This window comes from Haliotis cracherodii, unplaced genomic scaffold (assembly GCF_022045235.1).
Source record: "Haliotis cracherodii isolate W230 unplaced genomic scaffold, xgHalCrac1.p SCAF_14, whole genome shotgun sequence".
NCBI classification, from domain to species: domain Eukaryota; kingdom Metazoa; phylum Mollusca; class Gastropoda; order Lepetellida; family Haliotidae; genus Haliotis; species Haliotis cracherodii.
Genome location: NW_027266269.1, coordinates 14,086,102 through 14,151,975, shown reverse-complemented (window position 1 = coordinate 14,151,975; position 65,874 = coordinate 14,086,102). Strand labels below are relative to the sequence as shown.

Genomic DNA, 65,874 nt, shown 5'->3' with positions numbered 1-65,874 from the left:
AATTACTGTTGCTGTATCATAAAATGTTATCTGCAAGTGGTTCGATTTTTGTGAGTAATTAAGATACTAGTATTCATCTCTTATAATTGCAATAGATGATAGATACCACATTCAACATGGTTTTACCCCTTTAAATGTTTGATATATGAATATGTTGTTTTTGCTAATGGTAATATGTGATAATCTTATACAATATTTTCTTGAAACCCAAGAACTTTATTTCTTATCACTTATGAAAAAAACAATGGTTAAGTAGGTCGAATTGTTTTTTTATTAAGATTACCCAGCCATTCCTATTACGGTCACAATTTACTAAATGAAAAGAGTGATAACAGAGATGTTCCTTTTTAACGAAATCTCGAACACCATTGCTCGTCATCATGATGGGTTGAAACTGAATTAGGAATTTGGAGTTACAATGTTAGTTTGAATGACACAAAGCAATTTTGATTGAGTGTTTTTGTTTATATTTTATTAGAACGCGAATGGCTTGTTTAGAACTGTTGTTAGTTGCATTTTACTCAAATTTAAAGATCAAAATACCGACATAAGCGGAAACAGCCGATTGTCTTCCGAGGGATAACGAAAGGTTTCTTGACGGCTGTTTCCAACCGTGATAAAAGCAATTTGGTCGCCCGTGAAACACAAGTACCTGAAGCACAACCTTTGGTTGGTCTTAACTACATCACTGTGAACTGTGAGGCACTGACTATTTGATCTGGTTAGGATTGGGGTGGGCAGTACATGTGTAAAGATACTTGGACCTAATATACTTAAAGGAAACAGTGTGCAGGTCGTGTCCTGTAAGGAGGTTGTTGTGCTTGAAGCATGGCTTGGTTCCTGACTGTAACAAAACATCCAGGTCTCCTACCCCAGAATATTGTATGTCGGTCACGATGTAGCTGAACAGGCCGACTGATGTCAACACCCCCTTAATCCGGAAACACCAGCTTGTGGGCAGTCATTGCTGGGGATGCTAACATGAACACATCTCGATCTGTGTTGCTGTGGGGGAACCCAGTGGGGCCCTACCGTCCAGCACAGCGGGGTAGCAGTGTAGGAACAAGTCTACAAAATGTAGTTGTGACGGTCAGCAGCCATGGTCAGCTGTACGTTGGGGGTCACACGTACAGTGCCTGTACCGTTATCTGCGGACTGACCAGTACAACAGTACAGCCGAGTGCTGACACAACATCCATTTATTGAAGGGATACTTTTACGATGGGCGTTGTTCAAATACAGGATAGTCTCTGTGGCCTGGCCATTCAAACACTACTAAATAGACGTCGTCAGTCCGCTATTCCTGGGCGCATCGAGGTTTATTCAATTAATGAATATGTCGTCTTTGACGAGTGAGTTTCTTTGATGATGTGTTTGAGAACTAAAAGTGGTTTTGTGGCGAGTGTGACAGCTATTAACACCTCTGAGGTGTATGGTGAAGCAGAGGCTTTTGAATAAGGGGTGTGGTGTCTGTGTGTGTGTGTCGGAGGGGGGGGGGGGGGGGGGGGGTGCACATAGTACTTAAGTGCAGAGGTGACTAGGCCGAGGGCGCTGTTAACATGTAGGGTGTCTGAAAAAGTGGTCTGAACATATAGACTTGTGTACTCGTGTATTGCTGAATATACAGTTTAGTATACATATATAATGCTTGAGCTTGATGTAAAGTTAAGTATACGAATATATTGCTGGATGTATAGTTTAGTATACACATATTTTGGTGAATGTATAGTTTAGTTTACACTAACATTGCTGGGCGTATAGTTAAGTATACAAATATATTGCTGGATGTATAGTTTAGTATACACATATTTTGGTGAATGTATAGTTTAATTTACACTAATATTGCTGGGCGTATAGTTAAGTATACAAATATATTGTTGGATATATAGTGTAGTTTACACTAATATTGCTTGGTGTATAGTTTAGTATACACATATATAGCTGGGTGTATAGTGTAGTTTACACCTATATTGCTGGACATGATTGCGGAAAACCAGGGTCACCCCCGGCCTTCATATGTCAAGTAGGGTAGACACATGGTTTCAACAAGACACAGGGATGTCTCCCGCAGGTGTAAATGTGTCTTGCTGTGACATGGCACGACTATAAAATGTATGTATATGTTAGTATACCTGGAGACGGACATTTATGATCAGCAGAAACACAACCGTGTCAATTATATATTTTGACATATTCATGAAATATATTTTATGTAATCCTGTTTTATAACATCTGTCGGTAATTGTTTCACGGTAGATGTTTAGAAAGGACACGTCGAGATGATATTAATGTGGTAGCGACGTCAGCCCTGACAAATAAAGACAGGATGATCAACAGCCCCCTGTTATATTGCTGGCCTTGTGTGGCCTGTGTGGAAACAACAAACACTGGCTCGCAGTGGAGCAACACTCGGGGACCAGGGACACCATCTCTGACAGAGAACAGCACTGTGAATATGACACAGATAGGACAACATATGTAACATCTGCGCCCCAGACACATTCAAGTTTGGTGGAAACACTGCCGGGAGAGTATGTATGTTCCACAGTGAGGCATGTCCTGATCCGTGGAGGAGGCCGTCTGCAGTGGCGAGAGGATGTTGGCGTCGCAAGTAAATACACATCATAAATACAAACAACAGATATTGATGATGGGAGTGCTATGTTAGTAATGTATGTCACAGGCTACGGAGAATGTGGTACAAGGTGTATGTTCATTGAGCAAAGTCAGTCACAGCACTACTAGGACCAGGGTTATGCGTTCATGTGTTTGGCAGATTTTACAAAGTTCATATGAAGACAAATACCATTCAATGAAAAAATGACAATCGCCGCAAGCTTAGAGAGACATCCTAATACCATGGCCCGCTGAACAGCAGGACATGACCCGGATGCTGCAGCCTCGTGGAGATTCAAGGTCAGAACAAGTACACTGCAACGCAAAAGTATTTTATTTTACTTCGCAAAATTTTCGCAGAATCTGCACGGGAATGTTATTACAGCTTCTGCGAAGCTAGGCTGTGACTCAACAGACATTTTCTGAAATATCTACATAGCTACGTGTCCCCAACAGAAGAACCGAATCGTCGTTGTGAAAACCTTTCTGTGATGTAAATTCATAAATAGCCAGACCGATTGCAGTAAGGCATCTTCCCGCGGCAAGGGAGTTACTTTACAAGTCAGTTAATTCTTGCCACGGGAAGATGGCACTAAAGCGCATTGACAGGGATAAACCAACTGAAGTTAAAGGATTTATTAAACACTAGACAATCACCACAAAGTTAAGGCACTAAGGCATTAGGTACGCAATAAAGAGTTGGACTCACACAGCGTGATTAACGTCTAATTGGGCGAATATACACAAGTTAGCGAGTCGAGTTCCCAAGGCGAGAACCCACTGGACCATGTACACCACTATCCACATGACAAACTCAAGGGAAAACGTCGAACCTTGATCCAATGGGGCTTTTGTTACAAAACGACCATAGACATAGTTTCATATCTATCTTAAGAGGTTCAGGACAATTTGTCAAAAACGAAAGCAAATGCCATCTGAAGTTTACTGAGAAAACAATGTTTGAAACTCTGGACTTGCTCTTTGACAGCACCTATGTGAAATTTTTGGGTAAGACATTTAGGCAAGAAGTATGCATCCCCATGGACACCAAATGTGCTCCGTTCTTGTTGATCTGTTCTTGTACCATATCAATCAGAATTACTGCTCGAATTCGCAAAAAAAGTTGTCTAAGAAGTTTAACTAAAGCTTATGATATATCGATGATCTGATATCGTTCAATAACTATCAAATAGCCAATTCCCTTCCAGTGAAATAAACAGTAAGGAGACTAGTGAAACCGCTTCATCTGTTTCATATTTATATCTATGCACTAAGATTCAGTGTGACAGAACACTCTCCACAAGACTGTATGACAAGAGGCATGACTTCAACTTTCTAATAGTCAACTTTCCCTTTACGTCGAGCAGTATTCCCGCAGCTCCAGCCCTTGGTCTCTACATTTCTAAACTTTTGAGGTACAATCAAGCATGCTCTTTCTACAAAGATTAAAAAAGCGTCATACAACTCTTCCTAAAAAAATAGTTTACCCAAGGTTATAACATCAAAGGTTACAACATCAGTAATTACAATGATACAGTATCTCACTCTGTGGACGACATCACTAATTACAATGATACCGTGTCTAACTCTGTGGACGACATCAGTAATTACAATGATACCGTGTCTAACTCAATGGACGACATCAGTAATTACAATGATACCGTGTCTAACTCTGTGGATGACATCAGTAATTACAATGATACCGTGTGTAACTCTGTGGACGACATCAGTAATTACAATGATACCGTGTCTAACTCTGTGGACGACATCACTAATTACAATGATACCGTGTCTACCTCTGTGGACGACATCAGTAATTACAATGATACCGTGTCTAACTCTGTGGACGACATCAGTAATTACAATGATACCGTGTCTAACTCTGTGGATGACATCAGTAATTACAATGATACCGTGTCTAACTCTGTGGACGACATCAGTAATTACAATGATACCGTGTCTAACTCTGTGGACGACATCACTAATTACAATGATACCGTGTCTAACTCTGTAGACGACATCAGTAATTACAATGATACCGTGTCTAACTCTGTGGACGACATCAGTAATTACAATGATACCGTGTCTACCTCTGTGGATGACATCAGTAATTACAATGATACCGTGTCTAACTCTGTGGACGACATCAGTGATTACAATGATACCGTGTCTACCTCTGTGGACGACATCAGTAATTACAATGATACCGTGTCTAACTCTGTCGACGACATCAGTAATTACAATGATACTGAGTCTAACTCTGTCGACGACATCAGTAATTACGATGATACCGTGTCTAACTCTGTGGACGACATCAGTAATTACAATGATACCGTGTCTAACTCTGTGGATGACATCAGTAATTACAATGATACCGTGTCTAACTCAATGGACGACATCAGTTATTACAATGATACCGTGTCTAACTCTGTGGACGACATAAGTAATTACAATGATACCGTGTCTAACTCTGTGGACGACATAAGTAATTACAATGATACCGTGTCTAACTCTGTGGACGACATAAGTAATTACAATGATACCGTGTCTAACTCTGTGGACAACATCAGTTATTACAATGATACCGTGTCTAACTCTGTCGACGACATCAGTTATTACAATGATACCGTGTCTAACTCTGTGGACGACATAAGTAATTACAATGATACTGTGTCTAACTCTGTGGACGACATAAGTAATTACAATGATACTGTGTCTAACTCTGTGGACGACATCAGTAGTTACAATGCCATTGAGAATGTGTATGCAAATGTTGATGATAATGAGAAGTAAACTGGATTTTATCATGTGAATGATAATACTGCAGACCCTGTGATTTGCTTTACTGATGATAATGGCGTAATGATTATGACGACGATGATAATGGTGTTGATCATTAGGATGATGTTGATAGTGATTATCACAATAATCACTGTATCTTCATTTCTAAGTGTAAATGTCTGTGGCTGAGGTGACAGCTCCATGCAGTACCCTGACGTTAGTGAACTAATAGAAAAGTACTTGTAGAATCATTGGTTTTCAAGAAACAAAAACATTGAATTCAGAGGGCATTGGAGTTGCAATTAACGATACATATATGATAAACGATGATAGTACACATGGTTTATGGGTTAAGATTCGAAAGGAGTTATGTAATACAAGATCGAAAGCCTAGGTTCCACCTGAAGGCTCCAAATATGTTCTGAATGGTGCTTTCAATGAAATGCAACACTACTTATCAACTAGCGACAGTGTAAATCTTGATTTCAATGTCAGGACAACTAGCAACAACGTTACCATTACTTCATATGGATCTAGCAGAAATGGAGAATGAGTTTACACCCGAGACTATTTGGGACGAACTTAATGTCCCTTCAGAACCACACAGGATAATAATAGTGCTTATAATTTTGGTTTCAAGGTTATAGAAATGTGCCAAAATCTAAATCTATTCATTGTAAATGGCAGAGTAACCAAAGATACAATAGTTGGCAGAACAAATTGTCACAATAAATCTATATTTGATTATGTTATCTCTTCCCCAAAGTTTCTCCCCCTCCTTAGAGACTTTGAAACACTAGATTTCTCACCTCTATATTCAGACGTCCACTGTCCTCTTCATGTCACATCATCTTCTCCTACAAACACCACGTGCGCTGACAGCCACGAACACACACAAATCACAGTACATCCAGAGTACGCCAGTACATCCACAGCCAAACCAAGACGGTGTGATGGTATAAGTCTCAATAATACCCTCAAAATATAGACACAGAAAAAACTTCCACTTCTCCCTGAACAAGCACAATAAGCACACGAGTGATACACCCATTCAGACAGTATCAACAGGCTAGCGATTTACATCGGGCACGTGCCTGTTACTGCAGCACGCACAACATTCGAGTACAGCCAACTTGCACGAACCAAACCAGTCACAAGAAACACTAACCATGGTTTAACCATGAATGTAATTATGAAAAACAAATACCACAAAGCAAAGAAAACTACATCCAATATATAACCATTTTACCCGAGCTCAGTTCTACAAGGTATAAGACATAATTCGATAAAAATTTGAAATTATACGAAAAGAAAATGTGTAGACAGTTTCGTGAAAAAGTAAAAGAATTTTGGAAAATATTGAAAAATAGAAATGCACACTTTGCAAAGCCCCTGGATATTGAAACATATTGCAACTTTTACAAAGAACTAAATGAAATGAACAACTCATTGTCTATTTATTTCCTGATGATGCTGTTTCATTTGGCTGTGATCGGAGAGATCCACAATGGTCACTGGTTGTATTTCAAGAATATGGTTCAAAATGGAAAATGATAGTAAATAATTCTAAGACTAAATTTGTTGCCTTCGGAAGTGGCCCCACCTTAAATTCTAATTCAATCACGTCCGGCAAATGTGATACAGAGATAGTTGACATATACACTTATCTTGGCATCAAACTACATAGACAAGGTAGACAGGTATCATCAATTAAAATGTAAGTAGAAAGTGCAACGAAAGCAATGTTTTCATAACTGATAAAAGCACTGTGTGTCACCCTACTCTTAGATTGTATACTATGAGCACGGTGTATCACCCTACCCTTAGATTGTATACTATCAGCACGGTGTGTCACCCTACTCTTAGATTTTATACTATCAGCATGATGTGTCATCTTACCCTTAGATTTTATACTATCAGCATGATGTGTCAACTTACCCTTAGATTGTATACTATCAGCACAGTGTATCACCCTACCCTTAGATTGTATACTATCAGCATGATGTGTCAACTTACCCTCAGATTGTATACTATCAGCACGGTGTATCATCCTTCTCTTAGATTGTATACTATCAGCACTGTGTGCCAACGTATCTTTAGATTGTATACTGTCAACATGATGTGTCAACTTCCTCTTAGATTGTATACTATCAGCATGGTGTGTCAACTTACCCTTACATTGTACACTATCAGCACGGTGTATCACGCTACTCTTAGATTGTATACTGTCCACATGATGTGTCAATTTACCCTTAGATTGTACACTATCAGCACTGTGTGTCAACATATCTTTAGATTGTATACTATCAGCCCGGTGTGTCACCCTATCCTTAGATTGTATACTATCAGCCTGGCGTGTCACCCTACTCTTAGATTGTATACTATCAGCACGTTGTATCACCCTACCCTTAGATTGTATACTATCAGCACGGTGTGTCAACTTATCCTAAGACTGTATACTATCAGCAACATACCCTAAGACTGTATACTATCAGCACGGTGTGTCAACTTACCCTTAGATTGTATACAATCAGCACGGATATAAATTTCATTGAAAACGTTAAGATATATATACAATTTCTCAAGCATGCATATAATCTTATTTCTTTTACTTACTTTCTGGTATAAACATACAACCGGTTAGTATTTCGAGACTAATTAATGGAATCTATTGTTGATTAATCAATGACCTGTTCAACTAACATTTGATCAATAGTCAGACGTATAATGAAAACACAACCAATTAACGTACACTTACTCAAAGAGAATATCTCTTTTACTTTCTTTATTGTAAAATCATTAAACTTTATATCCTCCACCATTGTACATATTGAAAAGTGTATATAACTGTGTCTCTTGTACCCCGTGAGTGTTTGTTTCTGAGAAATAAATTAGTCGAGTTGAGTTGTACTTCCCTCACGGTACAGTCATAGTCCACTCAGATTTACAATGAGAACACAGCCAATGAACCAAAATTTACTCCGAGGAAGTGTCTCGTTTACTCACTGTTCTTCATCTCTTTCACCTCTCTGTTTACAATTCATTGTCCAGTGAATACTTTCGCGCGATTGGTCCCAGCCACGGCCATTAACACATTTTCCCTTTCGCGATATCGGTATGTACCAATATAAACTACTCCTGGTAACGATAGTTTGTGTAATTTAGGTAAATCACCTTCTGTGGGTGTGGGGTGTGTGGGGTGTGTGGGTGTGTGTGTGTGTGTGGGGGGGGGGGGGGTTACAGTTTCACTATTTATGTTCATGTAAAGCTCTTCGCCAACAGTAGATATTGTTTTGTTTTTTTCATAATCAATCTGCCATTGGTCTAATCTGCATCACTAAGAATTATTACCTCGACTCGTGAAGAGAAAAAGAACCCAGAAAAATTGTAAATAAATATAAGATGCGTGTGTGCAACTGTGGACTTTACCCTGTTAGAACATATTTCGGACTGCCTGCTAACAGCGGTCTACCACCTTTGTACTGAATTCATGTATAGACCCATGTACAACCGCTGGTGAGAAATAAACTTGAACTTGAGCAGAACTGATAGTTACTAGTCAGTTGTAACAGACAACTGACCGACCCGGTCTAAATACACGGAGGGTATCACACATCGACACAGGTATTGGTTGCCCCGACGCCAGTCTGTATAGACTCAAGCCTCAGTCACACAGACAATGCGACCGCAATGCAACCTCCTGGCGACCAAACTATTTGACAATCGCAATGAGGTTTCAGGGGTCTCTGAAAGGTTTCACTGATGTCGCCACAAGGTTTCAGAGCGGTCGCAAAACCCATTCGGTCGCAACCAGTCTTTTGAACATACACAAAAGACTGGCTGCGACCGATTTGGTCGCTCGGAGTTTTTATTGTTCTCCTACAGGTCGCCAAGTAGTTTTATTTTAATCGCAGATTGGTTTCGTTTACACAAAGGTGTTGACTCTTTGCAACCTTGTGGCGACCTATGGGTGATTGATCAGTGATGAGGCGGTGATCGACCGGCGCTTCATCGGTGACTGGTTGTCGTAAAGGCAGGAAAACAAAAGAACCAGAAATTGTAGAAGATACAATGGAGACTGATCGCCAGTCGGCCGCAAAGGCATTCAGTCGCCAAGAGGTTGCATTGCGGTCGCATTGTCTGTGTGACTGTACAGTAAGCTGTAAGCTACATAGCTTAATGTAAAGAAAGAGGATCGTGTATGTGAACTGTGCAACTCTCCTTCAGTTGCAGACGAATTCCATTATCTGTTTAGATGCCAGGCTCTTTCAAAACATAGAAGTGTATACTTACCAACTGCTTACCAAAATAATTGGTCTAATTTATATCCATTCAAGAGGTTATTATCCAGTCAAAACACGAGGTATCTTAAAAACCTATCGAGATTTATTGATGAAATATTTAAAGCAGTAAGAAAACACAAAACAGAAAAGATATAACATATTCATGCATGACATACTGTCATCTTGTCAAATATTAATACTTTGTTTACATGCTTGTACTTTTGTACTCTTTTGTACCACCGACGGTGGTTTGGAGAATAATAAACTGAAACTGAAACTTAACGGAAATCGGATCAAAGCTCACTTTACGTAACTAACATCGACTCCGTCATTCCGACGCTGCTGTACGAACCCATTTCGGGATTTTCTCGCGGAGGAATTATAGCATTAAGGGACACTGGTCTCTGACAATTAACCGGGACTGGGTGTTGCTTTTGTTATTGGGTTTTCCCCGTGGATACCCGGATGATATCCCAGAAATCTGGACTAGTTCGCGGCCTGTGCTACGCCAACCGTAAGCGCATTTGTCGTTTGTATTGATAGTATCAGGGCGTATCGTCACACTGATCAACTAAATGAACTACAGTTTTGTCTTGGAAATAATGAGGACATGGTGGGATATTGGTGGGTAGAATCGGTAATGGTGACAAAGGTTTCATAAGTCACTTGTTTGGTATCGTGCGATTTTCGTTTCGACTATTTTGACTTATGACACTAATAATTTCACCTGAGCATTGTTAATTTTAGCATGTATATGTTTTAGTCTACGTGTAAAATTACTAAAAGTTTCACTAAGGCAATTTATTGAACGCCAAAATATTCACTTAGTTTACAAACTGACTGACAAATATGTCCATTTGTATTATTATGATAACGAATTCTAAAGATTTTGATGTTTAATTTCATCACCCAGTGACTTCAAAAAATAGGATTAAAAGAAAACGAAAGACAAAGTACACTTCTGCCTTTTGGCTTCTAATCCTAATATAATTAGTCTATTTTGTTTTTTTAAGCCACTTTTTAATCAATAGATTACACATATCGCATAACCTACATATCAGCCCACTTCAGGCCTGGATTTAGATGGAATAATTACCCCACACATAAGACATGCCATTTGGGAACCTAAGTCATCTGAGTGGTTCTGGCACTAATTATACCTGTAATAAATTCATGAACTGAGCATCAAGTGAATGACAACAAATATAGAGGTGTAGGGTTATACCAGGAAACATGGATGACAACAAGGGAGTAGTAATCGCATTTTCCACGCCACTAAACTATAATCATTAGAGGTTCCAAATAGCGATATCCGATGGGCGTCCATCGTTCTTCCTTTCTGTTTGTTTGTTTGTTTAGGTTAAAGACATTAATTAACATGCGTCCGATATAGGAATGACAATGATGTTGATTATGGTGATTGTATATTCTGCAGACAAAAGTTACATGTACACTGTGATGTTTCCCTTCCAACATAGAGATAGACGAAGTCAATGCGTCCACCTTAGCGTCACACATACGACTATTGAGGGCATCATTAACCCGTAACCTTCCTCCTTTGACCAATAGGAATGGAATATTTCGGAAAATCAGTTTAACGCTTATATGCTTTGAAAATAGAGTTTGGGGGTAACATGAATAATGGACCACTCCAGTCGTCATCTTAATTTTTTCCCATATACACTGCGGGGCAAAAGAAAGTTACCGAGCTTGTTTTTGATATAATTGAAAATTAAAAGAACTGTTGTTATATTTGATCATGCCTTTTAAACCCATCTCTAGTTCCTGCAACAGTTTGTAAGAAGTAACCTGTGGCTGGGTAATTTTGTGCAATAGTAAATTGGTTCAATGAAAACTGGGGTAAGAATTAAGTGTCCGACCACATGACCCCTAGCATGTTTGAAAAGTTGTAAATTTGTGCGGAAAAAAGCAAATTTATTGATTTTGAGATATATGCCTAAACTACCCTTCAGCAATTGAGTATTATGCGAACAAAGTTTTAATTTTTTAAAGTTTAACTTCAAATAATATTTTAAAATTGAAATTCATGTAGAGGTATTCTTTGAGTGCCTATGACAAGATCAACAACGAGATGAAGCTCCTCAGTCTGAACATGACCAATGTATATCAAGAAAATGTTGTTGCGAGTCATCGACAAAGCATCCTTTATCTATCTCCAGGGCTATACTAACTCCTGGATCCATTCCCGTGGTTCCCGATCTCAAATTACCCGCCCTTGGTTATCTTTAGCCAATTTGATTTGCTTCGCTACACATTCTAACGGACCAATCAGAATGCGAGTTACAAACCCACCTCCATGCTACGATGGCGATATCAACAACATGGGGGCCAGTCTCATTGATTACGAAAGAGTTTCAGGAATTCAACATTGAAAACCTGACTGACACGCAAAAGAATTCTTTTTGATGTAAAGGATATGATCGTGTCCATTAAAACAGGCGGTGGCACGACACTTACTCATTTCTTTTTTCCTTAACTCGACGTTTGGCGGTAAAATGTTAATGAAAATCATAGGACAGTTGTTCCCCGAGGTCAAAATAGTCTGGACAACAACCTCCGCGGGGTCACAATAGTCTGGACAACAACCACCCCGGGGTCACAATAGTCTGGACAACAACCACCCCGGGGTCACAATAGTCTGGACAACAACCTCCCCGGGGTCACAATAGTCTGGACAACAACCTCCGCGGGGTCACAATAGTCTGGACAACAACCTCCGCGGGGTCACAATAGTCTGGACAACAACCTCCCCGGGGTCACAATAGTCTGGACAACAACCTCCCCGGGGTCACAATAGTCTGGACAACAACCTCCGCGGGGTCACAATAATCTGGACAATAACCACCCCGGGGTCACAATAGTCTGGACAACAACCACCCCGGGGTCACAATAGTCTGGACAACAACCTCCGCGGGGTCACAATAGTCTGGACAACAACCACCTCGGGGTCACAATAGTCTGGACAACAACCTCCCCGGGGTCACAATAGTCTGGACAACAACCTCCGCGGGGTCACAATAGTCTGGACAACAACCTCCCCGGGGTCACAATAGTCTGGACAACAACCACCCCGGGGTCACAATAGTCTGGACAACAACCTCCCCGGGGTCACAATAGTCTGGACAACAACCTCCCCGGGGTCACAATAGTCTGGACAACAACCTCCGCGGGGTCACAATAGTCTGGACAACAACCTCCCCGGGGTCACAATAGTCTGGACAACAACCTCCCCGGGGTCACAATAGTCTGGACAACAACCTCCCCGGGGTCACAATAGTCTGGTCAACAACCACCCCGGGGTCACAATAGTCTGGACAACAACCACCCCGGGGTCACAATAGTCTGGACAACAACCTCCCCGGGGTCACAATAGTCTGGACAACAACCACCCCGGGGTCACAATAGTCTGGACAACAACCTCCGCGGGGTCACAATAGTCTGGACAACAACCACCCCGGGGTCACAATAGTCTGGACAACAACCTCCCCGGGGTCAAAACAAAACACATCTACGGCGTCCAGACGAGGCGCCCGTCCAGACGGCCAGTCCTGACTACAGAACGTTAACGACGACGTCTATACACATCTACGGCGTCCACACGAGGCGCCCATCCAGACGGCCAGTCCTGACTACAGAACGTTAACGACGACGTCTATACACATCTACGGCGTCCACAAGAGGCGCCCATCCAGACGGCCAGTCATGACTACAGACGCCGACGTCTTCAATGGTGCAAACAACACTTTGTTTGTTTGTTTGTTTGTTTGTTAGTTTGTTGGTTGTTTAACGCCGCACTAAGCAATACTCCACCTATATGACGGGAGTCTGTAAATAATCGAGTCTGGTCCAGACAATCAAGTGATTGCCATCATCAGCATCCATCCACGCAACTGGGATACGATGACATGCCTCAACCAAGTCAGCACAACTTTACCGCCCGATCTTGCGACTTGCTTCTTACGACAAGCATAGTCGCCTTTTCTGGCAAGCATCGGTTGCTGACTTCAGACCAGTTCTACCCCAGATTTGCACGGGTCGCAAACAACACGTTCCCTCTTAATTTCAATGTGGCTCCCTGGCCTGCAAATCATCAGACAAGTAGATGAAATGGTACCACGTTTGCAACGTCTTTCAAATCTCTTCCAACATCGTTACAGGAACTCCAGCTTATCCTACCTCAGGCCCTTGTTGGAGGTGGCCTAGATGAGGTGATGGCATGGAGACATCTGGAGGTGCACAAGGTGGACCCACTCGCTGCTGACTGTGTGAACTTGCCTCTGAGTCCCTCGTGTGACATGACCCACACGCTGCTGACTGTGTGAACTTGCCTCTGAGTCCCTCGTGTGACATGACCCACTCGCTGCTGACTGTGTGAACTTGCCTCTGAGCCCCTCGTGTGACACGACTCATTCGCCGATGACGGCAGCGCTTTTCATATTTACTGTTTCTTCATTGTTCTTCATTGATCTTTCCCTAAGTCCATCCATGCCAGTTGTTTGACCGATTCTATTTGTCTTTGCTGAACTGTTGCATTTGGGTACACATGTCAGGCTGGTTTCATTGAATTCAAGGAAGGTGTGTTAGTTATCTATCTATCAGCGACGTGAAGATGGATGAGGGTGTGTGTATATTGAGATTCTACGACTGCTTCAGCCAATTGCCTTCATCGGTGCAGCGGGGCATCAACACAACTGAAGCGTGTGGTGGAGACGAGTATCTGCTGAGGGAGTTTGGCCTAACGCCGTTTTGAACAGTATTTCTCTTCTATCCATGCGATTCTGCTTGATATGGGAGGAAGCCCGAACTGGTGCCGGTCAAGGATTGCCCACTTCAATGAAACCAACGATGGTTTTGAGCGACAAACCAATTAAGAATCGTGGACTTGAACCCATGAGCAGTGGATCGAAACAGTCGAACTAGGGGATGTGAAGGAATGCCTACACGGGACATAGGATCCACAATTGTGACAGTCGGGTGGGTTATATTTATCATTACCTTAATAACCCTAATTGGTCATCTCTTAACACTTGTGAAAGTGCTCGTCACAAAACGGCCCGTCAGCGATGCATCACGTGCTCCACCCTGAAGTAGATTTATCCCAACACTTAGCGAACATCAAGCTCTTGATGTGATGGCAGAGAGACGTCGGCTGCCGAACAACGCATGAGTATTTGAAGGACACACTCACTTATCTGTTATCTACCTCCCCATCCAGCAGGCGATGATGCTAGCTGAAAACGACCTATGACAAGGGCACTGCGATGCAACTTATCTTAAAAGTAACGTGCGGCGGCCTGACATCATTTGTTTCATGTTTACGAAAGATCACGCATGTGAACACGAAACGTTTCGTCAACTTGGAGCATGGAGCTGAGACCACTAATACACTACCATGTCCAACGGCACGTGCTGCTCTTCGGTGCTCGTCGGAATTGTTTTTGAGAAGAATATGATTTCTAACTTTGCAGTTTTGTGATGTGTAACTTGTATTGTTGAGGGGAAACAGTCCTACTGTGTCGCCTCATCCCAAATTGTCCGGTCATTCTGAACCATATGCAGTGACACAGGTTCATTCAGCTAAACAGACAACCAGCTGCAGATGCATTTATAGAATATTGTGTGCGTTTGTATGTGTGTGTGTGTGTGTGTCTGTGAGTCTGTGCATTCTACCAATGACAACATCACGCACTGACTTAACCCGACCTGAAAAAACATGCAACAGTTTAAAGTTCTCTTTGACCGATGTTGTGGCACCCACTTCGATAGCGTTTTGAATAATTTTAGAGAAGCAATCTCATTTGGTCGCAGGCTGCTCACGATATTCAGACAAATGTTCTTGTTATCGGAAATCCAGTGTAAACTACCTGACAACGATACAGATAAATGTTCGCGTTGTCTGTCAAGCCAGTTTAGACCACCAGACAACGATACAGACAGATGTTCTTGTTGTCTGTCAAGCCAGTGTAGACTACCCAACAACGACACACACAGATGTTCTCGTTGTCTGTCAAGCCAGTGTAGACCACCAGACAATGATACAGACAGATGTTCTTGTTGTCTGTCATGCCAGTGTAGAGTGCCTAACAACGATACAGACAGATGTTTTTGTTGTCTGTCAAGCCAGTGTAGACCACCAGACAACGATACAGACAGGTGTTTTTGTTGTCTGTCAAGCCAGTGTAGAGTACCCAACAACGATACAGACAGATGTTCTTGTTGTCTGTCAAGCCAGTGTAGACTACCCAACAACAATACAGACAGGTGTTTTTGTCTGTCAAGCCAGTGTAGAGTACCTAACAACGATACAGACAGATGTTTTTGTTGTCTGTCAAGCCAGTGTAGAGTACCCAACAACGATACAGACAGATGTTTTTGTTGTCTGTCAAGCCAGTGTATACCACCAGACAACGATACAGACAGATGTTCTTGTTGTCTGTCATGCCAGTGTAGAGTACCCAACAACGATACAGACAGATATTCTTGTTATCTGTCAAGCCAGTGTAGACCACCAGACAACGATTCAGACAGGTGTTCTTGTTGTCTGTCAAGCCAGTGTAGATTACCTAACAACGATACAGACAGGTGTTTTTGTTGTCTGTCAAGCCAGTGTAGAGTACTCAACAACGATACAAATAGGTGTTCTTGTTGTCTGTCAAGCCAGTGTAGAGTACCCAACAACGATACAGACAGGTGTTCTTGTTGTCTGTCAAGCCAGTGTAGACCACCAGACAATGATACAGACAGATGTTTTTGTTGTCTGTCAAGCCAGTGTATACCACCAGACAACGATACAGACAGATGTTCTTGTTGTCTGTCATGCCAGTGTAGAGTACCCAACAACGATACAGACAGATATTCTTGTTATCTGTCAAGCCAGTGTAGACCACCAGACAACGATTCAGACAGGTGTTCTTGTTGTCTGTCAAGCCAGTGTAGATTACCTAACAACGATACAGACATATGTTTTTGTTGTCTGTCAAGCCAGTGTAGAGTACCCAACAACGATACAGATAGGTGTTCTTGTTGTCTGTCAAGCCAGTGTAGAGTACCCAACAACGATACAGACAGGTGTTCTTGTTGTCTGTCAAGCCAGTGTAGACCACCAGACAATGATACAGACAGATGTTTTTGTTGTCTGTCAAGCCAGTGTATACCACCAGACAACGATACAGACAGATGTTCTTGTTGTCTGTCATGCCAGTGTAGAGTACCCAACAACGATACAGACAGATATTCTTGTTATCTGTCAAGCCAGTGTAGACCACCAGACAACGATTCAGACAGGTGTTCTTGTTGTCTGTCAAGCCAGTGTAGATTACCTAACAACGATACAGACATATGTTTTTGTTGTCTGTCAAGCCAGTGTAGAGTACCCAACAACGATACAGATAGGTGTTCTTGTTGTCTGTCAAGCCAGTGTAGAGTACCCAACAACGATACAGACAGGTGTTCTTGTTGTCTGTCAAGCCAGTGTAGACCACCAGACAATGATACAGACAGATGTTTTTGTTGTCTGTCAAGCCAGTGTATACCACCAGACAACGATACAGACAGATGTTCTTGTTGTCTGTCATGCCAGTGTAGAGTACCCAACAACGATACAGACAGATATTCTTGTTATCTGTCAAGCCAGTGTAGACCACCAGACAACGATTCAGACAGGTGTTCTTGTTGTCTGTCAAGCCAGTGTAGATTACCTAACAACGATACAGACATATGTTTTTGTTGTCTGTCAAGCCAGTGTAGAGTACCCAACAACGATACAGATAGGTGTTCTTGTTGTCTGTCAAGCCAGTGTAGAGTACCCAACAACGATACAGACAGATATTCTTGTTATCTGTCAAGCCAGTGTAGACCACCAGACAACGATTCAGACAGGTGTTCTTGTTGTCTGTCAAGCCAGTGTAGATTACCTAACAACGATACAGACATATGTTTTTGTTGTCTGTCAAGCCAGTGTAGAGTACCCAACAACGATACAGACAGATGTTTTTGTTGTCTGTCACGCCAGTGTAGAGTACCCAACAACGATAAAGACAGATGTTTTTGTTGTCTGTCACGCCAGTGTAGAGTACCCAACAACGATACAGACATATGTTTTTGTTGTCTGTCACGCCAGTGTAGAGTACCCAACAACGATACAGACAGATGTTCTTGTTGTCTGTCACGCCAGTGTAGAGTACCCAACAACGATACAGACAGATGTTTTTGTTGTCTGTCACGCCAGTGTAGAGTACCCAACAACGATAAAGACAGATGTTTTTGTTGTCTGTCAAGCCAGTGTAGAGTACCCAACAACGATACAGACATATGTTTTTGTTGTCTGTCACGCCAGTGTAGAGTACCCAACAACGATACAGACAGATGTTCTTGTTGTCTGTCACGCCAGTGTAGAGTACCCAACAACGATACAGACAGATGTTCTTGTTGTCTGTCACGCCAGTGTAGAGTACCCAACAACGATACAGACAGATGTTCTTGTTGTCTGTCACGCCAGTGTAGAGTACCCAACAACGATACAGACAGATGTTTTTGTTGTCTGTCACGCCAGTGTAGAGTACCCAACAACGATACAGACAGATGTTCTTGTTGTCTGTCACGCCAGTGTAGAGTACCCAACAACGATACAGACAGATGTTCTTGTTGTCTGTCAAGCCAGTGTATACCACCAGACAACGATACAGACAGATGTTTTTGTTGTCTGTCACGCCAGTGTAGAGTACCCAACAACGATACAGACAGATGTTCTTGTTGTCTGTCACGCCAGTGTAGAGTACCCAACAACGATACAGACAGATGTTTTTGTTGTCTGTCACGCCAGTGTAGAGTACCCAACAACGATACAGACAGATGTTCTTGTTGTCTGTCACGCCAGTGTAGAGTACCCAACAACGATACAGACAGGTGTTCTTGTTGTCTGTCACGCCAGTGTAGAGTACCCAACAACGATACAGACAGATGTTTTTGTTGTCTGTCACGCCAGTGTAGAGTACCTTACCACGATACAGACAGATGTTCTTGTTGTCTGTCAAGCCAGTGTATACCACCAGACAACGATACAGACAGATGTTTTTGTTGTCTGTCACGCCAGTGTAGAGTACCCAACAACGATACAGACAGATGTTCTTGTTGTCTGTCACGCCAGTGTAGAGTACCCAACAACGATACAGACAGATGTTCTTGTTGTCTGTCACGCCAGTGTATACCACCAGACAACGATACAGACAGATGTTCTTGTTGTCTGTCAATCCAGTGTAGAGTACCCAACAACGATACAGACAGATGTTCTTGTTGTCTGTCACGCCAGTGTAGAGTACCCAACAACGATACAGACAGATGTTCTTGTTGTCTGTCACGCCAGTGTAGAGTACCCAACAACGATACAGACAGATGTTCTTGTTGTCTGTCACGCCAGTGTAGAGTACCCAACAACGATACAGACAGATGTTCTTGTTGTCTGTCACGCCAGTGTAGAGTACCCAACAACGATACAGACAGATGTTCTTGTTGTCTGTCACGCCAGTGTAGAGTACCTTACCACGATACAGACAGATGTTCTTGTTGTCTGTCAATCCAGTGTATACCACCAGACAACGATACAGACAGATGTTCTTGTTGTCTGTCAAGCCAGTGTATACCACCAGACAACGATACAGACAAATGTTCTTCTTGTCTGTCAAGCCTGTGTAAACTACGAGGCAACGATTCAGACAAATGTTCTTGTTGTCTATCAAGCCAGTGTCCATGTTCTATCAAGTCAATGTCCCAGTGAAGACAACCAATAACGATAAAGTCGGATGTTCAACGTTCAGTTTATTTCCACGTTACGTCAAGTCGGTTTCCACGGCATGTCCTGACATTGTCCACGGATTGACAAATTAGTTACCATGTTATCTTAAGTTAGTTACCACGTTTTATCAGGTCAGTTTGCACGTGTTGTGAACTTATTGTCCATTTAATGCCGAGGCAGTTTCCATTTCCTATGTCCGTTTAGTGCCTATGCTTTGTGAAAGTTGTCAAGTCAGTTAGCTCTCGTGGAGATGCCAGATAGACAAAACCTCGCGATCTCATGGGTGAGTTCATAGCACCAGTTTGTGAGTTAAGAAAGAGATTTATTTCCCATTCAAATTTCTATATACATTCAATATACAAAACAACACAAGTCCGTTTGACTTTAAAATGTCGTTAGTTGTTCCGAATCTTGAATCTCTTGATCCGTCACCTGTGACCGGGGAATTTTTCCAAATCTGAAAATACAACAAACCTTGAAATGAATAACAATGCATGCACCAGCTACGTGCCCTTGGCGGACGTGAATATTACAATTAACATGCCAGTTCGGGTAAACTTTCTTAAATGTTATACCGCTAGATTTACGGTAATAATGTCCCCTGAAATGATACACTGTAAAGCCCAAATCCTTAATTCACCCGAAAACTGCACGTACACCATCGTGATCATATCTTGGTTTCTACATTGACATTGCCCACAACAGCTGGCATAACGTATCAGATGTTTAGTGGCACAGAATGATGTTTACTACACTTTAACAAAGGCTTCAATAGTTCTTCATTGAAATGTTTCTTTTCTTCAGTTTTGTTTTGTATGTTTTGATACTGTCCTGATAATGTCCAGGTAGTACGTATGGATCTCTTCCTGGCTGTTCCTGACATAAAGTGGATTCTTGTTCATCTGGACGTGTGCACAGAGGATCAAGAACATGACTGGCGGAGTTTTCAAACGTATATATGCTTAGCACAGAATGATAAGATTTTGCCACTTATTATCCTAACTGATTGTTACACAATTGTTAGCAGTCTGAAGATTCATTGTTGTCGACTATTTGGAGACCCCGTGAACCCTGTAGTGTCCATTCAAACTGAGAGCTTGATCCCGTTAACTGGGAAGCTGTTGCTTCAGTTGTTGGGCAAACCCATCTAAGTGACGTCTACATGCTGCCACACAGTGTGTCTAGCCCTCACCTGCCGTAGTCGTAGTGGTCGTGGGCCTGTAGGCTCATCGTGCTCCACCTCATCTCCTGGTTCTGGCATTGGTCTTGTAACCGCCGGCTTAAATGAACACAGTTTAAAATCATAACAAAACGACTTTCATGTGAAAGAAAAGCAGAGTTAGAGTGTATCACAGGTGGTTTGCAAGTGGTAAGCTTCCTTGACTCCTGTTTCTTCCCATCCGTAACCTTAACCCCATCCCAACACACACACACACACACACACACACACACACACACACACATACCCCCCCCCCCCCCCCCCCCCCCCCCCTCCTCCCCACTCACTTGATCAGCCAAGGAGAGTCGTACACCCGTTCCGTCAGCTCTTCCCGACTCCGCCATCTTGCATACACATCCTCGTAGAAGCCAGGATTGACGAAAGAACTGTAGACCTCTGGTTTTGCGTAATGGTCACTGGTTGCATCTGACCGTGTTCTGTTGAGGATGTTGACGGAGTAGTACGGGCTGATCGACTCGTGGTCAGTTGTGTCCGCCGTGACGCCGGATGATGACCTGGAGATGGTGGGAATCAGGAGCTTCAAGGGCAATTCTTCACACACATGACATTCTCTATTGCTCACCAGGAAAGTTGTTGTACGTGAGCTACACTTAAAAACAGACATAAAGCTCAGTTTCGTACGACGCTTACAACAATCCACATTCAGTGAGTTAACCAACCATGGTCCTTATTTTGACCGCCTCCCACGTGAGACACAGGGGACCGGCTGTCTTCTCTGCCTCGGCATCGAAATGGGGGTTACACGAAGGAGTTCTGGGGACCTATTCCTCGTCAAATCACCACGGGATACAATCGTGAGGTATTTTTGGTTGCTATGTCGAATAAGTGGAGTGGACGTTTATTAGGCGTTTGATACAGATGATGTTCATAGTATCGACCACTGGTTTGGCTATTCCAGACTCATACTTCCAGACTGTGATAAAGCTGCAATACACATAGCTGATACAGACATAGCTGAAACAATGACAGCGTATGAAACAACTCTCGATCCAAATACAGTTCAAGTGTCGATGCTGACTGCCCAACTGTGGTGGTCTAATGACTTACTGCCTAACTGTGGTGGTCTAATAACTTACTGCCAAACTGTGGTACCTAATGACTTACTGCCTCACTGTGATGGTCCAATGACTTACTGCCTCACTGTGATGGTCCAATGACTTACTGCCTCACTGTGATGGTCCAATGACTTACTGCCTCACTGTGATGGTCTAATGACTTACTGCCTAACTGTGGTGGTCTAACGACTTACTGCCTACCTGTGGTGGTCTAATGACTTACTGCCTCACTGTGGTGGTCTAATAACTTACTGCCTAACTGTGGTGGTCTAACGACTTACTGCCTACCTGTGGTGGTCTAATGACTAAAAGCCTCACTGTGATCGTCCAATGACTTACTGCCTCACTGTGATGGTTTAATGACTTACTGCCTAACTGTGGTGGTCTAACGACTTACTGCCTACCTGTGGTGTTCTAATGACTTACTGCCTCACTGTGGTGGTCTAATAACTTACTGTCACACTGTGGTACCTATTGACTTACTGCCTCACTGTGATGGTCTAAGGACTTACTGCCTCACTGTGATGGTCTAATGACTTACTACCTCACTGTTGTGGTATAATGACTTACTGCGACACTGTGGTGATCTAATGACTTACTGCGACATTGTGGTGGTCTAATGACTTACTGCCTCACTGTGGTGATCTATTGACTAAAAGCCTCACTGTGATGGTCTAATGACTCACTGCCTCACTGTGATGGCCTAATGACTTACTGCCTCACTGTGATGAACTAATGCCTTACTGCCTAGCTGTGGTGGTCTAATGACTTACTGTGACACAGTGGTGGTCTAATGACTAACTGCCTCACTGTGATGGTCTAATGACTTACTGCCTGACTGTGGTGATCTAATGAATAAAAGCCTCACTGTGATGGTCTAATGACTTACTGCCTCACTGTGATGGTCTAATGACTTACTGCCTAACTGCGATGGTCTAATGACTTACTGCCTCACTGTGATGGTCTAATGACTTACTGCCTCACTGTGATGAACTAATGCCTTACTGCCTAGCTGTGGTGGTCTAATGACTTACTGTGACACAGTGGTGGTCTAATGACTTACTGCCTCACTGTGATGGTCTAATGACTTACTGCCCAACTGTGGTGATCTAATGACTAAAAGCCTCACTGTGATGGTCTAATGACTTACTGCCTCACTGTGATGGTCTAATGACTTACTGCCTCACTGTGATGGTCTAATGACTTACTGCCTAACTGCGATGGTCTAATGACTTACTGCCTATCTGTGGTGGTCTAATGACTTACTGCCTGACTGTGGTGGTCCAATGACTTACTGACTGTGGTGGTATAATGACTTACTGCCTCACTGCGATGGTCTAATGACTTACTGCCTCACTGTGGTGGTCTAATTACTTGCTGACTTACTGTGGTATAAAGTGATTTACTACCTCACTGTGGTGGTCTAATGACTTACTGGCTTATTCTGATATCTAATGAATTACTACCTCACTGTGGCGGTCTATTGACTTACTGCCTAACTGTGGTGGTCTAATGACTTACTGCCTGACTGTGGTATATAGTGATTTACTACCTCACGGTGGTGGTCTAATGACTTACTGCCTCACTGTGATGGTCTAATGACTTACTGCCTCACTGTGGTGGTCAAATTACTTACTGACTTACTGTGGTATATAGTGATTTACTACCTCACTGTGGTGGTGTAATGACTTACTGGCTTACTCTGATATCTAATGAATTACTACCTCACTGTGGCGGTCTAATGACTTACTGCCTCACTGTGGTGGTATAATGACTTACTGCTTCACTGTGATGGTTTAATGACTTACTGCCTCACTTTTGTTGTCAAATGACTTACTGCCTCACTGTGGTGGTCTAAAGACAGATGACTTACTGCCTGACTGTGGCGGTCTAATGACAAATGACTTACTGCCTAACTGTGGTGGTCTAATGACTTACTGCCTCACTGTGATGAACTAATGCCTTACTGCCTAGCTGTGGTGGTCTAATGACTTACTGCGACACTGTGGTGCTCTAATGACTTTCTGCCTCACTGGGATGGTCTAATGACTTACTCCCTGAATGTGGTGATCTAATGACTAAAAGCCTCACTGTGATGGTCTAATGACTTACTGCCTCACTGTGATGGTCTAATGACTTACTGCCTAACTGCGATGGTCTAATGACTTACTGCCTAACTGTGGTGGTCTAATGACTTACTGCCTGACTGTGGTGATCTAATGACTAAAAGCCTCACTGTGATGGTCTAATGACTTACTGCCTCACTGTGATGGTCTAATGACTTACTGCCTAACTGCGATGGTGTAATGACTTACTGCCTCACTGTGGTGGTCTAATGACTTACTGCCTGACTGTGGTATGTAGTGATTTACTACCTCACTGTGGCGGTCTAATGACTTACTGCCTCACTGTGGTGGTATAATGACTTACTGTTTCACTGTGATGGTCTAATGACTTACTGCCTCACTTTTGTTGTCAAATGACTTACTGCCTCACTGTGGTGGTCTAAAGACAGATGACTTACTGCCTGACTGTGGCGGTCTAATGACAGATGACTTACTGCCTGACTGTGGTGGTCTAATGACTTACTGCCTCACTGTGATGAACTAATGCCTTACTGCCTCACTGTGGCGGTCTAATGACTTACTGCTTCACTGTGGCGGTCTAATGACAGGTGACTTACTGCCTAACTGTGGTGGTCTAATGACTTACTGCCTGACTGTGGTGATCTAATGACTAAAAGCCTCACTGTGATGGTCTAATGACTAAAAGCCTCACTGTGATAGTCTAATGACTTACTGCCTGACTGTGATGGTCTTATGCCTTACTGCCTGACTGTGATGGTCTAATGACTTACTGCCTGACTGTGGTGATCTAATGACTTACTGCCTGACTGTGGTGGTCTAATGACTTACTGCCTGACTGTGGTGGTCTAATGACTTACTGCCTGACTGTGGTGGTCTAATGACTTACTGCCTTAACTGTGGCGGTCTAATGACAAATGACTTACTGCCTCACTGTGGCGGTCTAATGACAGATGACTTACTGCCTGACTGTGGTGGTCTAATGACTTGCTGACTTACTGTGGTATATAGTGATTTACTACCTCACCGTGGTGATCTAATGACTTACTGCCTGACTGTGGTGGTCTAATGACTTACTGCCTTACTGTGGTATATAGTGATTTACTACCTCACCGTGGTGATCTAATGACTTACTGCCTGACTGTGGTGGTCTAATGATTTACTGCCTGACTGTGGCGGTCTAATGACTTAAAGCCTCACTGTGGAGATCTAATGACTTAAAGCCTACTGTGGTGGTCTAATGACTTACTGCCTCACTGTGGCGGTCTAATGACAGATGATTTGCTGCCTCACTGTAGCGGTCTAATGACAGATGACTTACTGCCTCACTGTGGTGGTCTAATGACTTACTGCCTCACTGTGGCGGTCTAATGACAGATGACTTACTGCTTAACTGTGGCGGTCTAATGACAGATGACTTACTGCCTGACTGTGGTGGTCTAATGACTTACTGCCTCACTGTGGTGGTCTAATGACTTACTGCCTCACTGTGGCGGTCTAATGATAGATGACTTACTGCCTAACTGTGGCGGTCTAATGACAGATGACTTACTGCCTCACTGTGGCGGTCTAATGACAGATGACTTACTGCCTCACTGTGGCGGTCTAATGACAGATGACTTACTGCCTAACTGTGGCGGTCTATTGACAGATGACTTACTGCCTCACTGTGGCGGTCTAATGACAGATGACTTACTGCCTCACTGTGGCGGTACTTACCCGTCCTCTGTCTTCCTGGACTTGGAGCAACAGACGAACTTGCAGAGGAGAATGGTGACGACCATGATGATGAGCGCGCTGCAGCCTGACAATACCGCGATGACTAACCACTTGGACATCGGCAGGCCCACCTTGATAGTGCCTGTGTAAGTTGAAGGAACAGTGGCTGGGTGCTAGGTAATATTATACAACATTTCGTTTTGCACTAGACCCCACATGATGGACGGGTGGACTCAGAAGTACACAAGAAGCACGTATACATATGTACAAATCACGGATATCATAACGGGAATATCCACCTGGGGACTGACCAGTTGATACGACTGCCGTTGATGTTATCAAGGTGGTCTATACAGAGGTACCAAATCCAAGGCACGTAGTGTTATCTAGGTTTTCAATATTGAGGTACCAAATTCAAGGTATCCTGTTATATCTGGGTGTTAAATATTGAGGTACCAAATCCAATGTGTCTAGTGTTATCTAGGTGTTCTATACATAGGTTTCAGATCCTCCGTAACTAGTGTTATCTAGGTGTTCAATACATAGGTTTCAGATCCTCGTTACTAGTGTTATCTAGGTGTTCAATACATAGGTTTCAGATCCTCGTTACTAGTGTTATCTAGGTGTTCAATACATAGGTTTCAGATCCTCGTTACTAGTGTTATCTAGGTGTCCAATACATAGGTTTCAGATCCTCGTTACTAGTGTTATCTAGGTGTCCAATACATAGGTTTCAGATCCTCGTTACTAGTGTTATCTAGATGTTCTATACATAGGTTTCAGATCCTCGTTACTAATGTTATCTAGGTGTTTTATACATAGGTTTCAGATCCTCGTTACTAGTGTTATCTAGGTGTTTTATACAGAGGTACCAAACTGTAGGTGTCTAGTGTTATCTAGGTGTTCTATAGAGAGGTTTCAGATCCTCGGTACCTGGTGTTATCTAGGTGTTTTATACAGAGGTACCAAACCCAAGGTGTCTAGTGTTATCTAGGTGTTCTATACAGAGGTACCAAACACTAGGTGTCTAGTGTGATCTAGGTGTTTTATACAGAGGTACCAAACACTAGGTGTCTAGTGTTATCTAGGTGTTTTATACAGAGGTACCAAACCCAAGGTGTCTAGTGTTATCTAGGTGTTTTATACAGAGGTACCAAACACTAGGTGTCTAGTGTGATCTAGGTGTTTTATACAGAGGTACCAAACACTAGGTGTCTAGTGTGATCTAGGTGTTTTATACAGAGGTACCAAACACTAGGTGTCTAGTGTTATCTAGGTGTTTTATACAGAGGTACCAAACACTAGGTGTCTAGTGTGATCTAGGTGTTTTATACAGAGGTACCAAACACTAGGTGTCTAGTGTGATCTAGGTGTTTTATACAGAGGTACCAAACACTAGGTGTCTAGTGTTATCTAGGTGTTTTATACAGAGGTACCAAACACTAGGTGTCTAGTGTGATCTAGGTGTTTTATACAGAGGTACCAAACACTAGGTGTCTAGTGTTATCTAGGTGTTTTATACAGAGGTACCAAACACTAGGTGTCTAGTGTTATCTAGGTGTTTTATACAGAGGTTTCAAATCCTCGGTACCTAATGTTATCTCAGTCATCCGTCCATCACATCTGAATGAACACAGGACCGCCTCCGTGGTCTAGAGGTAGAGCGTCCGCCCGGAGAGCGGAAGGTCCGGGGTTCGATACCCGGCCGCGTCATACCAAAAGACGTTAAAAGATGGTACTTGTTGTTACCCTGTCTGGCGCTCGGCATAAAGGGGCTAAAACAGGACTGGTCGGCTCGGAGTCAGTATACTGTGTCTGAGTGGGGTATTCATGTTAAACTGCGGCATGGTATCTCAGTGAGCTAGCACTATAAATCGGCATCAGACCGGACTAGTGCAAGCAGCCACACAAAAACACACACGTATATGCACGTCGCTATGTAAGTGCAATAATCTTGGATGCGACGTTAAACCCCATTTCACCTCACCTCTGAATGAACACGACATCTATACATACATCTTAAATAGTTAAATAAATATACTTAAAGCTGTTCCGTTCATATTCTCCATAATCACGTACTTACTATTATATTTAAGACATAAACGACGTGTGGGAGTTGTTTATCGTACAATAAAACACTGCAGAGGAAATAAACGTTTTCATTGTTCGTTGGGATCTATCACGTAGTTATCTTATATTGCAATATATATAATATCTCCGATAAATGGCAAAGAACAATAAACAAACCTCCATAAATATCTCCCTTCACTGTTTTAGTGTACGATAAACACCCAACCACCCCCGCGACCCTGACCCTCTTACGACAAGCATAGTCGCCTTTTACGGCACGCATGGGTTGCTGAAGACTTATTCAATCCCGGGTCTTCACGGGTCGGTAGTTGACGTATATGCCGTGAAACTCCCATACACTCAACTCTGTTAACTTGGCTATCATATGGACATAGCTTTTGGCGATGTAACTATAGACTATATTGTGTAATTATCGACAAAAATCAAAATATTTTACTGGCACCTATCAATTCGACTTAATGGGGTTTTATGGTGCGACATATCGTAGTTCGTCTTTGACCTATCGTTTCATACAATTTTTTTAAACAAGTGCTATCAAAACCACACAATCCCAAACCCACGGATATTGATATTATACCCTTTAACGACAGCCAGGGTACGTGAACCAACAGACCTTCACAGTGCGGCTGCGTGCCATTCCATACTCCATTCTCCTGACAGCGTAGCACAGAGGGCCCGCGCAGTTTGGAGCCGTCTTTACACGAGATGTTGACGGTGGTGCCTACGTCACGACTCTTTGAACTGGCAGACAGCTTCTCGTCGTACCAGCCGGACTTGACGCCGATCTGCGGACACTGGACAATGTTGCCTGCCGACGAGGAAGCAAGTCATTGTTAGGTTCGATACCTCCCCTTAAGTTGTTGTTGAGGAAGAAATATGACTGAATGTCAAAAAGCATACAGCTTCAGTTAACCTCTGACTGATGTACATGGGATATCAGCCTCGGTCGAGACGCTATATCCTTAAGAGTACACCTATCGTTGTAGTCAAATGCTTATAACCGACATTAGACCATACGTGTAACTAGCATAACTTAACATAACAGCTTTGTCCCCATAGGATTTCACCTGTCAGTACTGACTTTAACTTCCCACAAATTTAAATTTGGAATAAACAGAAAGTGTTTTTCTCTGTAGGCTATACACATCTATCACAATGTGAAAGAAATTCATGCTCCGTGTTTAATCAGACTCAGTTTCGACGTCAGTGTGTACTCACCCCAGGACGTCACTGCATCTACAGTGGTGTATGGAGGTTGTGGGGTTGCAACGACGGACGGCGCCGTGATCTGTGACATGTTCTGTAGAATGGGTGGAGTGGAGGTCAAATTGAACACAGGACCAGATACAGTGGGAGACAGGGTGCTGCCGTTCATAGGTCCCAGGGCATTGGCGAAATCGAATGGAGTGCCCATGTCGACTGATTAGTAACAGATCGTATGATGTTTGTTTCCTGTCCACAGAGATTTCAAACACCGAGGTTGCGTCTTCGACTGTACGTCAGAAGTAATCCATTTCAGAACGACACCAAGAACAACAACAACACATTTTCACGACAGGTAATCCGTTAACACTTTCCTTCCAGCTGAGATTTTCCGAAAATATACCGTCGTCTGCTGGTGTGATGAACGCAGCACGTGACACGTGCTGTTGTCAAACGACACAAAACAAGATGGCGGCTGTGCCTGCGGGGCTTTGACTGACTCACGTAACGTCGTCCTCCACTTCCTAGTTACACCCAGCTGGGGCGATCGCACGTGGTCAGAGGACTTGTCTGTGGTGAAACACAACAACAGGAATAAACAGCTAGAGATCTATGCAGACAGAAAGAACAAAAACAGAATGTGTAATAACGAGTTATCCATCCGGAGTGGCAGGTGGCAGTTACGTTACAGACGCCTCCGCCGCACTACTGGCGACTGACGTTGTCTGACATAGTCACTAACACGACACCGAGTACCCGACCAGGGGAGTAGAACTGCTGCGCCAACAACGGCAAGTGAAATGCGCCTTTAACAACATTATTGTTATTCGTTCGTTTACCATACAGGTTACCACTATATACTACAACATTTGTACACCTGTACACATGATCCCGACATGTTGCCACAATGAGTTACTGACGTTGAATCGTTCTGCTCTCATGACCTGTTTGGACAAACATAACGACAATCGAAACTCACCTTCCCTCCTCTGTCAGTGTAACAGGATCCTAAACTACTGCACTGTTATTGTAGAATTACTGTAGAATTACTCCTCAGCTAGTGAAGAGTTACTGTAGAATTACTCCTCAGCTACTGTAGAGTTACTGTCGCGGTATCGTTGAATGACTGTTGGTTACTGTTGAGTTACTGTAAGTAGCATCGTGCCAAGGTACAGGCGACACCGTGAGATCTAGCGTCGCGTCTCCTACACTGCTCCACACACCCCAGTCATGCCCCGGAGCTATCGTAAAACATGTGATTGACGTCGGCCAGAAGTCATTAATTACCTGATCAATTTCATTGGCACTTGTAAGCACATCAGAAGACGGAAGCATGAGGTTTTTAGTTTTATTATTTAATAGCTTGGAGATATGGGATGTGTGTATATTTTGTCCTTGGAGCAAGATAGACGGAGCGAAACCTATACTACCTGGATGTAGTCCGCACCAAGTGATGCTTTAAGTATTACGTCACACCTAGTGACTGAATGTTATTACCAGTGCAGTCACGAACATTGGCTATAGGTTTAGCTGGATATTAAAGATATAAAACGGCCATTTAGGAATAATCATTACATTTAGAAACAAACATTATGAAAACATATGCTGTCACCATGACAACACTCTTCTCAATCTTCGTCGTTTTCACACCTGTCACTCATGTCACATGTCACGTTACGAGAATTTAACTATGTACTTGCAAATATATATCTGCTCGCATAGCGTGTAAGTGTGTTAGTGTCTGTGTGTGTGAGAGAGAGAGAGAGAGAGAGAGAGAGAGAGAGAGAGAGAGAGAATAAGACACGTAAACATACATTACACGTGCAATAACTTGAAGTTGTGTTGTTTATAGATATGTAGTGTTTTTGATGAATTTCTCACAACAAAGCCAGTGACATATTCTGTCAGTAGTGCTACAATCTGCGGAAAATCGTAGCGCCCCCACGTGCGTCATACCGCCTCAGACAAGTTGGACATACGGTCCTGCTAAGTGTGGTTATCTTAACCTAAACATACCGGTGCCAAGTAATCATTTAATTATTAAAACACTTCAAAAACAACGCTTTCGTTGATTATTCATACTTCATATATTTTCCTTACAAAATGCAACATGTCAATAAAGGAAGCCATCTTTGACTGACTGTATCACCCAACTAACTGATGCTGCACGACAGCCCTGCCTACGGCGCGTGAACAAGTCCCAAGTTGAAGCTGGGATCATCCAAATGTCCTGATCAATCAATTGCCGTTTAACCATAGCCATCAATCACCCACCTGCCTTCACGTGGTCGGCGGAGACGGTGTGCTGGGTGCAGTTGATGCCGCTGGGGGAGGGGAAACTGTGTTCGTGGGAACATGGAACTAATTTGACTTTAATAGTTTGTGTTTGTGTCGTAATGGTGGTGTGGTGTCAGACAGTTGTACTGGTGTGGAGAGGCAGGACACTTCCACGTTCTTACTGCATAAACGTTTATACATATAAACGTCAACAATTCACAACAGTTAAATACACACAATGCCAGTAATATTTATATGTCATAGTTCATCACGCATTTTCCCCGATGTTAACGTGGGCCGAAGTAAATGGCTACAAGCACCTGTAGTGCAGTGGGGCACTCTGGGTAATCTCCTGTCAGTAAACTCTTCTGAACAGAAGACTTGAAAGTTGCTGTGGAGTTGTATGCCGAACTGTGAACGTCATGTTCAGCTATGTCAACCCCGACGGAACGTACTTAGTGGTGGTCGGTTTCTCCACGAATTGAAGGTACTCTTTCTAGTGTCCTCTAAACCCTGGTTTCGTTTTTTGTAAACATAATTGGGTCGTAGGATGAAAACAAATGTAATTACAAACTCCCTAGTTTTTCATTAGGCATGTTTGTGAAATGCGACGGAACTGGTCAATGTTTTTGCACACTGTTGAGTTCCGAACCGCATTGGTCATATTTCACTCGTCTGGGACAGGAGAAGAGTTAGTGATTGTGTTTGTGAACTGTGATTATTAAGTTCGGTGTTCACACAACAGTTTTACACATGACTATTTTGCACATTCCTGATCCAGCGCATCCGTTTAGCAAGACATACAGTACGGTGTGTCTTGCTTCAGAGATACCCGTGACAGTCAGTACTGAGTACCCCCACCTTGTATAGCTAGCACTGGATCGCATGCAAGCACTGTCCCTTGTATTCAAACACATCTGAGACGTCACTCCATTGTTTTGCCGCTCTATTGTATTTTAGGAACGGACAGCTGGTTATCAGGTGTTCATGACACACTATATTCAACCAGCAGTTCCGTTAAGGTAATAGGAGTATTTCATTTATTTGATGTTAAGAGTATATTGGACAATATATTACCCAAAAGAATGTTTTGTCAATGTCCAAAAGAAGGAATGTATTTTGGCGGAAATATATTTTGTTTTGCAACTGAAGTGAACTAATTTAAATAGTGTCCGGCACAGCAGGGTTTATGTTGTGTCTATCATATTGTGTGATATCTATGCCGCCCATTATATTATGGGTTATCGCTACCGTCCATAATGCCGCCTCCGTGGTCTAATGGTAGAGGTCTGGGGTTCGATCCCCAGCAGCGTCATACCAAAAGATGTTAAAAGATGGTACTTGTTGTTACCCTGTCTGGCGCTCGGCATTAAGGGGATAAAACAAGGACTGGTCGGCTCGGAGTCAGTATACTGTGTCTGAGTGGGGTATTCATGTTAAACTGCGGCATGGTATCTCAGTGTGCTAGCACTATACATCGGCATCAGTCCTGACTAGTACAAACAGCCACACACACACACGCGTACATGCACGTCGCTATATAAGTGCAATAATCTTGGACGCGACGTTAAGCCCCATTTCAACACACCAAACAGGTCAGACACAAGATCGTCCAAGATCAGGGTTTAACCGTGACCTACAAAACTAGAGCTCCCGAGGACCCCCCAATGAATAATGTCAAGGGTACTTACAGGAAGTATGAGGGTCCTGTAAAGTGGTGAAATGATGTGGTGTACTGAACTGTAAGATTTGATAATTACTTTAATTACATAAACTGTATATTTATCATGAATTTGGTACAAATACTATAATTGTGCGTCCCTCGTTACACAATATATATTTGTTTCTGTCACATTCTATTTATTTATGTATGGCGTACGACTCTGGCCGGTTCAACAGTGACACGGCTCGCACACCTTCCACACCCATGCTAGACCACCCGGGGCACCACCCCCGGGCGGACACAGACAGCCTGGGGCCGGCCACGCCTACCCAGCACACCCTGACGACACTGATAACGAGTAACACGGCTGTCAGCTTGGCTTAGAGTATCTCTACAAAGCAGATAACGCCAGAAGTGTAAACTATCTCAAAGCCAGGATGAAGTTTCATACAGAAATTGATTACAGCCAAGTAGTTAGTGACATCTTGTGTCACAAACCTGCCGCTAGTTCAGAGGCACTGATGATCCGTCATATTGGTACATTTCAACCATATGTTTGTATTACATTTCTCTGAACCTTCCCGTGTTGAAATATAAAACTCCTAGCTGTTCGTCGTTGGATTACATCGCAATCTCATTAAAATAAGACCTTAGTTCTCGCTACCGCTAAACACAGATCTGAAGACATCCCATTAGGGGTCACGTCAGAACGACCTTTGATCCGACCAATCAGAGCGTCACTTACCAGATCATGAAAGTGACAGTCGGATTTCTAATCATACAACCTCGAAAATATTAACACGGGATATTCCGAACCATAGTTACGGGTTTAACGACTGAATCCATACAATCTAGACCATCTATTAGCCATACCATAATGTTCTTTTGTTCGGGTTTCAAATTTGTAATCGAGAATTTGTCAAAATATGTTTCGAAGCGTAGTCGCCAGTTTGAAATTAGTGCCGTAAAGCACGAGAAAGCTGCCTTCTGATTGGTCATTCCATTGGTCGGTCAAAGTTCGCACAAGGTCGTTCTGACATGACCCGTAATGGGATGTCCTCAGATCTTTGTTTAGCGGTAGCGAGAACTAAGATCTGATCTTAATGAGATTGGATTACATCATGACTAGCTATATTCTTTGTCTATATTCTGGAAATAACATTCAGTGTCAATGTCATACTGTAGATGACTTTTCTCTGCAGAGCAAACTAAGGATCCATGTGTAGACACTCACACTCACGCACGCACACAATACCGCATTCACACACACAGCAAGGACACACATGCACGCGCGCACATGCACACAAACACACACACAGCACGCGAGCACACGCAAACACACACCCACACAGACACACCCACGCATGCGGGCACACACAGACAAACACACGTGCTAACGCACCCGCACACACGTACACGCACCACACAACAGACACACACACAACACCCCCCCCCCCCCCCCCCCCCCCCACACACACACACACACACACCTCCATCCATTGTATCGTGTGTCTGTGTCTGTGTGTGTGTATGTGTGTGGTGTTGAGTGTTGTCTCTGAGGTCGGAGTTCCCAGTTAAAGACACTTTACGACTGACATTTAACAGGCATTGGGAACAAAAAACACCCCCAAACATACACCATGATGACATTTGAGCACTACTGATCAGGGGCAGCGTTGTGGATGTCTTACGGTATGACAGTCGTGTTATCTCGTTGAATAGGACACCGTGCATGTTGGTTGTTGGAATCAGGAAGTTGAGAGAACTGCAATGTACGTATAGCAGAGTAAGTAGTACAATAGCCACACATTCAATATGTAAACTTACCACTGTCTCTCTGCCCTCACAGTCACCTTCCTCAATGTTTCCACCCTCGGTCTCACCACACTCTGTCTAACTGCCTTCAATCTCGCCAACCTCAGTCTCCCCACCCTCAACCTCTCCTCCAACAGTCTCTCCGCCCTCGATGTCTCCACCCTCGATGTCACCACACTCAATGTCTCCACCCTCAATGTCTTCTCCACCCTCAATGTCTCCACCCTCAATGTCTTCACACTCAATGTCACCACCCTCAATGTCACCACCCTCAATGTCACCACCCTCAATGTCTGCACACTCAATGTCTCCACCCTCAATGTCTTCACTCAATGTTTCCACCCTCAATGTCTCCACACTCAATGTCTCCACCCTCAATGTCTTCACTCAATCTTTCCACACTCAATGTCTCCACACTCAATGTCTCCACACTCAATGTCTCCACACTCAGTGTCTCCTCCACCCTCAATGTATCCACCCTCAATGTCTCCACTTAATGTCTCCACACTCAATGTCTCCACTCAATGTCTCCACACTCAATGTTTCCACACTCAATGTCTCCACAATCAATGTCTCAACACTCAATGTTTCCTCCACCCTCAATGTATCACCCTCAATGTCTCCACACTCAATGTCTTCACACTCAATGTCTCCACCCTCAATGTCTCCACCCTCAATGTCTCCACACTCGGTCTCTCCACCTTCAATGTCTCCATCCCCAGTCTCTCCACCTTCAATGTCTCCATCCCCAGTCTCGCCACCCTCAATGACTCCAACCCCAGTCTCTCCACCTTCAATGTCTCCATCCCCAGTCTCTCCACCTTCAATGTCTTCATCCCCAGTCTCTCCACCCTCAATGTCTTCATCCCCAGTCTCTCCACCTTCAATGACTCCATCCCCAGTCTCTCCACCCTCAATGACTCCATCCCCAGTCTCTCCACCTTCAATGTCTCCATCCCCAGTCTCTCCACCTTCAGTGTCTCCATCCCCAGTCTCTCCACCTTCAATGTCTCCATCCCCAGTCTCTCCACCTTCAATGTCTCCATCCCCAGTCTCTCCACCCTCAATGTCTCCATCCCCAGTCTCTCAAACTTCAATGACTCCATCCCCAGTCTCTCCACCTTCAATGACTTCATCCCCAGTCTCTCCACCTTCAATGTCTCCACCCTCAATGACTTCATCCCCAGTCTCTCCACCTTCAATGTCTTCACCCTCAATGACTTCATCCCCAGTCTCTCCACCTTCAATGTCTCCATCCCCAGTCTCTCCACCTTCAATGTCTCCACCCTCAATGACTTCATCACAAGTCTCTCCACCTTCAATGTCTCCATCCTCAATGACTTCATCCCCAGTCTGTCCACCTTCAATGTCTCCACCCTCAATGACTTCATCCCCAGTCTCTCCACCCTCAATGTCTTCATCCCCAGTCTCTCCACCTTCAATGACTCCATCCCCAGTCTCTCCACCCTCAATGACTCCATCCCCTGTCTCTCCACCTTCAATGTCTCCATCCCCAGTCTCTCTACCCTCAATGTCTCCATCCCCAGTCTCGCCACCTTCAATGTCTCCACCCTCAATGTCTTCACCCTCAATGTCTCCATCCCCAGTCTCTCCACCCTCAATGTCTCCATCCCCAGTCTCGCCACCTTCAATGTCTCCACCCTCAATGTCTTCATCCCCAGTCTCTCCACCTTCAATGACTCCATCCCCAGTCTCTCCACCTTCAATGTCTCCATCCCCAGTCTCTCCACCTTCAATGTCTCCATCCCCAGTCTCTCCACCCTCAATGTCTCCATCCCCAGTCTCGCCACCTTCAATGTCTCCACCCTCAATGTCTTCATCCCCAGTCTCGCCACCTTCAATGTCTCCACCCTCAATGTCTTCATCCCCAGTCTCTCCACCTTCAATGACTCCATCCCCAGTCTTTCCACCTTCAATGACTCCATCCCCAGTCTCTCCACCTTCAAAGACTCCATCCCCAGTCTCTCCACCTTCAATGACTCCATCCCCAGTCTCTCCACCTTCAATGTCTTCATCCCCAGTCTCTCCACCCTCAATGTCTCCATCCCCAGTCTTTCCACCTTCAATGACTCCATCCCCAGTCTCTCCACCTTCAATGACTCCATCCCCAGTCTCTCCACCTTCAATGACTTCATCCCCAGTCTCTCCACCTTCAATGACTCCATCCCCAGTCTCTCCACCTTCAATGACTCCATCCCCAGTCTCTCCACCCTCAATGATTCCATCCCCAGTCTCGCCACCTTCAATGTCTCCACCCTCAATGTCTTCATCCCCAGTCTCTCCACCTTCAATGTCTCCATCCCCAGTCTCTCCACCTTCAATGTCTCCATCCCCAGTCTCTCCACCTTCAATGTCTCCATCCCCAGTCTCTCCACCTTCAATGACTCCATCCCCAGTCTCGCCACCTTCAATGTCTCCACCCTCAATGACTCCATCCCCAGTCTCTCCACCTTCAATGTCTCTATCCCCAGTCTCTCCACCTTCAATGTCTCCATCCCCAGTCTTTCCACCTTCAATGTCTCCATCCCCAGTCTCTCCACCTTCAATGACTCCATCCCCAGTCTCTCCACCTTCAATGTCTCCATCCCCAGTCTCTCCACCTTCAATGTCTTCATCCCCAGTCTCTCCACCTTCAATGTCTTCATCCCCAGTCTCCCCACCTTCAATGTATCCACCCTCAATGACTTCATCCCCAGGCTCTCCACCTTCAATGTCTTCATCCCCAGTCTCCCCACCTTCAATGTCTTCATCCCCAGTCTCCCCACCTTCAATGTCTCCACCCTCAATGTCTTCACACTCAATGTCTCCACAGTCAATCTCATCTCACCTAGCCCCAAGGGGTAAGTATGTTTTTCGACACTTGGTTATGTACGGACATGTATTAGAAATGTATTTGCTTTTGCTATTTCATGATCTATCACATTTACTTCATCAGACGGCTAATATAATCATGTAACAACGTCAGTTAATCTTCAAATAATGGTATTGTTAAAAACGATATGGGAAATAATTTTGTTTTAGCAAAAATGAAGTGCAGCTTATTATTACGCACACGACAGTGAGCTTGTAAGTTAATAATGACATATTCACTCTGTGATTGTGACAGGGTTGTTGACAGTGTGTGTTGTTATCACTATATCCGCAGTTCATGAGCTCTTCCAATAATGGGACTGTCTGGTGAGCTTCCCATTTCGTGTTACCTCCCTTTGATCGTCACCGTAGTGTGTTGTAACAGCAATGGCGTCCAATCGACAAGTGAGTAGAACATGACGTGATTTCAGCTATTACAATGTGAGTGAACGAGACGAGGCTGTCACACTACTGGCTATCGGCTTTTATTATACACCTGGAAAGAAGCTGCCACACCCAGAAAGTTTACTGACAAGAATGATATTGTTAAATTGTGGTCAGAGAAATAAGAACGGCCATTCCATGTAGGGGACAAGGTTGAAATGTGACTACGGTTGTAGTGTGAGAGAGACGACAGTAGCAATAACGTGTAGGGGTCACGGTTGTAGTGTGAGATAGACGACAGCAGCAATAACATGTAAGGGTCACGGTTGTAGTGTGAGATAGACGGCAGTAGCAATAACGTGTAAGGGTCACGGTTGTAGTGTGAGATAGACGACAGTAGCAATGGCGTGTAGGGGTCACGGTTGTAGTGTGAGATAGACGGCAGTAGCAATAACGTGTAAGGGTCACGGTTGTAGTGTGAGAGAGACGACAGTAGCAATGGCGTGTAGGGGTCACGGTTGTAGTGTGAGAGAGACGACAGCAGCAATAACATGTAAGGGTCACGGTTGTAGTGTGAGAGAGACGACAGTAGCAATAACGTGTAGGGGTCACGGTTGTAGTGTGAGATAGACGACAGCAGCAATAACATGTAAGGGTCACGGTTGTAGTGTGAGATAGACGGCAGTAGCAATAACGTGTAGGGGTCACGGTTGTAGTGTGAGAGAGACGGCAGTATCAATAACGTGTAAGGGTCACGGTTGTAGTGTGAGATAGACGACAGTAGCAATGGCGTGTAGGGGTCACGGTTGTAGTGTGAGATAGACGGCAGTAGCAATAACGTGTAAGGGTCACGGTTGTAGTGTGAGAGAGACGACAGTAGCAATGGCGTGTAGGGGTCACGGTTGTAGTGTGAGACAGACGACAGTAGCAATAACATGGAAGGGTCACGGTTGTAGTGTGAGAGAGACGACAGCAGCAATAACATGTAAGGGTCACGGTTATAGTGTGAGAGAGACGGCAGTATCAATAACATGTAAGGGTCACGGTTGTAGTGTGAGAGAGACGACAGTAGCAATGGCGTGTAGGGGTCACGGTTGTAGTGTGAGAGAGACGACAGCAGCAATAACATGTAAGGGTCACGGTTGTAGTGTGAGAGAGACGACAGTAGCAATGGCGTGTAGGGGTCACGGTTGTAGTGTGAGATAGACGACAGTAGCAATAACATGTAAGGGTCACGTTTGTAGTGTGAGATAGACGGCAGTAGCAATAACATGTAAGGGTCACGGTTATAGTGTGAGAGAGACGGCAGTATCAATAACATGTAAGGGTCACGGTTGTAGTGTGAGAGAGACGACAGCAGCAATAACATGTAAGGGTCACGGTTGTAGTGTGAGAGAGACGGCAGTATCAATAACATGTAAGGGTCACGGTTGTAGCGTGAGAGAGACGACAGCAGCAATAACATGTAAGGGTCACGGTTGTAGTGTGAGAGAGACGGCAGTATCAATAACATGTAAGGGTCACGGTTGTAGTGTGAGAGAGACGACAGCAGCAATAACATGTAAGGGTCACGATTGTAGCGTGAGAGAGACGACAGCAGCAATAACATGTAGGGGTCACGGTTGTAGTGCGTGACATCTGTTTTGTGTCACATTTTGTTTCAGACTGTTCCGCTCCGGTTACCCCAGTGGTCGTGACTTTACGCAACCATCGCAACCTGATGGTGGTCCCGGCCTCCTACACGCAGCAAGCCATGTCTCTGCCAGTGAAGTGTGTCTCCGAGTCGTTCGTCCCACTAGACGATGAGAGGGCCAAATGTGAAAAGGGCAAATGGGTCCTTCCCAATACGACGTGTGTCCGTGCGTGGCTCTATAAGCAGACATACACATACAAACTACTGTCTCACACCAATACGACGTGTGTCCGTACGTGGCTCTATAAGCAGACATACACACGCTACTTTCTCACACCCAATACGACGTGTGTCCGCACGTGGCTCTATAAGCAGACATACACACACTACTGTCTCGCACCAATACGACGTGTGTCCGTACGTGGCTCTATAAGCTACATACACACACTACTTTCTCACACCCAATACGACGTGTGTCCGTACGTGGCTCTATAAGCAGACATACACACACTACTGTCTCACACCAATACCAGGTGCATCGTAGAATGACTAAAGACCACACTAAAGACCTGGCATAATCACAACCCGATGTTCTTTGCAAAATTACAATGGCGAAAGCGACTTTATTGATAGTACTAAAAATTGTGAGGCAGAATGCATCGGTGTAGGCGACTGGGAAGTGATGATTATTTCCTTTTTGTGTTTCAGTTCAGCAATTTATTCAGTGTACAAACTTGACACACCTCTTATCTATGTATGCCAGAATAAGTGTTTTAAAGGTTTTTGTACACCCAATTTGCACAGAATCCGTGTTCAGGTTGTTCATTGCCACGCTTCCGCTTTCAGCGCTGATCTACCGTGAGCGGAAGGTCACCAACACAATCATGACTATCTGTGGGGCTGTGGGGGGAGTGCTAGCCGCCACCTTTATACTCGTCAAGGTCATCTGCTACCTCTGGAGCCGCGGCAAGGGTCAACGGAAGTAAGTCACGTGACATGACCATATGTCAACCCGTCCCTCTTACAGTGTCCAAAAAACAGTGTGTTAGTGAGTTGGGTTTAAGCCCGTTGTTCTGCAGATCGTTGACGTTAACCACTTTGGTGAAACCCACGAGCACGTGCATGGGGCCTGACACACCTACAATACGTTATTAGGGCGTTTTTTTAATTCGACCCCACGATCTTTGGATACTGGCACGCCTAAGGAACGTAACTCTGAACGGTTGCACCCCCCATGGCCCTAATCACAGAGACAACACCCAACATATACCCACAGACTTGATGTTGTCCCCGTAAAGATCAGGGTTAAAATTGGTCTTCACAAACACATGCTTCTCGTAAGAGGCGACTAATGTGATCAGGTGGCCAGGCTGGCTGACTAGGTTGATGCGTGGCATCGTATCCCAATGCTCACGATGTCAAACACTCATTTATTACAGACCGAGGCTAGAACTAGGCTTTGATACAGGCTAGTGGATACGCTTTCCTCGGCAAGATGGCCATCATATAGCTGGCAACTTGCTGAGTGCGGCGTTAAATAATAAAACAAACTTGCAACTGTAAGCTTGGCGTAAGAGGCGACTAACGGAATCGAGTGGTCTGGCTCGCTGACTTGGTTGATGCATGCCATCCTATCCCAATTGCATAGGTCGATGGTCATGATGTCAGTCACTGGATTGTCTGATCCAGAGTTAATTATTTGTAAACCCCAGCCATATAGCTGGAATATTGCTTAGTGCGGCGTTAAAAACAACAAAAAGCATGACAAAGTTATGCCAGTACACTTTAGAAAGGAATGTGTCTCATAATTGCATCATGCAAGACGCGGTTCTTTCTTTGGCCAATGAGCTGCATTTACTCTGTGCGCAATACCGTTATGAAACATGGTATATTGCATTGACCAACATTTGAAACTATTCCAAAGTCAGTGCCACATATTTCATGTGTATGCCAGGTAAATCCCTGGAAATGTAAACTAATATTCATTTTGCAGGTAGACATATTGTTCAGGTAATATGAAAACGTTGTGTTTTGTCATGTTCTCTTATATGCATGGTTGTGACGTAACTCGAACACGATCTTTCACGAGAGATGGGTGTGTGTCGTTACAAATAGTGTACCGTACTATCATCCAGATCTCGATAAGATACGAGTCTTGGGTGACTTTAGTGACTAAAGGAAGTCTGACTTAAAATATATTTCAATCGAGCCCAAAGTTGAAATTGACATTCTTGAACCACATCTCACATCCGACGGGCGCATGACAGGGGCAATCATTTTTCTACCTAATGGTAACTTATTAATTTAAGAACAAAAGATTATTTCTTTACTGTCACACGTGCTTCTATCTGCAGCCACTGTAGACTCTGTATGGTGTATTTCTGTACCGACACACGTCCTTCTATCTGCAGCCACTGTAGACTCTGTACGGGGTATTTCTGTACCGACACACGCCCTTCTATCTGCAGCCACTATAGACTCTGTACGGTGTATTTCTGTACCGACACACGCCCTTCTATCTGCAGCCACTATAGACTCTGTACGGTGTATTTCTGTACCGACACACGCCCTTCTATCTGCAGCCACTATAGACTCTGTACGGTGTATTTCTGTACCGCCACACGCCCTTCTATCTGCAGCCACTATAGACTCTGTACGGTGTATTTCTGTACCGACACACGCCCTTCTATCTGCAGCCACTATAGACTCTGTACGGGGTATTTCTGTACTGACACACGCCCTTCTATCTGCAGCCACTGTAGACTCTGTACGGGGTATTTCTGTACCGACACACGTGCTTCTATCTGCAGCCACTGTAGACTCTGTACGGTGTATTTCTGTACTGACACACGTCCTTCTATCTGCAGCCACTATAGACTCTGTACGGTGTATTTCTGTACTGACACACGTCCTTCTATCTGCAGCCACTGTAGACCCTGTACCTGGTGTTTCTGTACTGACACACGTCCTTCTATCTGCAGCCACTATAGCCTCTGTACGGGGTATTTCTGTACTGACACGTGTCCTTATATCTGCAGCCACTGTAGACTCTGTACGGGGTATTTCTGTACCGACACACGTCCTTCTATCTGCAGCCACTGTAGACTCTGTACCGGGTATTTCTGTACTGACACAAGTCCTTCTATCTGCAGCCACTATAGACTCTGTACCGGGTATTTCTGTACTGACACATGTCCTTATATCTGCAGCCACTATAGACTCTGTACGGGGTGTTTCTGTACTGACACATGTCCTTATATCTGCAGCCACTATAGACTCTGTACGGGGTATTTCTGTACTGACACATGTCCTTATATCTGCAGCCACTATAGACTCTGTACGGGGTATTTCTGTACTGACACATGTCCTTATATCTGCAGCCACTATAGACTCTGTACGGGGTATTTCTGTACCGACACACGTCCATCTATCTGGTCTGCAGCCACTGTAGACTCTGTACCGGGTATTTCTGTATTGACACATGTCCTTATATCTGCAGCCACTATAGACTCTGTACGGGGTATTTCTGTACTGACACATGTCCTTATATCTGCAGCCACTATAGACTCTGTACGGGGTATTTCTGTACCGACACACGTCCATCTATCTGGTCTGCAGCCACTGTAGACTCTGTACCGGGTATTTCTGTACTGACACACGTCCTTCTATCTGCAGCCACTATAGACTCTGTACCGGGTATTTCTGTACTGACACATGTCCTTATATCTGCAGCCACTATAGACTCTGTACGGGGTATTTTTGTACCGACACACGTCCTTCTATCTGGTCTGCAGCCACTGTAGACTCTGTACCGGGTATTTCTGTACCGACACACGTCCTTCTATCTGCAGCCACTATAGACTCTGTACCGGGTATTTCTGTACTGACACACGTCCTTATATCTGCAGCCACTATAGACTCTGTACCGGGTATTTCTGTATTGACACATGTCCTTATATCTGCAGCCACTGTAGACTCTGTACAGGGTATTTCTGTACTGACACACGTCCTTCTATCTGCAGCCACTATAGACACTGTACGGTGTATTTCTGTACTGACACACGCCCTTCTATCTGCAGCCACTGTAGACTCTGTACGGGGTATTTCTGTACCGACACATGTCCTTCTATCTGCAGCTACTATAGACTCTGTACCGGGTATTTCTGTACTGACACATGTCCTTCTATCTGCAGCCACTATAGACTCTGTACCGGGTATTTCTGTATTGACACATGTCCTTCTATCTGCAGCCACTATAGACTCTGTACCGGATATTTCTTTCCTGACACACGCCCTACTATATGCAGCTACTGTAGACTCTGTATGGTGTATTTCTGTACTGTCACAAGTCCTTGTATCTGCAGCCACTATAGACTCTGTACCGGATATTTCTTTCCTGACACACGTCCTTCTATCTGCAGCCACTGTAGACTCTGTACGGGGTGTTTCTGTACTGCAGGTCTCCTAAGGTGGATTATAACATGGAGATGACAAGCAATGGCGGCCTGCCGACAGTGAGCAGGGACGTCTCGTCAGGGTTGGACCGGCGATCTGCTCACTAATGCGAGTAAGTAACTAGTCGATGTACAGTAAGCGAATGAAAGCAATGTTATTGTGCATGATATACTTCTGGGTTTAAACTGCTGGCTACGCTGGTTGTCCTCATACAGAACTCCACCAGCAGGGAAGTCGCGCAGGGCGGAAAACCTCCTGAAAGAGTTGCAAACGCAGTGGAATATCTGGGCATTAAAGGGACCTTTTTAGGCATACGTTCCAAGCAAAGAATAACAGGACATGATAACTGTGTGAGCATCATGTTATCACAGACGTACTCTGCACAGTTGTGATGCTTTGGTGTGAGAACAATGACGATCCGGGCGAGAACAGCTCTGCAGCTACCCATGCTTGTCGTAAGAGGCGACTAACGGGATCGGGTGATGAGGCTCGCTGACTTGGTTGATGCATGTCATCGTATCCCAAATGCGTAGATCGATAATCATGATGTCAATGACTGGATTGTCTGGTCCAGACTCGTTCCTATACATATCGCCGTCATATAGCTGGAGTAGTGCTGAGAGAGGCGTTAAACAACAAACACACATTGGTGTGCGAAAATGTTGTGCCATTATTACAGCTAAGGTATAAACTTGTTGATAAACTAAACGGATTCATAACATTAACGCATGTTCATGACGACGGGCATGTGTGGCAGTGTTGCCCAGAGTTACCTGGTAGAGTTGGTTATCTGTGGAAAAGAGGCATTACAACGGGGCAGCATTAACTCCAAGGTTTCCAAAATAAAACATGTCAGTTTTAATAAGTACCTCTCTAAACAGCAACTTGAAGGTTTAATCTTCAACAGGTTTATATCCTGACATGTCCACAAGTGTAAACATCTTTCAGATAGCTACACGTTTATAACGTTTTACAATAGGACCAAGCATGGATTCAGGTTTGTGTTTAGGATCTGAATATATTTGTGTACAATGTTCCCAGTTATTTTCACAAAGGCACACTGATGATTAGGCCCACCTCTAAATAGGACACGTGACGCTACAGCTGACCGCTGAACCCTTTTGCGTACATGGTATACTGTCCGTCATGGCGGGTACAGACAACTAGCGGTCCTCTCGTGTACCGCTGTCTCTGTCCCAGTACCACAACTATCAGTCCTCTCGTGTACCGCTGTCTCTGTCCCAATACCACAACTAGCAGTCCTCTCGTGTACCGCTGTCTCTGTCCCAGTACCACAACTAGCAGTCCTCTCGTGTACCGCTGTCTCTGTCCCAGTACCACAACTAGCAGTCCTCCCGTGTATCGCTGTCTCTGTCCCAGTACCACAACTAGCAGTCCTCTCGTGTATCGCTGTCTCTGTCCCAGTACCACAACTAGCAGTCCTCTCGTGTACCGCTGTCTCTGTCCCAGTACCACAACTAGCAGTCATCTCGTGTACCGCTGTCTCTGTCCCAGTACCACAACTAGCAACACTTGTCATGTATTCGTATCTCCCAGTACATTCACTTGTCGTCCAAACCTACACTTGTCGAGTGAATATTAATGCGACTGCAGCTGGTTTGCCGAATGTGTTGTTACTTCTTCTGCAGACCATCAGTCATGTCTGGACGTAGCAGTCGCGCCTACAGTCACCACACACAGCCGAATCACAACCAAGACGTACGAGCTTCCCAATATTCCAATGGAGGCGGCTTTCGCCCGGATGTCGGGGGTCCTCGGCCTGGGAGCCACGTGATTTCAGCTTTCTGATTTTAACCAATAAACTGGTTGCAGACTCCTGCAGGTTGTCAACATGTGTCCATCTGCAAAACCAATAACCCATCTTGCTGTAAGATTAAGAAATCCGTTATTTAAAAAAAATGAACGCAGTGAATATAGTTAAACACGTTCTGCTTAAATGTTCAGTAAAACATATGATCAACATTAAATCAGCTATATTTTTGTTAATTAATAAGAAGTAAAACTGCGATCATGAGAATTCAATTGCTTCATGAACAGGACACCGGTTCCTATCTGAAGACGATGAGAACTGCATGTTACCAATAACTTTGTAATAAATTGATCACCAATCGGCAGCTGTTTAATGTTTTCGTGGTCGTACACAAATTTCACAATGGCAGAATGCAGCTTCTCTCTCCACGAGAGTGTCCGACTTGCCAGACCTACAATGTCCGACTTGCCAGACCTACATTGTCCGACTTGCAAGAACCTACAATGTCCGACTTGTGAGACCTACAATGTCCGACTTGCCAGACCTACAATGTCCGACTTGCCAGACCTACAATGTACAACCTGCCAGACCTACAATGTACAACCTGCCAGACCTACAATGTCCGACTTGCCAGACCTACATTGTCCGACTTGCCAGACCTACATTGTCCGACTTGCAAGAACCTACAATGTCCGACGTGCCAGACCTACAATGTACAACCTGCCAGACCTACAATGTCCGACCTGCCAGACCTACAATGTCCGACTTGCCAGACCTACATTGTCCGACTTGCCAGACCTACAATGTCCGACTTGCCAGACCTACAATGTCCGACTTGCCAGACCTACAATGTCCGACGTGCCAGACCTACAATGTCCGACTGGCCAGACCTACAATGTCCGACCTGCCAGACCTACAATGTACAACGTGCCAGACCTACAATGTACAACCTGCCAGACCTACAATGTACAACCTGCCAGACCTACAATGTACAACCTGCCAGACCTACAATGTCCGACCTGCCAGACCTACAATGTACAACCTGCCAGACCTACAATGTACAACCTGCCAGGCCTACAATGTACAACCTGCCAGGCCTACAATGTACAACTTGCCAGACCTACAATGTACAACCTGCCAGGCCTACAATGTACAACCTGCCAGGCCTACAATGTACAACCTGCCAGGCCTACAATGTACAACCTGCCAGACCTACAATGTACAACCTGCCAGACCTACAATGTACAACCTGCCAGACCTACAATGCACAACCTGCCAGACCTACAATGTACAACCTGCCAGACCTACAATGTACAACCTGCCAGACCTACAATGTACAACTTGCCAGACCTACAATGTACAACTTGCCAGACCTACAATGTACAACCTGCCAGACCTACAATGTACAACCTGCCAGACCTACAATGTACAACCTGCCAGGCCTACAATGTACAACCTGCCAGACCTACAATGTCCGACGTACAATGCAGTCTGGAATAAGTCGTTCTGGACAACGATTTCTGGTTTAAATGGCTTAGGACAGTCAGTACTTGGCAACACTGTCATAGGACGGTCAGTACTCGATAACAATGTCATAGAAAGGTCAGTACTTGGTAACAATGTCATAGGACGGTCAGTACTTGGTAACAATATCATAGGACGGTCAGTACTTGGTAACAATATCATAGGACGGTCAGTACTTGATGACAATATCATAGGATAGTCAGTACTTTATAACAATATCATAGGCCGGTCAGTACTCGGCAACAATGCCATAGGACGGTTACTACTTGATAACAATGACATAGGACGGTCAGTACTTGGTAACAGTATCATAGGACAGGAAATACTTGGTAACAATATCATAGGACGGTCAGTACTTTATAACAATATCATAGGACAGTCAGTACTTGGTAACAATGTCATAGGACGGTTACTACTTGATAACACTATCATGGGACGGTCAGTACTTGGTAACAATATCACAGGGCAGTCAGTACTTGGTAACAATGTCATAGGACGGTTACTACTTGATAACAATGTCATAGGACGGTTAGTACTTGGTGACAATGTCATAGGACGGTTACTACTTGATAACAATGTCATAGAACGGTCAGTACTTGGTAACAATGTTATAGAACGGTTACTACTTGATAACAATATCATAGGACGGTCAGTACTTGGTAACACTATCATGGGACAGTCAGTACTTGGTAACAATATCATAGGACGGTCAGTACTTGATGACAATATCATAGGATAGTCAGTACTTTATAACAATATCATAGGCCGGTCAGTACTCGGTAACAATGCCATAGGACGGTTACTACTTGATAACAATGACATAGGACGGTCAGTACTTGGTAACAGTATCATAGGACAGGAAATACTTGGTAACAATATCATAGGACGGTCAGTACTTGATAACAATATCATAGGACAGTCAGTACTTGGTAACAATGTCATAGGACGGTTACTACTTGATAACACTATCATGGGACGGTCAGTACTTGGTAACAATATCACAGGGCAGTCAGTACTTGGTAACAATGTCATAGGACGGTTACTACTTGATAACAATGTCATAGGACGGTTAGTACTTGGTAACAATGTCATAGGACGGTTACTACTTGATAACAATGTCATAGAACGGTCAGTACTTGGTAACAATGTTATAGAACGGTTACTACTTGATAACAATATCATAGGACGGTCAGTACTTGGTAACACTATCATGGGACAGTCAGTACTTGGTAACAATATCATAGGACGGTCAGTACTCGGTAACAATTTCATAGGGCGGTTAGTACTTGATAACAATATCATAGGACGGTCAGTACTCGGTAACAATGTCATAAGACAGACTGTTCTTGGTAACAATGTCATAGAACGGTCAGTACTTCATAACAATGTCCCAGGACAGTCAGTACTTGGTAATAATGTCCCAGGACAGTCAGTCACAATAGCCTACTTTTTGTGAACGATTCGAATATCGAGTATTTAGTAATTATTCAGCCTTATTCGGTAAATACGGTAATATGTCTTTGTGGTTATCGCGTTGTTGTTTTCATCCCAATTAATTGTGGTTATGAAAGAACCATGTTCCTGTGAAAGTACCCCACAACAGTATCAAAATAAATATACTCTTAAAAAAAATGAAACGCAAAGTGAAAAAATTCCAGGATCAAAATAATCTCAAAAAGGACCTGCAAACCATTAGTCGGGAAACACGAACGATTCGGAAAAACGCACCCAGTGCATCAACACATCAACAGGGTCATGGCGCTGCACGTACTGCACGCGCAGCAGCACCATGAACGGTATTAAAGTGCAGGGTTTTTGATTGCCTGGCATCTGCGTCAATCGAACAGTGACAGTTCCACAACATGTCAAGATTAACAGAACTGCAAAGAAACAACGTCATAGGCCGTTTGCATCGGGGGAATCCCAATCAGCTGTAGCTTTCAATGTAGCGCCCAGCACCATAACAAGGCTCATCTATGGGATCGGTTTCAACAGCATGGGTCAACACGTGATCGGCCAAGGTCAGGACGACCAAGATTAACTATCCTCGCCAAATATCGCTACATCCGACTGCGGCACCTACGTGAAAGGACGACTACAGCCACCACAACCGCATCCCAAATACCCGGACTACGCAGAATCTCCGACCAGACCGTACGAAACCGTTTAAGAGCAGCAGGTCTACGAGCAAGACGTCCTGTTCGACGCGTCATATTGAGTCGACAACATCGTTAACAACATCTGCATTGGTGTCGTCAACACAGGGTATGGCCTCAAATTGCGATTGAGAGATGTCTGGTTCAGCGACGAATCAAGATTGAGATGGACGAGCACAGGTCTACAGACTTTGGGTAGAACGTTACGCCGGAAACTGCGTACAGGAAGTGGACAGGTTTGGTGGGGGTAGCGCTTTGATATGGGCGGGTATCTCAGGTTTGGTCCATATCCAGGGCAGTCTTGCGGGTCAACGAAATATCAACGACATTATCCTACCACACGTCCTCCCATTTGCAGCCAACGGCAACGGTGTATTCCAGCCGGACAACGCTCAACCGCTTACAACACGGGTCACAAGAGCTCTGGCCCGCCAGATCCCTGGATTTGAACCCTATAGAGCACCTGTGCGATGAATTGGCTAGACAGCTAAGCCAACGTCAACCACAACCCCTTTTGCGTTGCAGGCCAAGTGGGCTACCATTCCCCAGGATGGGATTCGCATACTCGTTTCTTCCATGGGCAGAAGATGTCAGGCTGCTATCGACATACGCGTAATTGATGGTAGCTGACCTTCACCTTGGACTTTTCCTATGTACCGATAACTGAGATGGCTACAATCACCAAATGTTCTCTCCACAACATTTTGGCTCAATACCTTGTACGGTTCCTCGTATAAATGTGTTTTTCTACCTTACACAAATATAGCTTTGCGTTTTCTTTGCGAGTATATAACCTATGCTGTAGACATACTGTATTAAAAAATTTATGAGGAAACATAGTATTTATACTAAATAATATACTGAACCAAATTAAAAACTTCACAATTCTAAAATTTTAACATTTTGACCAGTTATCATTGTGGGCCCTTATTGTGTATTTAAACAGTAATGGCCACGTATTGTCTTCAGATAACATCCGTTTTTGTGCAGGTGAATCGATCAAAATCATGTGCACAGCACGTTTGTGGCAAAAGTGTTTTTTTCACGTGCAACTGGTCACGTGGCCATAATACCGAATGTGTTTTCAGCCATACTTGTTAGCAGTCATTAACAAAAAAAGAAAAACACAAGAAAACAAAAGTCTTTACGGGCATTTGTCATGCCACGCCTTTCAAATGTGCAACGTGAACGTGCCATGGGCATGTTGCAGACGGGAACGTCCGTAGCTGAAGTCGCAAGGACGATAGGTTGTAGTCGACGGACTGTTTATGATTTACAGACGCGTCTACAGCAAACGGGTACCACCGCTGATCGCCCTCGGCCAGGTCGACCACGTGTGACGTCACATGCAGAGGATCGTCAGATTGTCTTACGTCACCTCCGTAACCAATTTTTGACGGCTACATCAACCAGAAATGAACTGTTTAGGGGTAGACTAAGTGCGCAAACTGTTCGAAACCGTCTGAGAACTGCTCACCTTCAAGCACGACGGCTATACTGCGGGCCGATTCTGACCGAATTACACAGACGTCAACGTCAATTGTGGGCACAGCGACACTTACGATTGACTCAGAGGAATTGGAATCAAGTCATCTTCAGTGATGAATCCCGATTTAATCTTCGATTTGCTGATGGTAGGGCGAGGGTGTGGAGGCGCCGTCATGAACGTTACGCCCAGTGTTGTGTACAGGTAGATGACATATTTCGAGGCTGAAGTGTCATGGTGTGGGGTGCTTTCTGTGGCAATGCACGTTCCAGGCTTCTTGTCATCCGTGGCAACCTCAACGCTGCTGCTTACCGCGACCAGGTACTGGCACCAGAACTTCTGCCTTTTATGGCAGCACATGGACCCGGTTTGATCTTCCAACACGACAATGCCAGACCCGGCACAACAATTTCGACAAGGAATTTCCTTCAGAATGCGGGAGTCAACGTCATGGACTGGCCGTCAAGATCTCCCGACCTCAATCCCATCGAACACGTCTGGGATGCTCTTGGCAGAAGTCTGCGCACTCTCCAGAACCAACCACATAATTTGCAAGACCTTGGCACCATTTTGCAGCAACATTGGCGTCGTCTTCCCAATCATGTGTTCACAAGCATCACAAGGTCCATGCGGAGGCGTTGTGTGGCAGTTGTCAACGCACATGGTGGCATTACACGCTACTGAATTTGTGTGCCATCAGATTCTTGTGCTTGGGACTTATGATTTAAACTGTTGATGTTATTACCGAATACCGTAGGTGCTTGGAACAAATTATAGTTACCACCGTTAATTAAAATCCTTCTTTGGACATTAATGATTAAAAATTACCTTCTTTGATACATTTGTCCGTTGTATATCATATATGGGATTACTTTTAACAATGTGAAGTTTTTAATATGACTCAGTATATGGACACAATGTTCGCAGAAGAACGATAGTCCCAGACTCAGTATATCAAGAATCGCAGTCCAAGTCGCAGTATATCAAGAATCGCAGTCCAAGTCGCAGTATATCAAGAATCACAGTCCAAGTCGCAGTATATCAAGAATCGCAGGCCAAGTCGCAGTATATCAAGAATCGCAGTCCAAGTCGGAGTATATCTGGGACCCCCGTCAAAGTCAGAGTATATCAGGAATTAGTGTTCGAGAAGGACATTGTTAGCAAGCAGACACTGTAAGTAACGAGAAACTGTTTCCCCACACTACCCGACTGTGGGTGATGTGACGCCGAGGCTCCCAGCTGGGGACATGGACGCAGCACCGCCCTGGAACAGATGCTTCCGTGATGCGGTCATAAAATGAGTTGGGTGTGGTCGACCCTGGCTACTGTAAGCTTAGCTCAAGTCAATACAATAAAACGTTCAGCTAAAGGAACTATAGTGAAAACAGTGACTGTAAGTTTAGCTCAAGTGCATAAGTAAACACGACATCTGTCAGTTTAGCTTAAGTGAATATATAATACACAGTGGATGTAGGTATAGCTCAAATCAATTAGTAAACATGGCCTCTGTCAGTTTAGCTCATGTGAATACATAAGAGAGAGGAAAAAATTGTTTATGGATGTCCAACTTACCAAGATACCTTGAAACGTGTTCCTCAAATAAAGACGTTTACATCAAGAAATTCTCTGTCTTATGTGTGACACTTTTAACGGCAATTCAGAGACTAACAGTGAATACAGTAGACATAGAGATTGTGAGCTCAGTTCAAGTGAATACGTAAACATAGAGACTATAAATTCCCCTCAAGTGAATAAGGAGACACATCGACTGAGTTTAGCTCAAGTTAACAAAATAAACACTACGCCCTTTGGCTTAGCCCAATAAAGTAAACCGGACGACTCTCGGTTAAGCTAAAGTGAATTCAATAAACACGGCGACAGTCATTTTAGCAGAATACAGTAAACGCCACGACTGTAAGTTTAGCTCAAGTGACGTGGCTGGCCCTAGTGATATGTGCTGTGTCTGTCTGCTTGTAACTGGCCGTAGTGCTGCGTGCTGTGTGTGTCTGATTGTGACTGGCCCTCGTGCTGAGTGCTGTGTCTGTCTGCGTGTGACCGGCCGTAGTGCTGTGTCTGTCCGTTGTAACTGGCCGTAGTGCTGCGTGCTGTGTGTGTCTGCTTGTGACTGGCCCTCGTGCTGAGTGCTGTGTCTGCGTATGACTGGCCTTTTTGCCGTGTGCTGTGTCTGTCTGTGTGTGACTGGCCTTTTTGCTGTGTTCTGTGTCTGTCTGTGTCTGTCTGTGATTGGATTGTGACTTGCCCTTGTGCTGTGTCTGTCTGTGTGTGACTTGCCCTTGTGCTGTGTCTGTCTGTGTGTGACTTGCCCTTGTACTGTGTGTTGTGTCTGTCTGTGTGTGACTTGCCCTTGTGTTGTGTCTGTCTGTGTGTGACTTGCCCGTGTGCTGTATCTGTCTGTGTGTGACTTGCCCGTGTGCTGTATCTGTCTGTGTGTGACTTGCCCTTGTGCTGTGTCTGTCTGTGTGTGACTTGCCCTTGTGCTGTGTCTGTCTGTGTGTGACTTGCCCTTGTGCTGTGTCTGTCTGTGTGTCACTTTCCCCATGTACTGTGTGCTGTGTCTGTCTGCTTGTGACTGGTCCTGTTGCTGTGTGTTGTGTCTGTCTGTGTGTGACTGGCCTTTTTGCTGTGTTCTGTGTCTGTCTGTGTCTGTCTGTGATTGGATTGTGACTTGCCCTTGTGCTGTGTCTGTCTGTGTGTGACTTGCCCTTGTGCTGTGTCTGTCTGTGTGTGACTTGCCCTTGTACTGTGTGTTGTGTCTGTCTGTGTGTGACTTGCCCTTGTGTTGTGTCTGTCTGTGTGTGACTTGCCCGTGTGCTGTATCTGTCTGTGTGTGACTTGCCCGTGTGCTGTATCTGTCTGTGTGTGACTTGCCCTTGTGCTGTGTCTGTCTGTGTGTGACTTGCCCTTGTGCTGTGTCTGTCTGCGTGTGACTTGCCCTTGTGCTGTGTCCGTCTGTGTGTGACTTGCCCTTGTGCTGTGTCTGTCTGTGTGTGACTTGCCCTTGTACTGTGTGTTGTATCTGTCTGTGTGTGACTTGCCCTTGTGTTGTATCTGTCTGCGTGTGACTTGCCCTTGTGTTGTATCTGTCTGCGTGTGACTTGCCCTTGTGCTGTGTCTGTCTCTGTGTGACTTGCCCTTGTCCTGTGTCTGTATGTGTGTGACTTGCCCTTGTACTGTGTGTTGTATCTGTCTGCGTGTGACTTGCCCTTGTGCTGTGTCTGTCTGCGTGTGACTTGCCCTTGTGCTGTGTCTGTCTCTGTGTGACTTGCCCTTGTGCTGTGTCTGTCTGTGTGTGACTTGCCCTTGTGCTGTGTCTGTATGTGTGTGACTTGCCCTTGTGCTGTGTCTGTCTGTGTGTCACTTGCCCTTGTGCTGTGTCTGTCTGTGTGTGACTTGCCCTTGTGCTGTGTCTGTCTGTGTGTGACTTGCCCGTGTGCTGTATCTGTCTGTGTGTGACTTGCCCTTGTGCTGTGTCTGTCTGTGTGTGACTTGCCCTTGTGCTGTGTCTGTATGTGTGTGACTTGCCCTTGTGCTGTGTCTGTCTGCGTGTGACTTGCCCTTGTGCTGTGTCTGTCTGTGTGTGACTTGCCCTTGTGCTGTGTCTGTCTGTGTGTGACTTGCCCGTGTGCTGTATCTGTCTGTGTGTGACTTGCCCGTGTGCTGTGTCTGTCTGTGTGTGACTTGCCCTTGTGCTGTGTCTGTCTGCGTGTGACTTGCCCTTGTGCTGTGTCTGTCTCTGTGTGACTTGCCCTTGTGCTGTGTCTGTATGTGTGTGACTTGCCCTTGTGCTGTGTGTTGTATCTGTCTGCGTGTGACTTGCCCTTGTACTGTGTGTTGTATCTGTCTGCGTGTGACTTGCCCTTGTGCTGTGTCTGTCTGTGTGTGACTTGCCCTTGTGCTGTGTCTGTCTGTGTGTGACTTGCCCTTGTGCTGTGTCTGTATGTGTGTGACTTGCCCTTGTGCTGTGTCTGTCTGTGTGTGACTTGCCCTTGTGCTGTGTCTGTATGTGTGTGACTTGCCCTTGTGCTGTGTCTGTCTGCGTGTGACTTGCCCTTGTGCTGTGTCTGTCTGTGTGTCACTTGCCCTTGTGCTGTGTCTGTCTGTGTGTGACTTGCCCGTGTGCTGTATCTGTCTGTGTGTGACTTGCCCGTGTGCTGTGTCTGTCTGTGTGTGACTTGCCCTTGTGCTGTGTCTGTCTGCGTGTGACTTGCCCTTGTGCTGTGTCTGTCTCTGTGTGACTTGCCCTTGTGCTGTGTCTGTCTGTGTGTGACTTGCCCTTGTACTGTGTCTGTCTGTGTGTGACTTGCCCTTGTGCTGTGTCTGTCTGCGTGTGACTTGCCCTTGTGCTGTGTCTGTCTCTGTGTGACTTGCCCTTGTGCTGTGTCTGTCTGTGTGTGACTTGCCCTTGTGCTGTGTCTGTCTGTGTGTGACTTGCCCTTGTGCTGTGTCTGTCTGTGTGTCACTTTCCCCATGTACTGTGTGCTGTGTCTGTCTGCTTGTGACTGGTCCTGTTGCTGTGTGTTGTGTCTGTCTGCGTGTGACTGGTCGTAGTGCTGTGTGCTGTGCCTGTCTCAGTGTGACTGGCCCTAGTGCTATATGCTGTATCTGTCTGCATGTGACTGGCCTTTTTGCTGTGACTGGTCCTGTTGCTGTGTGTTGTGTCTGTCTGCTTGTGACTGGTCGTAGTGCTGTGTGCTGTGCCTGTCTCAGTGTGACTGGCCCTAGTGCTATATGCTGTATCTGTCTGCATGTGACTGGCCTTTTTGCTGTGTGCTGTGTCTGTCTGTGTTTGACTGACTGTTATACAAGCAGAAAGAGACAACATAATTGGTCTCTCCTTATCTAAAGACTTATTTAGAATTGACAAAAATGTGAATTTGTTATGTACCTATATCCCGCCATTGGGGTCTCCTTATTATAATTATGTAAACACCAATGGTAACATTGTAAAAGTAGAAGAATTCTTGATAGAATTCATATAATTTAATCTGTGGAGATATGAACGCGAGAACAGGTGAGAGAAATAACCCTGATATTAGCAATAATGATGATAGCTTCAATCATACCTCCCCTTTCCCTGAGGAGGAGGATGACCCTGTTGAGGATCGTACTTCACAGGATACAGTTGTAAATACATTTGGTCAAATGTTGTTGGATTTATGCTATGTTTTTAAACTTTACATCGTAAATGGACGTGTATATGGTGATACTAATGGGGAATTTACTTATAGTAGCCAACATGGCTCTAGTGTGAACGATTATTTTGTAAGATTTTTTTCAGTTTATCAATATGTTCACTGTCGGTGATCGATCTGATTCTGATCACTTTCCATTAGATTTGATGTGTAAATTTCCAAATGTGGGTAATAGGTGCAACAATGATTCATGTATGGATCCACAAGCATCAGAGAAAATTGTATGGAATGATTATTACTCCAGTTTGTTTCTTGATAACCTGAGATATAATATTACTGAAAACAAAGAAATGATCCTTAAAGAAATTGATAATGCTATTGAAAATGCAATTAGCCACTTTGTCGACATTGTATTAGACTCTGCTAGCTGCATGAAAAAGACAATACGACATAATTCACAATTTGCCAATCAAAAACCACTAAGTCTAGAATGTAGACAAGCGAAATGAGAAACACGTAGGGCACTTAGGAGTTTAGAACACAAAGAACAGTCGCTAACAGAATTGTGTACTGTAGACAAAGAAATCATTATAAATTTTGTTGCAGAAAATTTAAATCCATTTCACGTAAGAAATCAGTTAAAAGATTGCATAGAAGCATAAATAGTAAATCTAGCTTTAAATTTTGGAAACAGATAAGATCATTACAAAACAAACCCAGACAGAAGAATCATATACAGAAAGCTGAATGGCTTTGCCATTTTAGAGAGATTTTTGCAAATGACAGTGTTTTTTTCTCCTCACTTAGTTGATGAAAATGAACTCAGTTCTAATCAGTTTACAGATATTGATGCATTCATACTCAATTCTACGATAACTGAACATGAACTTACATCATCAATAGATAAGTTAAAAAAAGGAAAATCTGCCGGGCCCGATCAGGTGCTGATAGAAATGCTTAAATGTTTTCAATTGGATATAATGCCATTTCTCCATAAATGTTTCAACAAACTCTTTGATAATCAAATATTTCCAAACAGTTGGTCTTGTTCAGAAATAGTCCCTCTACATAAAAAAGGCGATCCGAGAAACCCTGACAACTACAGGGGGATCTCATTAATGAGTGTTCCAAGGAAAAAAATTCCCTCTGTTTTGATTAACAGGCTTACTAACTGGACGAAAATGAGAGATAAGATACCGGAAGTTCAAGGTGGTTTTAGAAAAAATTATTCAACCATAGATCATATTTTTACATTATATGCTGCAATTCAAAAATTTCTAACACGTCGTAAACACAAGGTTTACGTTGCTTTTATTGATTTTAAAAAGGCATTTGATACAGTTGATCGTTATAAATTATGGCATTGTTTAAGAAAGGCTGGACTACAAGGGAAGATGTTTAATATACTACAATCAATGTATTCAAATATCAAGTCATGTGTACGTAGTGATTATGGTGTTACTGATTTTATCGATTGCCCATCTGGTTTACGTCAGGGATGTATATTGAGTTTTCTGTTATTTTCGTTTTTCATTAGCGAATTATATTATGAAATCTCAAGTAACGGTAAGCATGGTATACAGATGTATCCTGACATCCTTGAACTTCTTAGGCTCCTTTTTGCCGATGATGTTATTTTACTATCTGACACTGTTATTGGTCTACAGAATCAGTTGAATGCATTAGATAAATATACTAAGGAATGGAATTTATCTGTAACTTTAGATAAGACAGAAATTATACTATTCAGAAAAGAGGGTCCTTTAAATTTTAAGGAAAGATGGTACTTAAATGGACAACAAATTAATGTAGTTAATGGTTATAAGTATCTCGGCATAATGTTTAATTCAACACTGAATATGGACAAATGTGTATCTGACTTATCACTGCGAGGGTAACAAGCTTTACTTAATATAATGACTGTTTCAAATAAACTTGGAGTTATTACTGCAAAAGTATTTTTCAAATTATTTGATACTCAAATACAGCCAATTTTATTGTATGGATCTGAAGTGTGGGGTTACCGAAGATATGAATGTTTAGAAAGAATTCACCTACTGGCATGTAAAAAAATTCTTCGCGTTGGAATAGCAACACCAAATAATATGATATATGGAGAATGTGGAAGAGACCCACTTTACATTAATTCGCAAATAAAGTGTTTAAAATATTGGTTTAATATCATCCGTATGCCAGCACATCGGCTTCCGAAAAAAGCTTATAACATGCTCTTTCATTTAGATAGTATCGGTAAGGTTATACTCGGGTATCACATATTCTACCATGACATTGATGAATGCTTGATTCTGATTGGCTAAAAAGAGGTTTCCTTTTTGCTACGGAAACCCCTTTCAAATATATTAAGCCTTTTCACAAAAAAACGTGCGTATGAATACATAGATAGCCTACATATCGATTCATAGAAAATGGCTTCTGATCGAATACCCCGATATAAACTGTAAAACATATCTATATTTCCTCTAATACACGCTGGGTCTCTAATACCAGACAGGTCTGTAATACACGCCGAGTCAAGGGCTCTCGCGAAATTAATAGACGGCGTAGTGTCAAATAGAGGAAATACGGTAGTTTGATATCGGATGTTTGGGGCGTTCTAGGCCGCAACCCTGACTGCTTCTATGATGACATTAAAAGATTTTATGAAGGCATTTCTTTTGCATACAAATGAAATGTTTATGAAACCGTTCGAGAAATGTTCTATGGTGACCAGAATCGGAATAATTTAAGCTATTTCCTCATTGAAACAACCGACAATGGAAGTAAAATGTAACATTATAAAAATTGTTCGAATATTTTTATTCATGACAACATGTTTACAAACCTTTTTGTGATCGATATTCGTTGCCATCTCCGTCAACCACCACCGTTAAAATTTGTCAGGAGGGGATTTGAAAGTCCATCAGAAAACACTCCCCTTCGAAAGTCCACGAAAACCATGTTCCAACTGAAGTGACAGCTTATCAAACTTGATGGAATTCATTTCAGAACACGCACAATTAATAAAATCATACACAATCCACTATTTCTGGGACACAAATGTCTAAGTTCTGTCACTATTCGGCTTTGGATCCGTGAAATCTTGAAATTAATAGGTCACACCATGCAGATTCCTCGTTTCAAAATATCCGGCTCGTCTGCAGCCTAAAACACGGCTGTTCAGTCATACTCAGTCACATTGGTAATCATATGGATGTACCAACAGGCTCGATCAATCCCAGGTAATCTACCTGTTAATGTTGAACCACATCATAGATCGGGGTTGTCATCTTGCTTCTTTCTAAAACTCTTTACCAAGAACGTAAACACTGATTGTAAGCCATTGACAGCTGTGAGGTGTGAGTAACCGTGATGTAGGTCAAGTTCTGCCACATCCAAGTTCGGGGTGGAGAGGCATTTATTTTGATTTTATTATTGTTTACTGGGGGTAATTCCTAACTAAATAATAACACTTACACATGTTAAATGTATAATAGAATGTTAATTCATAAAGTTTGCTGTAGAAATACATTCGTTTAGCATTTTAAAACCCTTTTCTATTACCCGTCACCCCTACAATGGAAATGATGGCATGTTCGATTTCCAAGAAATGACCGCTCGCACAAAATTCCGAGAAATAGACAGCCAGTCCACAGTGTACAACAGTGTGCAACAGTTTGGTGGAAAGTAAAACATCTCTCTTTGGACTAAGTTAGGAGTGTTAATTGTCAACTTCTTTTGAAAAACTATGTGTTTTGAACACTTTTTATGAACTAGTCACGGCTATAGTGTTTTTAATCTTGGACTTTAGTAATAATTGTTACATATATAACACCTGTGACCACTTTTCGGAATGTTCTAAGATTGCGGGCCTGTGCACTTGTGTTATTACGCGTTGCAAGAGAGCGCCGTTTTCAAAGCGTTGTTGCCGTCATGGTAGAATGGAGATAAACCTACAGTGTTTTGAAATTTGATGTAGTCCCACTGCAGAATAGATACCTCTTTATTATAATTCGGAACCTCGCGCTAAAGCGTTCGGTTCAAAATTATAATAAAGAGGTATCTATTCTGCAGTGGGACTACATCAAATTTCAAAACACAGTAGGTTTATCTCCTAATTAGGACACTATTATTCTCACATGGATATGGGTATTTATCATATAATGGGTAGGTTTCTCGGCAGGATAAAGCCAACGGATAAAAACGATATCCGTTGGGGTCATATGCGGATAGAGACGCAAATATCAAAGGTCAAGTAGGGACTACTTTCACTGTTTATAAACAAACATGGCGTCGCCCTCGTCATTTGACGATCAAGTCAGAATTAACCATCGGGAATCTGGATAAACTACAGGGATAATTGCTATCATTATCAAAAGAACAGTCTAATATACTGAAAATCAGTGTCTAAGTGTGACTTAGCTAAGGCATTTTATAAGTTTTGGCAACTTTGGAGATATAAATTTCGAAACAATTTTGCGAGGGCACGAGGCCTAGCCAAGTGGGATCAGTATCCATATCTGTGCTTGTAGACCTCTGCGGCTTGAAACCTTCTCCACAAATTAAAATAGTTGGATTTGGAACCAAATATGTTTGAATTGTTACCTTGTTTGGTTTTGTCGCTGTGTGTACATCTGACTACACTTCTCAACGTTATGACAGACCGACGGTCAACAACGTCTGACCGTGGCCGTGACGTCTCATAGACTAGGGTTAGAGTAGCTTCCCTTTGACAAAGGACAGTTACTCTAGCGGACAGACCGATGGATTGCCGCGAAAGGCAAATTAAAACACTAGTTGTTTTGCGTCTAAGTTGCTTTGCCACTGTATAAGAAACAGATTTCAGTTGGAACTATATTGGCTACTGTCACTGTCCGACTGACACATCACTTACCCTGTGACGTAATAAATATTAATGCGCGCATTCCAGGAAAACTCGCAATGTTTCGGTAATGTTTGTGAAAGAGGGAAAGTGATTTTGAAGCACAGAATTAAAGAATGACATTATATGATAAAGAGGTTATCACGCTTGTGTGTTTGGGGATGGTAAATATCCTGTATTAGGAATAAACACTATGTATTTAGCTCGCCAAGGCTCGCTAAATACAATGTTTATTCCTAATGCAGGATATTTACCATCCCCAAACACACTCGCGTGATAACCTCTATATATGGCTTAACCAATCTGTTGGTGATCAACATTTATTTCTAAATGATTTTCGTCAAATAGCAATAACTATGTTCTATCAAGGGTGGCAATGCAACTTGATAAACAGTTCACGTTATGATTTGTACAGAACATTTTAGACTTTATTAGAGCCAGACAAATATCTATCAGTTTTAACAAATAGTCACCTAAGAAATGAATATATTAAATACAGACTTGGCTTGTCAAGACTTATGATTAATTATGGACGGAATATATCACTTGAAAGAATACAAAGAATTTGTCCATTCTGTAACTCTGCTATAGAAGACGAAATACATTTTACCTTTGAATGTCATTATGCAGAACTACGTACTAAATATATACCAGAACGTTTCTTATCTAAGACGAGTAGAATAGCGTTTGTTTCTATTTTGTCATCGAATGATGCCGACGTAATGTTAAAACTGTCTTTATTTGTAAAACATGGGATGGAACTACGAAATAACATGTTGAGCGAAAATTCAGAATTTTAATTACCTTACCCTAGAAAGTCCTCATGATTATCACCGATTGTTAAATGAATGTTATATTTTTATAATTTTTGTTGTATCTCCCAATCTGTAAATTCTCACCCACTGTATTTATCAGAACTTGTATATGGGCCGATGGCCTTTGATACAATAAACGTCTTTGACTTTGACTTTGACTGGCCTTTTTGCTGTGTGTTGTATCTGTCTGCGTGTGACTGGCCCTTTTGCTGTGTGCTGTGTCTGTTTGCGTGTGACTGGTCGTAGTGTTGTATCTGTCTGCGTGTGACTGGCCCTTTTGCTGTGTGCTGTGTCTGTCTGCGTGTGACTGGCCCTTGTGCTGTGTCTGTCTGCGTGTGACTGGTCGTAGTGCTGTGTGCTGTGTCTGTCTGCGTGTGACTGGTCGTAGTGCTGTGTCTGTCTCCTTGTGACTGGTCGTAGTGTTGTGTGCTGTGTCTGTCTGCGTGTGGCTGGTCGTAGTGCTGTGTCTGTCTGCGTGTGACTGGTCGTAGTGCTGTGTGCTGTGTCTGCGTGTGACTGGTCGTAGTGCTGTGTGCTGTGTCTGTCTGCGTGTGACTGGTCGTAGTGTTGTGTCTGTCTGCGTGTGATTGGCCATAGTGCTGTGTGCTGTGTCTGTCTGCGTGTGACTGGCCATAGTGTTGTGTGCTGTGTCTGTCTGCGTGTGCCTGGCCCTGTTGCTGTGTGCTGTGTCCGTCTTCGTGTGACTGGCCGTAGTGCTGTGTCTGTCTTCGTCTGACTGGCCATAGTGCTGTGTGCTGTGTCTGTCTGCGTGTGCCTGGCCCTGGTACTGTGTGTTGTGTCTGTCTGTGTGTGACTGGCCCTGGTGTTGTGTGTTGTGTGTGTCTGTGTGTGACTGGCCCTGGTGCTGTGTGTTGTGTCTGTCTGCGCGTGATTGGCCATAGTACTGTGTGTTGTGTCTGCGTGTGACTGGCCCTGGTACTGTGTGTTGTGTCTGTCTGTGTGTGACTGGCCCTGGTGTTGTGTGTTGTGTCTATCTGCGTGTGACTGGCCCTCGTGTTGTGTGATGTGTTTTTTATAGTTTGAACATCCCGTTTTTTTAATAATAAACCGACAAAACTAACTTGCTTGTTACTAATATAACACGCATGTCAATAACGGTCTAAAATACTACCGTAGGTGCTGATATATCTCTCACTGACTGCCACACTTGCGAGTACAAGGGACTGATAGCCAAATGGCCGGCTATCTCTGTATCCGAGATTCGTCCGTTGTAGTTCGAGTATCTTGATAAGTTTGTAAATCAACTAACATCTCGCCTCTGCAATGATATTTCTTTTCGAAAAAAACCCAGCTGTTACATTATCTTAATAAAATATTGTAAAAAGAATCCCAGCGACCTTCTGATCCAGACTTGCCAACTCTTATAGACTTGCACGGGTTATTGTAGATATATATTTTATTTTTTTTGTTTCAGGCCCTGTACGAGAGACGGTAGATCAAGAACAGCGACATGATGTTTGTTGCTACACTGGAATCTCCCCCGTGCCTCAACGAATACATGATGCCGATTGTGGAGCTAGTGACGTCAGCCCTGACGAATTACAACCAACACATGTCTGATTACAACGGAAGGTGGGGGTTTCAGCACTTGTAAACAGATTACACCTCAACATTCCACATCTATACACTGTACAAAAACAAATGAATTGGATGTACGGATTTACATAATGAAAAATAATAACGCATAAACGGTATGCTGAGCATGAATATGATGTCATTTGGTACCAAATTAATATTGCTATTGTTGGAATCGTCACAATGAGTTTTATTTTTAAGAATGAAATTATTCCCTTATTAATCACCAATTCTCTAAAGATAAATACCTAATAACAAAACGTTTAGTAACTTGTCCATGTTTATCCACTGTGCAGTTTTAACAAAGAACTGATCTGTAAAATAGTCTCCCGCAAGAACTTTTGTCACACGTGGGTACTTGTGGCTTGAGGTCGTCCCTTGAACAAACGATGATTGACTTTTGAATCATCAAGACGCAGCAACGACCAAATGCAGAATAGTAACACTACAGAAATGGAACACCACACGAAAACCACGGGGCCCGTGTGAAACGTCCTGGGTAGGTTATCAGCGTTGTCTGTTAGCAACTGTTACGGTGACGACTAACGGATATATGAAGCACAGCGGAATTACACCGTCATAATCGACTGAAGCCAGGTAAAGGTGCATCGTCCTCCTCCTCTACACCGTCACAGTCGACTGAAGCCAGGTTAAGGTGCATCGTCCTCCTCCTCTACACCGTCATAGTCGACTGAAGCCAGGTTAAGGTGCATCGTCCTCCTCCTCTACACCGTCACAGTCGACAGAAGCCAGGTTAAGGTGCATCGTCCTCCTCCTCTACACCGGCAGTAGTTCCAGGATTGTGAAGGTTGTCCGACCAGACGTCACCCAAGGCAGGTCTCAGGTTGGGGCATTGTTTTGACGCAACTACAATGTCAACGGTGATGTCAGAGGTGTCAAGCACGCCGTGTGGCCCAGCCGGTGTGACATTGAAAATGGACCCGCGTTGAAAAGTGACCCGGGAGTCAGTATTCAACGTTGAAAACATACCCGGTCTCAGTTTTCAACAGACCAGGGTCAGTTTTCAACAGTTGAAAAGTGACCCTGTCAGCTTACCAAGTCGTTAAATAGTGACCCGAGCCTCGCGTTGAAAAGTGACTCCTTTGAATTATGACTTGTGGTTTATTCTGCTTTCCAGAAGACTTTGGCAACATGTCTAAATTGGTGCAAATATTTATCAGTGTGTTCGGGATGAGGGTTGGAGGTGACACGCATTTATAGGCATGTGTTAACGTATACATATACAAATTGCCATGGTTCCTGGCTTTAGAAATGGTGGTCACGATATGGCAGTGCCTGTGCGTACGCTTGCATGTGTGTTATGTTTGTTTGATTGGGTTTTACGTGGCTTTGGGTAGTATTTCAACCATAACGCCACGGTGGTTACAATGGGGCTCCAGTCTTCGGGCTGAACGAAAATGGGTGGGTGGGTGGGTTGGGGGAGCACTGTGTCCTGAATGGTTGAAGTTGATTATCCGAAGATATTATATCTACAATCTGGAAGCTAGATAGAAAGAGGTACACCGAAAACGTCCCCAACTAAAAACGTTCCCACGCATAAAATGTTGATGGTGGTGTTAGGATTAGCGTTTAATGATTATTTTTTCGAAGTTTTAACATGAAGTAAAGTATATTTCAGTACAAGCATATATAAATGTTGTGATTTGAGGTCATTCTGACTATGACATTAAAAGCACCATTCGCATTCGAAACCATTAATCTAATGCATGACAAAGGTCTGAAAGGGAATACTGCAAGTGTTACCAGCTAACGTGCCCACAACGTTGTAAGAACGTTACTTTGTTTAAGCAACGTGACGTTGTCGTAATATTGCTACAACGTATTAAAGCAGCCAATAAGTCAAACGTTGCACAGACGTTGCACAGACGTTGCACAGACGTTGCATGGTTCCACAGGAACGTTCTCGTAACATTACTGGGAGTCTACATAGTAACCAAATAGTAACCTACGAATGGACCTGGACCCCCTGTGTTAACTGGGTTATTAGCATCTCTGTTGGAAGGGTGGATCACATCATCATCACCATCGAATTAGGAAAAACAACGGTTTATACAAGGCGGTTAAAGCAAATTAGAAATGCATAGTTTTGTATTATAAACTACAACTACCATCATTTGCAACGTGAAACAAAAGTGCCATACTCGCCAACAGCAAAATACCAAGTTTGTTTTCAAAAGATTAAACTTTTTTACTCTACTGAACAACAAAAGTTCCTGTGACATTGAATAACACTTAATGCAAAGTTATGTTTTTTATCAAATCTGAAACAAACTCGGTTTGCAGCAGATAAAAGACTCCCGTAAGTGTTCAAATGGTTTAATTTGCCATACTGACTTAGAAAATGAACATGCCAAAATGTCAATTTACAAATCAATAGCGTGTGTGTCCACCTCTGGTTGCGATGCAAGCAACACATCTTCGTCTCATGAAATGGACCAGGCGTCCTGTGGGATATCTGTCCATATCTGCTGGAGAAGGTTTCGAAGTTCCTG

The 65,874-nt window shown here is 43.7% G+C and overlaps 4 protein-coding genes across 4 annotated transcripts; 3 read left to right on the top strand and 1 right to left on the bottom strand.

The window, feature by feature from the left end:
* The first annotated feature begins 4,248 nt into the window (after nt 1–4,248).
* LOC139460237 (clumping factor A-like) lies at nt 4,249–5,409 on the top strand. The gene has a single exon (XM_071241745.1). It carries the CDS (start codon nt 4,249–4,251, stop codon nt 5,407–5,409), a length of 1,161 nt encoding a protein of 386 aa, XP_071097846.1.
* A 14,454-nt stretch (nt 5,410–19,863) lies between these two features.
* Nucleotides 19,864–29,094, bottom strand: LOC139460582 (uncharacterized). The gene is made up of 6 exons (XM_071242052.1): nt 28,899–29,094; nt 28,294–28,488; nt 25,590–25,731; nt 20,998–21,225; nt 20,684–20,770; nt 19,864–19,948 (listed from the first exon to the last, which is right to left on the bottom strand). The coding sequence occupies exons 1-6, from the start codon at nt 29,092–29,094 to the stop codon at nt 19,876–19,878; spliced, it is 921 nt and encodes a 306-aa protein (XP_071098153.1). The 3' UTR covers nt 19,864–19,875.
* Nucleotides 29,095–33,030: 3,936 nt separating this feature from the next.
* LOC139460236 (mucin-2-like) lies at nt 33,031–37,503 on the top strand. Its single transcript, XM_071241744.1, has 2 exons — nt 33,031–33,181; nt 34,673–37,503. The coding sequence occupies exons 1-2, from the start codon at nt 33,031–33,033 to the stop codon at nt 37,501–37,503; spliced, it is 2,982 nt and encodes a 993-aa protein (XP_071097845.1).
* Nucleotides 34,510–44,088, top strand: LOC139460235 (uncharacterized). Its single transcript, XM_071241743.1, has 5 exons — nt 34,510–34,595; nt 37,805–37,914; nt 39,558–39,818; nt 40,373–40,508; nt 43,986–44,088. Exons 2-5 carry the CDS (start codon nt 37,824–37,826, stop codon nt 44,086–44,088), a joined length of 591 nt encoding a protein of 196 aa, XP_071097844.1. The 5' UTR covers nt 34,510–34,595; nt 37,805–37,823.
* Nucleotides 44,089–65,874: the final 21,786 nt, after the last annotated feature.

Excerpts from the sequence above, each read along its gene's own strand:
- LOC139460237 (XM_071241745.1), top strand. The coding sequence starts at position 4,249 with ATGGACGACATCAGTAATTACAATGATACCGTGTCTAACTCTGTGGAT.
- LOC139460582 (XM_071242052.1), bottom strand. The coding sequence starts at position 29,094 with ATGGGCACTCCATTCGATTTCGCCAATGCCCTGGGACCTATGAACGGC. Across the intron at positions 28,489-28,898 it reads AGATGCAGTGACGTCCTGGG|GCAACATTGTCCAGTGTCCG; the intron begins GTGAGTACACAC and ends CCTCGTCGGCAG. Across the intron at positions 25,732-28,293 it reads CACGCAGCCGCACTGTGAAG|GCACTATCAAGGTGGGCCTG; the intron begins GTCTGTTGGTTC and ends CAACTTACACAG.
- LOC139460236 (XM_071241744.1), top strand. The coding sequence starts at position 33,031 with ATGGCGTACGACTCTGGCCGGTTCAACAGTGACACGGCTCGCACACCT. Across the intron at positions 33,182-34,672 it reads CCTGACGACACTGATAACGA|TCACCTTCCTCAATGTTTCC; the intron begins GTAACACGGCTG and ends CTGCCCTCACAG.
- LOC139460235 (XM_071241743.1), top strand. The coding sequence starts at position 37,824 with ATGGGACTGTCTGGTGAGCTTCCCATTTCGTGTTACCTCCCTTTGATC. Across the intron at positions 37,915-39,557 it reads CAATGGCGTCCAATCGACAA|ACTGTTCCGCTCCGGTTACC; the intron begins GTGAGTAGAACA and ends ATTTTGTTTCAG. Across the intron at positions 40,509-43,985 it reads CGCGGCAAGGGTCAACGGAA|GTCTCCTAAGGTGGATTATA; the intron begins GTAAGTCACGTG and ends TCTGTACTGCAG.